Consider the following 70,719-nt stretch of genomic DNA (forward strand, 5'->3'; position numbering starts at 1 on the left):
CTTTGATGGGACAAAGGACCAAAACCCTGCTACCAGTGAGGGGAGACCTGTTGCAACCAGAAGGATGGAGACACTGCTGAGAGAAGATTGCCAACAAACAAAGATAGTAGACACTAGAGTACAATGGAAGAGACTTCACAGAGAGATAGTTTACTAGACTCAGAGACAGGAGACAGGGGTAGATCACTGGGACCAAAAGCACTGCTGTATTCACATCCTATATCTTATTGTAATAATCTTTGTATGAAATATGCCTTGTGAGGGATCATTTGAAAACTAATGATTTACTGGTCAATAATATCATGGTAAAATGTATGTAGCAATGTTATATGTAAAGTTACAAATTCCCCTGTATGATGTTATTAGAACATGTAACCAGACAGGCCTTCTTGTTGAACAGGTCTATCGTAAACAAAGGAATACAAGTTTATATCAATTTACATATAAGTAGTAAACAGGATCCTCAAAATAGCAAGAGAATGAATGGCAGGAAACAGAATAATTTGCATTTTACCAAACAGAAGAGGTAGAAGATAGAATATGGAACCTCCTTCCCCAGATTCCATGCCACCTTCCTCACTGTTTGGATAAACTTTACTTTGAGGGTTAACCTTCAGAAGAATCCACTTCAGAGGCTCACTGGACTATAAAAGAAAGGACCAGAAAACCCTCAGTTCTCTCTTCCACCTAACAAGACAAAAGCACCAGAACCTTTGGGCCTCTGGGAGAAGTCTGACCGAGGAGAGGGTCACTCACCGTCCTGCTGGAAAACTGTGGGTGTGAACGGCCATCTTAAACAAAGCGTTGAATCAGCACTTGCTAGATTAAGTTTTAGATGCATGTTTTCACTTTTATTTTCTGGTAACCATTTCTACCTATCTCATATGCTTCAATTCACTTAAAATCTTGTTTTATTTTTAATCTAAATCAATCCAGTGCTGTGTTTAAACTGCACTGTTTGGTAACTCCACATAAAGTAACAAACTGTTGAATATTGACTCCTTAAAGAGGCAATGAACCTCAATCTCTGAACTGTCCAGGAGAGGGCTGGACATTGCAGAACACGAGTTTTTGGGAAAATCCAAGACTGGGGGTCTGTTGGGGTCACCCTACAAATAGTAACCCAGACTGGTAAAAGTCAGAGTGAGGCTGTAGACAGGCTGCTGAGGTGAGAGCTACTGAACCAGGGCCATCTAGCACACAGACACTCATGGTATGACTGGTAGCCTGGTTGTGAGCAGCGCAGGTTGGGAGCTACATCAGCAAAGCATTGTGGGGAGCCCAAGGTTATGGGGCATGCAGTAACACAACCCCTCACTAATCTGAATTGCACCTCAAAATATGACAGTGGTATAGTCAAAGCAGGATTTATATAAAGCTTGTCATTTTATCTGAGATTATGCTTTAAGCACTGGTGTAACAGTTTTAAGTGATTCTTACATACGAAGGCTGCAAACAGTCAAAAGAAAGGTTTGTTGTTTTCTGTTTGCTTATTTAGGGTGAGAGACAGAAGCCGGGGCAAAAGAAGCAAAGAAACATATGACAAATGCACTGGAAAACAGATTAATTGTGTTCAGATTGCTGCATATTTTATGCTGCCAAAAAGCCAAATGAGTAAAAAAAAAACTGCCTCATGGATTACGGCAAAACACGTGGAGGGCAGGCAGTGTATTAGGACCCATCTGAGGTCCCAGAGTCTACAGCAGGAATCAGCAACCTTTGGCACACGGCCCGTCAGGGAAATCTGCTGGTGGTCCAGGATGGTTTGTTTACCTGCAGTGTCCGCTGCTTTGGCCAATCGCAGCATTCACTGGCTGCGGTTCGCCGTTCCAGGCCAATGGAGTCTGTGGGAAGTGGCGGCCAGCACATCCCTCAGCCTTCACTGCTTCCCGCAGCCCCCATTGGCCTGGGGTGGCGAACCGCGGCCAGTGGGAGCTGTTGTTGCGGTTCAAATACAAGACAGCACAGAGCTTTTAACAAGCAAGCGAGCTGGTCTGCCAACCGACTTCTGCCTGTCAGCATTCCACCTTCCCCTTTATTTTTTCTCTCCCCCCGCGCATTACATTCTCCAACAGATAAAAGGAATACACTGGCTTTGTTTAACATTCTTATTTACCAGTTTCTATCTACTGCATTCCTTGCTCTCGGGCCTTGAGCCCAGTCCTAGGAGGCTTCCCACGGTTCATGTCATCTGGGCCAGATTCCAAGGTTCATGCCCTTGAGAAGAGCTGTGTGTGCACAACTCCTATACAGCACTCCGGGTGTGCCCTGAATGTTGCCAAGTGCATGAACCTTGTATGAATCCTACATCCCCTCCTTTTTTGTTTATTTGTGCTCGGCCATCTCATGGTAGCCATCAATTTGTTTTTGCAAGCCAATTAACTCCCGGACAGACAAGGTCATAACTCGTGGAGCCTGCCAGGGCGGTTCTCGACAAAGCCTTAACAAAAAGGAAATACATTGCACACAGCAACAGCAAAAAATGAGCTTAAGAAGGTAAAGTGTAATTGGCCGGGCCCTAATTAGCCATGCTAGAGTACTGGGAAGAGAGGTTCGCGTAAGCAGCGAGCATCATCTCATTCCCAATTTCCTCAGGGTGATGACATCCTGGAATAAGGCACGTACCTAACAATTCTTCAGCTGCTACAAAATCAGATAAACAAAAGTGGGTAACATTTGCTATTGAAGCCAATCTTTCCCATAGGTTATATGTCATTCGGGCCCGTAACGGAGAAAGCGCTCCCGAGCCAACCCCTACAGGAAATAGCAGGCACAAAAGCATACAGTCAATACAGAATTAGCAGTAATTTGGGCGAGAATTGCCACAAACAAAGTCTCAGAAGTCTCTGGCTGTTGGTTTGCTGCCAGTCTTCGTTGAGCCGCGGCGACCAATGCTTTTACTGCTCCCCATGTCACGGGCTGGCTTGGGACGCTACGCCTCTTCTGTTTCCGTCCCGCCATTGTCGACCCGGGAGGCACCGCGTTCTCCTCCAAGGTCAGCTGAGATGTTTCAGTGCCGGTCGCACACATCGGGCCGGAACCCACAACGGTCCTGCAGGGAGAGACACAGCAGCATAGCCCCGACCCCAAGTGATTAGAGGTACTGGTCCCAGCCATTGCGGATCAGGCAGCTGACGGTAATAGACACGCGGTCTTTCAAGTAACTCGGATTTGTGAAAATGCCGATCCGCGGGGGTCTGCTGATCTGCGTTCAGCATTAAATTATTTAAAATAAACAAAAGGATACGCAATTGTTGCTGAATGTCTCCTAAGGTTCAGAGATGCAGCTCCCCTTGTTTTAATTGTTTGTCAAGCAAGGTTTTTAGCCTGCAATTTGCACGTTCAACAATAGCTTGGCTTGTGGAATTATAAGGGATCCCGTGTTTGAGACAGACGTCCCATTGGGCACAAAAGATGGAGAGGGCTGTGGAGTAATAGGCTGGGGCATTATCTGTTTTTATCTGGCTCGGGTGACCCATAACAGCAAAACAGGCTAGCAAATGGTGAATAACTTTGGGAGTGGCTTCCCCACGCTGTGGGGTCGCCCAGAGGAATCCTGAATAGGTATAAATGGAAACATGTAAAAATGAATAGGGGCAGAACTGTGGCAAGTGAGTGACATCCATTTGCCACAGCTGATTCACTGCGGTACCTCTGGGGTTAATGGCATAAGAAAAGGTAGGGGCAGCAGCGGCACAGTGGGGGCAGGAACGAACAATAGAACGTGCATGATCAGCAGGAATGTGAAACTGTCGGGCCAAAACAGAGGCAGACTGATGAAAAAAGGCATGGCTTTCAATGGGGTCAGAAAAAAGGGAATTTACCTGACCACGTAACGCGCGATCAGCGCGCACATTGCCTTCAGTAAATAGCCCAGGCAGAGGGGTATGACTGCGAATATGAGCAACAAAATAAGGGAAATTATGAGTGGTGATGAGATACTGTAAGGACAAAAACAGGCAAAGAAGGTCCGCATTGACCTGAGGGGTAATAAGGGCAAGGGGTAAATGATCAATTACCTGATAAACATAATGTGTGTCCACGATCAAATTAAAGGGACAATCAGCAAAAAGTTGAAAGGCCAAAATAACAGCAGCTAGTTCCAAGGACTAATAAAGCTCTCCAAGCGCTGTGCATGCAAATATTGTTGTACAAGTGAATGAAGCGCTTTCAGCTTTTCTAGGGGGAGGGGCCACTGGTCAATTCATACGGGCTCTAAGGATTGCCATACCAATGGTAATGCGGATGGCAAGGTGGGTGAGGGAGGATTTTGGGCCATTATATATTAATATCGAGGGTGGTGTCCAGCTTTACAAGTAAGTCACGGCCCCAAATATTGACGTGGACAGGGAGTACAAAAGAGCGGATTGTAGCAAGGGCACGGCCTCCTGGTTTAGAGACCGTGACCCAAGACAAACTTTGGCGCCCGGGTTTACTACCCCCGATCCCCCACAACTCTTTAGAAGGAACTGTTGGCCAACCAACCGGCCACTCCGGATCGTGAATCACCGTAACGTCAGCTCCAGTGTCCACCAGCCCTGTGAAAGGAACATTATTTAAGAGAAGTGTTAACTGAGGTTTCGAGGGGGGGGACCGACATTGTTAGAGGAACAAGTGGAGAGGACGTGTTGTGAGACGGCAACTGAGACAGCGTCGATCCAAAGCCGTTCCCGCCCCTGGCTCGATCCTATGCGGCTGGCACCTGATAGGGGACTAAAATCAATTGCGCAATTGACCGTCCACGCGGGAGCGACTGCGGAAGATGGGTCCATACCTGAACCTTAATAACGCCGGTGTAATCGGCGTCAATGACCCCTGGGATGACAAAAAAAACCTGTTTCCCAACGTGTGAGCGAGGGAGAACCAGACCCACAAATCCGTCAGGGAGAGGTCCCGTCACCTGAGTAGATATGGCGCAAACCTCCCCCGGCAACTGAAAATCACCGTCCTCCTGCATAATCAAATCAAGCCCTGCACTTCCAGCAGTCGCCGCCCTCATGGAGTCTACGGATTTTAAAGCAGAGGAACAGTTGTCTGAGTGGGAAACACCCCCGTTTGGCCCTGGGTTTGGGGGAACCCATCGTGCCGTTTCCCGACCTGCTACGACACTGATTAGCCCAGTGATAGCCCTTCCGACACTTGGGGCACTTCTTTGAGGGGCGGGCGGGTGCCGTCGATGAGCGGCACTCCCGCTGAAAGTGACCCTCCTTACCACAGCGGTAACAACGCTTCCCCTCCTTCCCGCTTTTCCGCAGGGTGGCGGCCAGAACTCCAGACTTATGGGCTTGGGTTCCGATGTTTTGGCACGCCCGCAGCATGTCTGACAGCTCTAGAATTCCAGAGGCTTGTGCTGCCTGGAGAGCACGGCGGCAATCCTCGTTCGCATTTTCAACTGCCATTTTTAACAGGATCTCCTGAGCTGCTGCAGGGCAATCCACCTGTTGGAGGATAGCCTCCTGCAATCTGTTGGTAAAATCCATAAAGGACTCTGATGCACCCTGACAGATACTGGCAAAGCTTTTGGTAGGCTTGCCTGAATCCGGGACCTTCCGGAAAGCATGCTGGGTGCAGGTGGAAATAATGGGGAAGACGGCCTGAGGGAGTTGAGACTGCATCTCAACGGTAGCAAACTGGCCCTCCCCTGCCAAATGCTCATAAATGATACCTTGCTCTCTATATACCTGGGCTTGGCATTCCGCCGTCTGCCGATACTCACTAAGCCAAATAACATACTGACTGGGCATCAGCATCATGCGCAACAGCGCCTTCCAATCTTCAGGGATCAGGGTGTACCCAGTACCTAGCCCTTCAATGAGACCACTTACATACGTGCTAGTGAGGCCGAACTCGCGAATCGCTTTCTTTACGTCTCTGATCACCGAGTAAGGCAAACTGACCCAGTTTGCAACCTGGTTGCCCTGGCCATCATCCTGCCAGGTCACCGGACAAACTGAGACCAGATCAGCCAGCTCCTCTGCTGTAATATCTGAGCGAGTCTTTGCTGCGTGAACCATTTGTTGCACCAGCGAAAGCCCCTGAGCAGATGCGGACGACCCCCCAGGGGGCCCTGGAACATGGGGCCCCACAGGGGGATGGTGATCACACACTGGCTCCGGTGGGGAAGGCCAGGGAGGCGGTGGTAATAGAGGCACTGGGGGCGAAGCAGGGGGAGGGATGGTTGCAGGAGCGGATGGGGGTGGCGGGATCGGCAGCCCCTCTGTTGGCGCGGGAGAGGGCCTTTCCGAGGTGACACGCTATGTCGCATTGCCAGGAGGGGGGATGGCTGCAAGAGCGGACGGGAGTGGCAAGAGCACCAGCCTCGCAAGGGAGGGCCTGTCCGAGGCGACACGCTGTATCACGTCGCGGCAGAGGTGCCAGGCATGTAGAGCCTGCACGGGCGCCTGAGGCTCTTTGTGCAATGTCTGGCCCAACCGCTCCCAGTCTGCTAGCTTAAGGGTTCCAGCTTCAGGGTACCACAGGCATTGGGCACTCACCTCCTGTAGCAGGAGAGTGAGTTCTCGAGCCGGGCAGTCATGCTGAGCCTTACGCAGCAAATACTGTAGCTCATTGCGGTGTTGCACTTGCAAAGCAGAGAGGGAGCTTCCCATACTTACCACAATGAAAAATACTCACCGGGATCCACGAAGCGGATGAGTGACGTGTCTGAAACCCTTGCCGGGCGAGGTGAGTGCTGAGGACCCCACGTTTGGGCGCCAGTTGTTGCGGTTCAAATACAAGACAGCACAGAGCTTTTAGCAAGCAAGCGAGCTGGTCTGCCAATGGACTGGACCTGTCAGGTTTCCACCCTCTCCTTTTTTCTTTCTCTCTCCCCGCGCATTACATTCTCCAACAGATAAAAGGAATACACTGGCTTTGTTTAACATTCTTATTTACCAGTTTCTATCTACTGCATTCCTTGCTCTCGGGCCTTGAGCCCAGTCCTGGGAGGCTTCCCACAGTTCATGTCATCTGGGCCAGATTCCAAGGTTCATGCCCTTGAGAAGAGCTGTGTGTGCACAGCTCCTATACAACACTCTGGGTGTGCCCTGAATATTGCCAAGCGCATGAACCTTGTATGAATCCTACAAGCTGTGATCAGCCGAACCTCTGGATGCTGCAGGTAAACAAATTGTCCCGGCTTGCCAGCGGATTTCCCTGATGGGCCATGTGCCAAAGGTTGCCAATCCTTGGTCTACAGCATCAGGAGGAAACAGATCATCTAGCTTAAAAGTGGGCCCAGAATAGATGTAGAGGCTAATGAGGATCTTAGGGAAAATGGTAACATGACAAATGGGAGTGAGGATATGGAGGTAGATATTACCATATCTGAGGTGGAAGCGAAACTCGAACAGCTTAATGGGACTAAATTGGGGGGCCCAGATAATCTTCATCCACGAATATTAAAGGAATTGGCACATGAAATTGCAAGATCATTAGCAAGAATTTTTAATGAATCTGTAAACTCAGGGGTTGTACCATATGACTGGAGAATTGCTAACATAGTTCCTATTTTTAAGAAAGCGAAAAAAAGTGATCCGGGTAACTACAGGCCTGTTAGTTTGACATCTGCAGTATGCAAGGTCTTGGAAAAAAATTTGAAGGAGAAAGTAGTTAAGGACATTGAGGTCAATGGTAAATGGGACAAAATACAACATGGTTTTACAAAAGGTAGATCGTGCCAAACCAACCTGATCTCCTTCTTTGAGAAAGTAACAGATTTTTAGAGAAAGGAAATGCAGTGGATCTAATTTACCTAGATTTCAGTAAAGCGTTTGATACCGTGCCACATGGGGAATTATTAGTTAAATTGGAAAAGGTGGGGATCAATATGAAAATTGAAAGGCGGATAAGGAATTGGTTAAAGGGGAGACTACAGCGGGTCATACTGAAAGGTGAACTGTCAGGCTGGAGGGAGGTTACCAGTGGAGTTCCTCAGGGATCGGTTTTGGGACCAATCTTATTTAATCTTTTTATTACTGACCTCGGCACAAAAAGTGAGTGTGCGCTAATAAAGTTTGCAGATGATACAAAGCTGGGAGGTACTGCCAATTTAGAGAAGGACCAGGCTATCATATAGGAGGATCTGGATGACCTTGTAAATTGGACTAATAGTAATAGGATGAAATTTAATAGTGAGAAGTGTAAGGTCATGCATTTAGGGATTAATAACAAGAATTTTAGTTATAAACTGGGGATGCATCAATTAGAAGTAACGGAGAAGGAGAAGGGCCTTGGAGTATTGGTTGACCACAGGATGACTATAAGCTGCCAATGTGATATGGCCGTGAAAAAAGCTAATGCGGTCTTTGGATGCATCAGGCGAGGTATTTCCAGTAGGGATAAGGAGGTGTTAGTACTGTTATACAAGGCACTGGTGAGACCTCATCTGGAATACTGTGTGCAGTTCTGGTCTCCCATGTTTAAGAAGGATGAATTCAAACTGGAACAGGTACAGAGAAGGGCTTCTAGGATGATCCGAGGAATGGAAAACGTGTCTTATGAAAGGAGACTCAAGGAGCTTGGCTTGTTTAGCCTAACAAAAATAAAGTCGATAAGTTCATGGAGGAGATGGTATGATGGGATAACATGATTTTGGCATTAATTGATCTTTAACTATTCATGGTAAATAGGCCCAATGGCCTGTGATGGGATGTTAGATGGGGTGGGATCTGAGTTACTACAGAGAATTCTTTCCTGGGTATCTGGCTGGTGAATCTTGCCCACATGCTCAGGGTTCAGCTGGTCGCCATATTTGGGGTTGGGAAGGAATTTTCCTCCAGGGCAGATTGGAAGAGGCTCTGGGGGGTTTTCGCCTTCCTCTGTAGCATGGGGCATGGGTCACTTGCTGGAGGATTCTCTGCACCTTGAAGTCTTTAAACCATGATTTGAGGACTTCTGCAGCTCAGACATAGGTGAGAGGTTTATTGCAGGAGTGGGTGGGTGAGATTCTGTGGCCTGCATTGTGCAGGAGGTCAGACTAGATGATCATAATGGTCCCTTCTGACCTTAATATCTATGAGTCTATGAGTCTATGAATGGGTATCACAGATAGTATATGGGCAGTCTGACCTCATGGTCAGAACAGGAGTCAGGCCAGGTCTGATACCAGAAGGTCAGAGTCTAAGACAGATGAGAGGGAAAACTGAAAGTCAGATGTCAGGAGGCAAGCAGGATCAGGTTACCAGGAGTTATGGTTGCCAACTTTGGTTGGACAAATTCCTGGAGATTTCATCACATGGCATGCTCTTTAATTAAATATTAATCTTTTATTTCTGGAGACTCCAGGACAAGCCTAGAGGGTTGGCAACCCAACCAGGAAATCATCAGTAGGAGCAGGTATAATAGAGGAAGCAGTGCCATGCAGGAAGTTCCCATTACCATGGGCAACTTCCTCTTCCTGTGCTTGGGTTAAATAGAGGCTGGGGACCAATGAGGACCCCCAGGGTTCCAACAAGCAGATCCCAGGACTGGAGTCCTCTGCGAGAGTTCAGCAGCTATTCCAGCAGCAGGTGGCAGTCCCAGCTGCCTACCTCTTAAGAGCTTGTGGACTAGGATTTGAGACCCACGGTCCCTGAAAATGGAAAGAGAACAAAAAGAAACATCAATATGAAATCAAGATGTGGGAACTACAGATGAACAATCCCCAAGCAATAATCAATCCTACCCAAGGGCCCTGCTCCACAGCTGGGATAAATTGTGCCCTGCATATAAAGAAGCAGACTGTATTGAATACCTTACCACTTTTGAAAGGCTATATGAAGTTTCAGAGGACAAGGAAGTCCCCATAATGACTGCAAAACTCTCTGGTAAAGCTTTACATGTATTTAATGAAATGCCAATTGGAGAGGCTTTAAAATATCCTTAATATAAAAGAGCTGTATTACAAAGGTTTCAAATTACCCCTGAAGTGTATAGAATAAAATGTATTGTGTATACCTCTGAAGTTTATAGAATAAAATTCATTCTTAGAATGAATGACAAGACAAGTCATATGGAATATGTATATAGATTGTATGATTTGATGAGAAAATGGGCCAAGGGACAGAGAATTTTGACCAGTTGTTTGATCTCTTTGCCCAGGAACAGATCCTGAGCACACGTTCTGAGGAAATCAGACAAGCAATCTCAGATAAACCCCTGGATGCTATGCAAAAAGCTGCTGATCTAGCCAATGGATATACGCAAGCTAAAGCATCCAGTTGCTGCAAGCCACTGAGGGAGGGGCAGAAGCCCAGTATAAAGGGAGGACTCCATTCTCCCCCAGAAGGACAGGGCCCTTTCAGCTTCTGATTCATATGGTGGTGAGAGGAAGAGGAGCTCAAGCCCTCTCAGAGGGGAAGGGTTCCCCCAGATCCTGGCATACATACAGAAGGAGAGAATATGAGGTTGACAGCCACATCCCCTAATCCCCCCTCATTTCCTCTCCCATCTCCTCTCCTCGTTCCTCTAGTCCTTTTGCTGGTGGAGCTTATGTTGTTAGGGGATGCAGTTTAACTATACTGGCAAAACACCTCCTTTTGCTGGTATATGCTGCGTCTCCACAAGGAGGCTTTGCTGGTTTCTGATTTGTTTAAATTAACAAATACATATAGTGATTAGAATTAGGTTTAGCATCACTTTGGTTTTAAAAACATAGATCCATCCTCTACAGAACCTAAATAAAACAATTAAGAGGAATTGAGTGACTTATGTCCTGAATTAGATTAACAAGTGAGGAAAGATGGGCCAGGTGGGATGTACAGAACTTTTACCAAAACAGTATGAATACCTACTGGGATTCAAATCCTATAATGTCTCAGTTCTTCTCTATTGCTTTACCTTTTATGTTTGTGCCCGCCCTTTTAATACTTATATAAGATTACCAACAAATCCGTTTATCTTTATATTAAAAGCCCCAATATTTTGCTCTCCGACAACAACATGTAATAAAAATATATAATTTATATCACAGATTATTGTAAGGTATCTTATAAATACAGAAATATTTTACAACTTTCTATTCTATTATGCCTGGGGAAAACATGCTGTTGTCTTTTTAGTTAATATTTAGATTTAGAAACATCTAGTTTTCCTTTACAGATTTATTTGCACATATTCTGAAACACCTCTCTCTCTCTTTTTTTTTTACACTTTAGCTTTTCTCAGACTGTTAGATGTAGTTCTTTATCATTTCTAGGGGTGATGTGACTCATCAGTCATTAATTTAGGGTTCTGGGCCACATACAACATTTTACTGGATTTCTTTAAATTTAAAGTTGTGTGAAATTCCTGAGTTTTTAATACTTGCTTTTAGAATAACAACAACATCCATGTAATGTAGTTTACCCTAAATTACTGGTGTGTACTCTCAATCTTAACTCCATTTTAACCTAGTTTTTGTCTGGGAATATTTGTATGTGCAGTTGGGGTCCAACCCAGCTTAGAAGAAGCCTTGCTAAACCAAATACATTCTTAAGTTATTTTTAAAAATGCTAAGCACATCAACCCAGTGAATACCCTCTGGAGGAGTATTACATCCAAGGAGCCACACTGCTCTGCGCTCTGGCCCCTAGCACTTTGAAGGCAATATTTAGACATGCATGGAAAAGGTCATTGCTGCTATAGCACAGAACATGGGAAGAAGAGGAAAGACAAAAGATTTGTGACCACGATAGGCTGTAAAAAAAAAAAAATCATGTCTGAACTTTCATCAGCACTCACTATGAAGGTTTGACAACCGGTAGAATATGTACTCAGTCGCCTGAGGTAACCTGAGATCCGTAACCAGCAGCATCTTGAAAACTGTAAAATAGGACATCAGATGAGTCCAGAGCAGTGATGAAAGCATAAGCTAAATGACTAAAAACATGTCTTAAAGCAGTCTTCTTGTGCTGCACAATGAGTGAAACAAACCTAGTCATAGCTAAGGTTAAGATTCTGTCACGGGTATTTTTAGTAAAAGTAAGGGACAGTTCGTGGACAATAAACAAAAATGCATGGAATCCTGCGACCTGCCACTGACTTTTACTAAAAATACCTTGGTGGGGACAGGACACAAAGACAGCGCTGCCAGCGCTTGCAGCAGCTCCAGCCCTGCCAGTGCTCCTATGGCAGGGGCTGACTACCGCTGCCCCAGCCCAAGAGGGACTGAACCAGCCCCAGGCGCTGCTCCAGAGGCCACAGACAGCCCCAGAGCTGACAACTGCTCTAGCTCTAACCCAGAAGTCAGAGAGGTCCTGGAAAGTCATGGAATCCATGACCTCTATGACTCTGTGGCAGAATCATAGCTCTTTACTCCACAGTTCAGCTAAAATGGACACACATTCATAAAATTGTCATTCCTGAAGTTCTGAGATTTGTGGTATGTAAAGTACCACAGACATATACAGCCCTCCCACACGAATGAAGGGATGCATTGCAACTATCACCCCTTTCCTTTCCTTTCAAGGACTCTTAGGCACGGGTGTCCAAATAGAGAAAAAAATATCTGAATGACAGCAGGGAGGATTGTGTATGCATAGTAATTTGAAAAGATTTATTTCACTGCCTGCTAGGACTTTTGTGTCTATGAGTTACCTTCACTTATACTATGCTCAGCAATAGATTATTTTAATCAAATAATTTAAATTAAAAAGGAAATCCCCCTTTACTGATCAAGGAAGCACAGTGGACAACAAACAAATATGAAGTAATGAACAGCAATAGAGCCTAAATACAAATATTTGAGTAGCAATGTCTTTACTCCACTTGTGGGTAAAGAGAGCTTTTGAATCTCTGCAATGTTAGCACAGAAATTGAGCAGGTATAGGTTATATGAGAAGGACTACTAGGTGTGGGGGGGACAGAGCACTCCATCACTCCCCAATCCACTTCAAATGCTATGTCCCAGCTCTTTCCCCCCTTAAGTAATCTTTAAGGCAGCTGGTCAACAATTTTTGAATACAATCTTTTTTTCTTCAGATAATGCCAATTCGTCCAAGCCAAACCTTTTAGTAGGAAAGGGTTGGATACATTTTTCGGCTTCAAAAGAATTAAAAGAAAAGTTTAGAAATGGTTGAAATACTTTGTACTGACATTTTCAAAACAAAAAATTCTAGTTTTCCTGTTCAAAATGGTTTTTATTTGAACATTTAAGCTAATGATTGCACCAAAAATTTTAAAATATAAAACGGTCAAAATCAAAATGAAAAGTTTCAATTGACTTGAAATTATTTTTTTTCCTGAGATTTTTACTTTCATCTCAATTTGGGACAGGACAATTTTTCAGTATTATGAAATTTTCATGCAACAGGAAAAGTATTTTCCACTCCATTCTAATCTTTACATTATTCAGGGTGCAGGGCAGGTTGCTTCTGGGATGTACAATGTCAGGGTAACTAGAGACTGGACTCCTACATACAAAGATACCAAGGAGAAGTCAGCAGCATGCAAGTTCTGTTGATACCTCCTGCTTCCTGATACCTAATAACACAACACACTCACTACTGCAGTGTATAAATAGATGTATTCTTTCCCTCCCATTTGTCACACCACTGATAACAGAAAACTGGGACTCTTGCTAACCTGTAACCTCCCCTCCCCAGCCACCATGCTGTAAATGTAATGGAAACACTGGCAGTCATTAGTGGCCACAATGACCAAGACTTTGTCAATAGTCTACCAAATGAGCCCACCTGAAAACAATTTGTTTTCCTGCTTTCATTGGAATTAGCACAAAAGTCAGAGCACTTAAATACTTGCTTCTCTTGTTCCTGTAAGTGCCATTTGTTTGTGGAAATACAACTGGCAGTGGCAGCTTCCTTCCACCTATTCCAACTGAACTTTTGTAATAGGACAGTTCAGCCACAAATCCACAGACCCTAGCTATTTAGGCTTTTTAGCAGAGCACCACACAGTTACTAAACAACCATGGGATGCAAAAACAGGGATCACAGTTGGGATACACAAAAGTTGTTTTTCACAATTCGCTTTGTTGTTGCAATCATGGGTGCAGGCAGACATGTGCTACAGAGTACAATTCTTAAGTTCCTGGAGGCATTTCCTATGAAGACTAGCAGATTTTCATTATTTTTCACTCATCCTTTTCAGTAACCCACTACTAGACATCTATAGCTAATTGTACCTGCAGTATTATACAACGACCTTGAAAGACTAAGTTTTCTGTGGGTATAGGTGGCAGAATAATAGATCAAATATCCCATGTACATGTTTCAGTTTCTAGTTCCTCACCTGTGACTGTAATATAAAGCCGTCCGCACTTAACCTTCCACCTTCCTCTGTAAGAAGACACATATGCCAAAGTAAGAAGATCCTGCAAGGCTGCAAATAGATGTATCATTATTAATGAATGTACAATTCTAGCTCCTTCATGCCATGGGAGGAGGAATGTCTCATAGGAATTGTAAAACTACCCTGAAGGCAGAATTGTTGATTTCAAGTATTTCCAAGTTCAGAATGTCAAAGTGATGCATTGCAAATTAATTTGAGGTTCTTGGACATGCAAATAAATACCTTTGCATTCAATGGCCTCATTCCATTTCCAGGCCTGGCTACTTGACAGTCTTAACACTCTAATTTTTCTCTTAATGGTACATTTATTTGAGCCCCGAGTTAGCTATTATGTGTCATTATCTTGGCCAGTTGTTGGTTCACAGATAACCATAAGAGACAAGAAGAGGTGCCAGATTCTTCATTGCCCTGCACCACATACAGCCATTACACCAAGATATAGTGAAAACAAAATGGATGTAAAACTATCACAGAATAACTTACCTCCACTTTGCACATATTTTGCACCAGCATAAAATGACTACACAAGGTGCACGGAGGCAATGGAAAATTTGTCCTGAGGCCTGTAGCCACGGCTAGGGGTATATCTGATCCCCTGCTGTGGTACAGCCCCTATTTGTCCCTCCTCAGGTGCTCCAGAACCCACTTTAGAACCTGTGGGCCCTAGATTCTTTGTGCTCCTGGGTCTGATGGCACGCATCAGCTCTTAGGACTTACTGGTTGCTGGAGCTAAACTGGATTCTCAGTGCATGGTGCCTCCAGTCAGTGGCTGAGTGAATAAATTCATATACAGTCCCTATGACTTCTAGTTCATTTTGAATAAAACAGGCTCAAACACCAACCACGTTTAAAAGGGAACAAACACTTTATCAGGGAAAAGTAAGTAGCAAAATTAGAATTTGAGGGGAAAGGGAATGGCAAGGAGAACACAGTGTTGCCAGCTCTTGTAATTTTTCCAAAAGTGACATGAATTTCAATGGGGCTTGCACAATAACACAAGAAGATCCAAGTCTCTAGTGAATTTGAGCCCTCTGTTTTGATGCCTGCTCCACTTGCCCACCTCCTGAGGCAGAATAACCAATCAGCGCTGCTGCAGACAGAGCTTTCTCCCCCTCCTACTCTCCATCGCAACCCAAAACCATTCTCACAGGAAGGGTGAGGGGAGGAGGTTGCTAAAGAGCCTGGCTGCTCAGGGCAGCTCTGCCTGCTCCTCCTCTCCTGTGAACAATGGAAGACAGGACAGTGACTCTGCTCCCACCCTGCAGCACACATCATGGAAAAGGGAAGAGCAGGTGAGGAGCCACTGGAGATGTCCCCCACAGCCTGAAACAGGGAGAGAGTGCCTCACTTCAGCCTGCAGGATCTGGGAGAGGGGGTGAAGAATCCCAGGAGAAGCAGAAGTGAGGCTTGGGGAGAGCTGATTTGGGGCATAGCTGTGGGGCAGAGCTGATGGTGGCAGAATGGGGGGGGGGACTCTGAACTCAGGGGGTGGGCATTGAGGTGGTTGAGACTCTGGTAACTTCCAAAAGATTGGAAGTCCTCAGTCTATTGGTTAGAATGCTCCTTGTAGTGTAAGCCCATAGTCCAGAAATCAGAGCAGGAAAGAAAGACAAAATGGAGATGCTTCCAGAGTCTTTTATATCTTCACCCATGTGGAGGGGATGCTTTCAATCTTAGTTTGTGGAAAATTATAGGCACAAGTTGGAGTCCAGGGTCACATGAGCCAGTCACATGCTCTTGCATGCTTTGATGACTCAGGAGTAGCCATTACCCAAATTCTAGCTAAGGCATCCACAGAAAGGTTCACCGGGCGAGGACAAACTTCTTCTGTGGCCTATTGTGTTCTTTAATGGGCCATCAACTTGAATAGTTCATTCACAATGTGCTGGCCAGACTGGATGTAAATTACCTTGTGGGTGTTACCCCAGGAGCAAACACATTTGAAATGATGGAACATAGTTAATATTCATAACTTTAGATACAAAGATGAGGCATCTGTGAAGCATTTGATGTCTTTCATTGCATCAAAAATGTGCTGAACTGGAGCTGATGTCCAAATGTGCTTTAAATCATTGAGCTCTCTTTCATGCTCTGACATCCATGCCCATTTTGTGATCTTGTGGAGGAGATGTCTTAAGTGAATTGTGCGAGCTGTGTAATTAGGTATGAATTTGTGGATGTAATTCTACATGCCTCGCAGCCTTTGAATTTCCTAGTTATCTTCAGGTCTCTGCATATTCAGTATTGCTTGGATCTTTGATTCATCAGGCAGGATTTCCTTAGAAATCAGTCTCTCTCCCAAGTACATTATTTCTGTTGTTTGAAATTGACATTTGGCCTTATTCAATTTAAGGTTATTAGCTTTTGCAATTTCTAGTACTCTCCTCAGTAGTTTCTTATGTTCAATGGCAGTGCTGCTCCAAATTACCATGTCATCAAGGAATGCTTTCACACCTACTGGACTCTCTAGCATCTGGCTAACTGTATGGTGGTATAGTTCTGGAGCTGAACGTGTTCTGAAAAGCAGTCTTAAGAAGTTGTATGTGCCAAATGGTGTGTTGAAAGTGCATATCTTGAAGCTTTCAGTGTCCAGGTGGATCTGCCAAAATCCCACCAATGCATCTAATTTGCTGAAGAATCTGGTGTCTGCTTTCTTAGACAGATAGTTCGCTTTTTGTGGGCAGGTGGAAGTGTTCTCTTTTTACGTTTTTGTTCAGCCCCTTAGGGTCCACATACAGTCATAGTCCTCCTTTTTTCTCTACACTTATTAAGGAGTGAATGAAATCTGTTGAAAGAAGAAAAGGAGGACTTGTGGCACCTTACAGACTAATCAATTTATTTGAGCATAAGCTTTCGTGAGCTACAGCTCACTTCATCGGAGCTGTAGCTCACGAAAGCTTATGCTCAAATAAATTGGTTAGTCTCTAAGGTGCCACAAGTCCTCCTTTTCTTTTTGCGAATACAGATTAACACAGCTATTACTCTGAAACCTGAAATCTGTTGGTTCTTCTATTCGCCAAATGATACAGATTCTCATAACTAGTAGGGCAGTTATGTGTAGTAGCACAAGCCCTGCAGTAGGCATTGCACATTACCTTTCTCAGTGGGTCTTCCAGCATCCTGTGTCTTCCACTCTTGGTATGATGTAGTATTTCGCTGATGAGCAGACTGTAAAGATAAAACTGCATCAAGAGTGTACAGGAAGCATGGTGTCGCTACACATCCTGGAGGACTTACTCTGTAGCACACCTGCCACCAGCTCCCTTCCCTCAAACACTGCCTGTCTGGGCTCAGTTCACATAATTGTGCTGTCCCGGCTCTTTACAGGCTACCCTGGGGTCTAAAGTCGGTTGCCTGGCTCATCACTCCTGGCTCAGACCCCCGCCAACTATTTATGTCTCAGGCACCCAGTATTGTCAACCTCAAGGATTCAAAAATCATGAGTCAGGCCTATAAACCTCACGAGACTGCCTTAAAATCATGACACTGTTTTAAAATAATAATTACAAGTTCTTTTTATTTACCTTCTCGTTTCTGAACTTTTCAGGTCCATGTGCATCACATTTTTAAGCTTTTCTCTGCAACCATGAAGGCCAGAAACTTCCTTTAAAAAAAAATGAAAGCTGAGATTCTTATGGGATCTCTTGATTCCAGCAGCTGGGGCTTTAAGAAAATCACCAATATAGTGAGACCCATGATAAAATTGTGAGAGTTGGCAATACATCTTCCACACTTGCTACCACGGGTGGTGAGTTTGGTGACATGGGATAAAAATGCTTGAGCCCTGTCTTCTACTGTGTTAATTTCTCAGGTGGTTAAAAATACTTGACCTTCTCTGATCTTGGTCTATACTACATCTTCCACTGTCGCTCATAGGTGCTAGAACCAGTAGTGCTTGGGGTGTGGCAGCACCCCGTGTTGAAGTGGGTTCTATCCTATACAGGGTTTACAGAGTGGTTCAATGGCTCTCAGCACCCCTACTACACAAATTGTTCCAGCACCCTTGCTGTCTCTTGCACCAGTGATAAATTATGAGCTGACATTTTTACCATTGGAAATACTGCCAGAATACTAAATGAATAAAGAACTGGACATTTATCAAGTGAGACATGCTTTCTTCAAAGCCCAGCACCAGTAAAGACTATCAGGTTTTATCAAGGCACAATCTGGAAGAGCACCATTTTTCATCCTGTCTCAGGGAGACCTCTTCTAAAACCTCTTCTTTTTTAGACTACCAGTTCACGTTCTCACATTTAAGCATGATTTTACCCACTCAGGTGGTGTGCTCAGATGAGTGCAGGCTGTCACAGTGCAGGGTAGCTGCACCCTTATTCTCCCTCTATGGTCCCTTGAGGGCACATGTCATAAATATAAAGGGAAGGGTAAACTCCTTTAAATCTCTCCTGGCCAGAGGAAAAACCCTTTCACCTGTAAAGGGTTAAGAAGCTAGGATAACCTCGCTGGCACCTGACCAAAATGACCAATGAGGAGACAAAATACTTCCAAAAGCTGGAGGGAGGGAGAAACAAAGTCTCTCTCTGTCTGTGTGATGCTTTTGCCGGGAACAGAACAGGAATGGAGTCTTAGAACTTAGTAAGTAATCTAGCTAGATATGCATTAGATTCTGTTTGTTTAAATGCCTGAGAAAATAAGCTGTGCTAAATTGAATGGATATTCCTGTTTTTGTGTCTTTATGTAACTTAAGGTTTTGCCTAGAGGGATTCTCTATGTTTGAATCTGGTTACCCTGTAAGGTATTTACCATCCTGGTTTTACAGAGGTGATTCTTTTACTTTTTCTTCTATTAAAATTCTTCTTTTAAGAACCTGATTGCTTTTTCATTGTTCTTAAGATCCAAAGGTTTGGGTCTGTGTTCACCTATGCAAATTGGTGAGGATTTTTATCAAGCCTTCCCCAGGAAAGGGGGTGTAGAGTTTGAGGAGGATTTTGGGGGGAAAGACGTTTCCAAGCGGGCTCTTTCCCGGTTATGTATCTGTTAGACGCTTGGTGGTGGCAGCGATAAAGTACAAGGGCAAAAGGTAAAATAGTTTGTACCTTGGGGAAGTTTTAACCTAAGCTGGTAAAAATAAGCTTAGGGGGTTTTCATGCAGGTCCCCACATCTGTACCCTAGAGTTCAGAGTGGGAAAGGAACCTTGACAGCACCCATTCTAGGCACCCAGCTCCTCAGCCATCACAGCATGATGTCTCTGTCCCTCCTGACTGTGGGTTTTCTAGGCTGCAGAGTTCCTTTTCTACACTGTGATATCCCCAGCAAGTTGGATGGTCTAAATAGGCCAGTGTTTGAACTTTGCTTTCTCTCCAAAGAATAGCTGTAATTGCCAGCAGTCATAAGTTACCACAAGGAAAAAACACTACAAGTTTTTATATGCCTGAGGAAAGCTCACCCATCAATCTTCTGAGGCCTCAGTAGGCTAAAGTCTTTCCAACACCTCTTGGACTGAAGGTCCTGTCCATTTGCTGGATCAGAATGAAAAGTCTGACTCAGTTTAAATTCAGCTATTTAACCAAAAGTCCTTTCTTAGTCCATTGGTCTCTGGAGAGTCCAGTTTGAACCAATATATATGAGCCTCTCCAAGTGGTGGTATCTCTCTGGAGGTGTTACAACCCGAGTGTGTTTGCCTAATCATGCTCCATTATTAGTTCCTGGAGAGCTGTAGTCCCCCTACCCATGGAATTACATACAATCCCTGGCCCACAATGATACCTCAACTTAATACAGTAAAATCTGCCAAAGATATTGCAGGAAATTGCCATAGCTGTGTCCCAGACATTCCTGTTTGCCTTTTTGGCTAGGTTTTCTGCCAATACTGGCAATGGGTGTAGCCACTTGTAGCACCTCTCTTATTCAGCAATAGGTTTTTAACCTGATTCATCCCAGGATTTTATGCACCCTGTCACATCATCCGTTTAAAACAGATGTGGATAATCTTCCATAGCACACTTTGCTGCCTTTAATCTTCACACCATTATTTTTCATGAAACTATCCTTTACTTTTGACAGTTTTTAGAGGTTAAGTATACTTCCTTATCTGGGATTCTGCTTGCCTTCATTATTTCTGCTAGCTGTGTTAATAATGTCCTAAACGAGAGTGCTCTGACGTTTTGGAGCAGCCAGCTCTTGTATTAACGTACCAGGCAAGGATATATAAATGCCCTGCTTTACCAGACTTCTTTTTGCTGCTGGCTGTGCAGTAGTCAGCTAAAGGGCATGACAGGAGAAAAATTTACATACAGTGCTCAATGTTGCTTTGCCGGAGACTATTCCTGCAAATGATTGCCACCCTCTCAAAGGGAGCTGTCATTGCTTATCACACATCTGGGATGAGATGTCCGTTTAGTTTTTAACAAATCTGTTCCACGTGTTTCTATTTGCTATGTAATCATCCCATGATCTATAGCTTTAATATATTTCTGTTTATTCTGGATATGGTAAACCTAGCCTTGCTTTTGCTTTGTTCAAAATATAAATTGATCTTTAGGGGTTTGCTGCCACCTGCAGTTGAAACCTCATGTTAACCCAGGTTTACATTACCAATTAAAATACTACAACCTAGTATCTGAAAATTCCAAATAAGCTATTGAGCAAGTTGATCCAAAGGCATCTTATTATGTCTCACATATTGTGTTCTCATTCTAATAGAATGAGGAGGCCAAATTGGTCGCATGACAAGAGACAATTTCTTCCATTCCTAAAATACTGCTGCACATCTAACCCAAATATGCATTAGCCAAAATTATCACCATTTGATGGCTTTTCAGTCATCTATATGAAATGAGTTGACGCTTTGAGTCCAGTTTCTAGTGGATAAGTGTCAACACAACAAAACCCACCATCCATTTGGCACCCTTGTTTGCAGTCTCAGCAGGGGTCATTTCAACAGGGTCCATGTATAGAGGGGACCTGCTATCTACAGCCCTTCCCTTCCTTCATGAAAGTGGAATCAGACATCTTACAGCATAGCTCTTCTCCCTCCCTGCATCCATAAAGGAGTCCCTATGACCACAGGAATCTGTATGGGGAAATGCATGTAATAGCACACCCTCCAAGCTCTTCAGGGAATCCACTTAAAAGCTAGTATAGCCCTTTACTGCATTATCATTTATTCATAAGCCCGCTGTGGAACCTTATTCATCTTGAGTGTGTTTGGGAGTCAGAGGCAGCCACATATGTAGTATTTCCTGGCACTGAGGCTGTGATGTCATTTTCTTCACGTCAGGATCCCTCCCATGGGTTTTCCCAGTGAAGTATACAATCTGAATGCATCCTAGTATACAACTGGGAGACATTAATATCTGTCTGTGCAAGGATGACATAGATTTTTGCAATAATCATCCTCGCATAGATAATTGTAATGAGACTACACCTACAATATTGAATAACTTCCGGGCACTTTAGTACCAGAAAGAGGTAGATAGGACACTCAAACCAGATCAACCACAATCACAGCTTAACCTTTTTTATTATTTTCAACCTATCACTATATGCGAAGGACAATACAGCAGGACAGACTTCATAGTGCACAGAATTCAAAAATCTTGGAAATAAATGTAGACTTCAGTCTTGCATTAAAATACCTTAATATGTTATGAGGTTCTATAAGGCAACCCCTTCATGGAAAAAAGATAAAACAGAGAAGAACGTAAGGGATGTGAGTACATTTAATTAAATTACAATGGTATAAAGGTCTTTTAGTGGCCAGACATTGTTGCACCTTTTCAAGTAGTTCCTGTTAATTAATGTTAATTTCTCTACCAGTGTCATGATAATGAGCTCTTTAAGACAGTCTGCACGGGAGAGAAACATCTGTTTTCATAATCTTAAAATGCCCCTTTTGAACTCTAGAAGGGGAGTTAAAACCCATTTCTCAATGTTGGCTGGGAGCATCAACTCATCTAACACAACACATTCACAAGTTAATTTGTGGATTTAAAGACTTATTAATATAACAAACTTTTTTGTGGCCCTATTTTTTCCCTGGAAGCCTTGACTGAATGTATAAAGTACTAAGGGCCTGGTCTTCAGCTGATTTACAAAAGTGGAGTACCTGGCCCCCTTTTTTAAAAATATATTTCTTACACACTTCACTCATTTAGAAATATACCAGCCACATATATGTTCCTTCCAATAACAGTTTGTTTTCTTCTTATTACTGTTTATGCTCTTTTGCCCAATTAGGAGTACCTAAAGTATCAAGTGTAATAAAAGAACAACATCACAATTACCAGCATGAAGTGTACCAATTTACTTTAGTTTAATCACTATGTAAATTGCTAGCTTGTTTTTGCAATGTTACAAAAGCAATGTCATAATTTGTGACAAATGAAAAATGTTACTTATTCAGATGTTGTAGAGATAAAACAAGAGTGATTTTATTTTATCAACTCATCTTTTTCAAAGAAGGCTTAGCAAAGCAATCTAAAAGTTTACATAATGGGAAATAGTCTTCAGTGTTCTTTAAAAGCAAAAAAGCAAAGTGTTATTGTTTATTATGTGATCCCATCACTAATGACAAGTACATTCAATAATACACAAGAATTTCTGCTACCAAGACAGCCCTTTCTGTAAAACTACACGAAAAACTTACTGTGAAATTTGAGTAGACTATTTTTAATAGTCAAGACATTCACTACAAACTATTTCCCTCAATATCCTTCTTTCAATAAATAGTGAATAGTGTATTTGAATCCTTTAATCTAACAGGCAAATGTTTCATCCCTTTGCTTGGGAAACTGGGATGTTTGGAAAACAGAGCATGAGAGCCTCTTTTTTGGTCTCACAGCTCATGTCTCCACTACAATAAAAAACCTGCAACACCGAGTCTCAGAGCCTCAGACTTGTGGGACTTGGGCTGCAGGTCTAAAAATTGCAATATAAATGTTCAAGCTCGGGCTGGAGCCTGGGCTCTGAGACCCTCCCCATTCACTGGGTCTCAAAGCCTGGATCCAGCCTGAGCCCGAACATCTACACTGCAACTTTTAGCCCTGCAGCCTGAGTCAGTTGACCTGGACCAGCCGTGGCTGTGCCACGGGTCTTATTACAGCGTAGGTGTATCCAAAGGGTTTATAGCACTCAAAGAGTACTGTGAATGGCAGGGGCCAACAGATACTGACATCTGGAATTTTGAGGCAAGTGTCAGCAACTTTATTAATTCCTTAACAGGATAACTTCTCAGGGCAACAGTGAAAAGGGGAAGGCTATCAATGCTCTCTGTCACCTGCCTTCCCCATTTTTGATAGTTAAATCCTGAGCATCACAGACTCAGGACTTAGCAGCTGCTCAAAACTTAGACCCTATCTGAACCTCCATTACTCCTAAGGACTATGGTGGCCTGCAACCCAGAACAACTTACTTCCAGGGAACCCCTCTGCACTCATAGGATACAGTGGTATCAACTCTGAAAATTCCTTAGTGAGTCATAGGAGTTTGGCTAGGGCTGGAGCCAGTCTCACGATGATGGAAATAGCTCCAGCCCTTAAGAGAATTTCAGCCCCACCTTGGGGAAATCTCCCTCTGATTGGCTGCTCCTTCCTACTTCCACTTTCCAGGGAAGAGCAGACAACAAGAGCTGCTGCAGGAAGAATGCACAGCTCTCCTCTCTCCCCTCAAGAACCCAAAGGACTTTTTATTGGGAGAGGGAGCAGCTGACACCATTCACAGAGAAGGGCAGATGATGGGAAAAGGAGGGAGCACCCCAGCAGCTCAGGGTGGCTCCACCTTTCCCTCCTATGAGCAATGGGTCATTCTGCTGTCTGCTCCTCCTCCCTCCCTGTCCATCCTTGCAACACCAGGACTGGGAAGGAGGAGAGGTATGAAGAACACCTGGAGCTGCCCCAGAGCCTGAAATGGGGAGAGGGGACCCTGTTGCAGTCCCTCAAGCCTGGGATAGGGAATGAAGAACCCGTTAATAGCAGGAGAAGGAAAGATCAGGTGGGGAGGGTGGGGATAGGCAGATTGTGGGCATTTAGGGTTGGCAGAACTGATATAGAGGCTGGGGAGGTGCATAATTAATTCCTGGAATGAGGGATGGGCGAAACACACAGTGGAATATAAGGTGGATGGAAAGCTGCCTAGATCATCGGGCTCAACGGGTAGTGATCAATGGCTCCATGTCTAGTTGACAGCCAGTATCAAGCGGAGTGCCCCAAGGGTCGGTCCTACGGCTGGTTTTGTTCAATATCTTCATTAATGATCTGGAGGATGGCGTGGATTGCACTCTCAGCAAGTTTGCAGATGACACTAAACTGGGAGGAATGGTAGATACGCTGGAGGGTAGGAATAGGATACAGAGGGACCTAAGAAATCTGATGAGGTTCAACAAGGACAAGTGCAGAGTCCTGCTCTTAGGACGGAAGAATCCCATGCACTGCTACAGGCTGGGGACTGACTGGCTAAGCAGCAGTTCTGCAGAAAAGGACCTAGGGATTACAGTGGACGAGAAGCTGGATATGAGTCAACAATTGTGCCCTTGTTGCCAAGAAGGCTAAAGGCATTTTGGGCTGTATAAGTAGGAGCATTGGCAGCAGATAGAGGGACGTGATCATTCCCCTCTATTTGGCATTGGTGAGGCCTCATCTGGAGTACTGTGTCCAGTTTTGGGCCCCACATTACAAGAAGGATGTGGAAAAATTGGAAAGAGTCCAGCGGAGGGCAACAAAAATGATTAGGGGGCTGGATCACATGACTTGTGAAGAGAGGCTGAGGGAACTGGGATTATCTAGTCTGTGGAAGAGAAGAATTAAGGGGGGATTTGACAGCTGCTTTCAACTACCTGAAAGGGGGTTCCAAAGAGGACGGATGGATCTAGACTGTTCTCAGTGGTGGAAGAGGACTGGACAAGGAGTAATGGTATCAAGTTGCAGGTGGGGATATTAGGAATCACTTTTTCACTAGGAGGGTGGTGAAACACTGGAATGGGTTACCCAGGGAGGTGGTGGAATCTCCTTCCTTAGAAGTTTTTAAGGTCAAGCTTGACAAAGCCCTGGCTGGGATGATTTAGTTGGGGATTGGTCCTGCTTGGAGCAGGGGGTTGGAGTAGATGACCTCCTGACCCCCTTCCAACCCTCATATTCTGTGATTCTATGAATTAGAATTTTGGGGTTTGGATTGAAGCTTAAAGCTTTGCACCATCAGGCAGCCAGCAAGAACCCTGGAAGAGGGCCAAAATCACTTTATTCAATAAATGTGGGAGAGTTATCCATATATACACACACACACGATGACCAGGGAGTTCAAAAATCCAAGAGACAGACCAAAACCATAATATAATCTTTTAAAAAACATCTTTTGGGGTCTGACTCATGATTTTTGAGCTTCTCAGAATGGCAATACTCAGAATGGCGTAGGCTTGCCTACAAATCTAATCCTTTCTCCCTAGAAAGGTGTGTTGAGGCCAAATTCACAGGGAAATGGCTATCCCAAACCATCTGACTTTTACAGTTTTTGGGAGAACCAATCACCAAACCAATGTTTACACCCCTAAAAATTGATGAGAGTAAAGTCAAACTCTGCTGCCAGGATCTACTACCCAAAGTTGTGATCATGTGAAATAAACAATATATCAATAAAACAAACAAAACCTGTGCAAATTGTGCCACACAAACAGACCATGTAAGTCCTTAAGTTACCTGTGCCAACAAACTGCAAAAGTCCTCAGAGTCCTTAGGATACCTATGGAAGTCTCCAACTGTAAACACAATGTCCTGTGAAACCAAAACACAACCTGCAAACCAAACAAATGGCAAATTCATTATTACATTCCACCTATAACCATCCAGACAGGTGGAGGACATCGCAGATCAGGAAGGGGCCCTCTTCTGTACTGAGTGCTAACAACAACTGCCCTGTGCCCTGGCAGCCAACCTAAGAACCTGTTACATGGGTGACGACTTAGAGGTGCTGCCTCACAAACCAGCTGTTGCAAGAGGGCATCCCAAATGGATGTGGCACTTCTCTCCAGGACCTGGAGCACAATCTCATGCTGGATGGTAAGGCCAATGTGCCTTATATCGAAGGGAAAATTAGATTTTACTATCTTTCAAAACAGGACTGTGAATTACAGAGCAGTTAGCTGAGAAGCTGCAGCAAATCACCTCTATTCTCAGATGTGCCCAGACTCTCCAAGGAGATTAAGAAAGGTCATTAATATTAAAGATTGTGAATTCCCTCAAGGATGTTTGATGTTCTGACTCACTGAAAAAAGAAATGTGTTTTATTAACAGAACGATTTGGAGCCATGATCTTTCCACAGCCCCTACAGCTGTCATGGCCTCCTGACATGAGAAGTCACATAGTGAATGGGTGAAAGGTATATCCTCATTCAGCCTCAGGGAAAGGCATCTGTTGCCATTAATCTGGATTAATCTTCAGATAAAGAATTACTCTGGTGGTTGTTTTTGTCAGGAGGCAGATAGGGCTGTCTGCAGAGATCCCTTCATCTGAGGGGCAGATGGAATCTGAAGTAGAAAAATCACTTAACAGTCCAGTCCCCTCTGTGCAGTCCACACCTCTATAAAAAGAAAAGGAGTACTTGTGGCACCTTAGAGACTAACCAATTTATTTGAGCATGAGCTTTCGTGAGCTACAGCTCACTTCATCAGATGTTTACCGTGGAAACTGCAGCAGACTTTATATACACACAGAAATCATGAAACAATACCTCCTCCCACCCCACTGTCCTGCTGGTAATAGCTTATCTAAAGTGATCAACAGGTGGGCCATTTCCAGCACAAATCCAGGTTCTCTCACCCTCCACCCCCCCACACAAATTTACTCTCCTGCTGGTGCTAGCCCATCCAAAGTGACAACTCTTTACATAATCAAGTCGGGCTATTTCCTGCATAGATCAAGGTTTTCTCACATCCCCCCCACCCCCATACACACACAAACTCACTCTCCTGCTGGTAATAGCTCATCTAAACTGACCATTCTCCAGGTTTAAATCCAAGTTAAACCAGAACATCTGGGGGGGGGGGGTAGGAAAAAACAAGAGGAAACAGGCTACCTTGCATAATGACTTAGCCACTCCCAGTCTCTATTTAAGCCTAAATTAATAGTATCCAATTTGCAAATGAATTCCAATTCAGCAGTTTCTCGCTGGAGTCTGGATTTGAAGTTTTTTTGTTTTAAGATAGCGACCTTCATGTCTGTGATTGCGTGACCAGAGAGATTGAAGTGTTCTCCGACTGGTTTATGAATGTTATAATTCTTGACATCTGATTTGTGTCCATTTATTCTTTTACGTAGAGACTGTCCAGTTTGACCAATGTACATGGCAGAGGGGCATTGCTGGCACATGATGGCATAGATCACATTGGTGGATGTGCAGGTGAACGAGCCTCTGATAGTGTGGCTGATGTTATTAGGCCCTGTGATGGTGTCCCCTGAATAGATATGTGGGCACAATTGGCAACGGGCTTTGTTGCAAGGATAAGTTCCTGGGTTAGTGGTTCTGTTGTGTGGTATGTGGTTGTTGGTGAGTATTTGCTTCAGGTTGCGGGGCTGTCTGTAGGCAAGGACTGGCCTGTCTCCCAAGACTTGTGAGAGTGTTGGGTCATCCTTTAGGATAGGTTGTAGATCCTTAATAATGCGTTGGAGGGGTTTTAGTTGGGGGCTGAAGGTGACGGCTAGTGGCGTTCTGTTATTTTCTTTGTTAGGCCTGTCCTGTAGTAGGTAACTTCTGGGAACTCTTCTGGCTCTATCAATCTGTTTCTTTACTTCTGCAGGTGGGTATTGTAGTTGTAAGAAAGCTTGACAGAGATCTTGTAGGTGTTTGTCTCTGTCTGAGGGGTTGGAGCAAATGCGGTTGTATCGCAGAGCTTGGCTGTAGACGATGGATCGTGTGGTGTGGTCAGGGTGAAAGCTGGAGGCATGCAGGTAGGAATAGCGGTCAGTAGGTTTACGGTATAGGGTGGTGTTTATGTGGCCATTGTTTATTAGCACTGTAGTGTCCAGGAAGTGGATCTCTTGTGTGGACTGGACCAGGCTGAGGTTGGTGGTGGGATGGAAATTGTTGAAATCATGGTGGAATTCCTCAAGGGCTTCTTTTCCATGGGTCCAGATGATGAAGATGTCATCAATATAGCGCAAGTAGAGTAGGGGCTTTAGGGGACGAGAGCTGAGGAAGCGTTGTTCTAAATCAGCCATAAAAATGTTGGCATACTGTGGGGCCATGCGGGTACCCATAGCAGTGCTATGGGTACCCGCATGGCACTGCTATGGGTACCCGCATGGCCCCACAGTATGCCAACATTTTTATGGCTGATTTAGAACAACGCTTCCTCAGCTCTCATCCCCTAAAGCCCCTACTCTACTTGCGCTATATTGATGACATCTTCATCATCTGGACCCATGGAAAAGAAGCCCTTGAGGAATTCCACCATGATTTCAACAATTTCCATCCCACCACCAACCTCAGCCTGGTCCAGTCCACACAAGAGATCCACTTCCTGGACACTACAGTGCTAATAAACAATGGCCACATAAACACCACCCTATACCGTAAACCTACTGACGGCTATTCCTACCTGCATGCCTCCAGCTTTCACCCTGACCACACCACACGATCCATCGTCTACAGCCAAGCTCTGCGATACAACCGCATTTGCTCCAACCCCTCAGACAGAGACAAACACCTACAAGATCTCTGTCAAGCTTTCTTACAACTACAATACCCACCTGCAGAAGTAAAGAAACAGATTGATAGAGCCAGAAGAGTTCCCAGAAGTTACCTACTACAGGACAGGCCTAACAAAGAAAATAACAGAACGCCACTAGCCGTCACCTTCAGCCCCCAACTAAAACCCCTCCAACGCATTATTAAGGATCTACAACCTATCCTAAAGGATGACCCAACACTCTCACAAGTCTTGGGAGACAGGCCAGTCCTTGCCTACAGACAGCCCCGCAACCTGAAGCAAATACTCACCAACAACCACATACCACACAACAGAACCACTAACCCAGGAACTTATCCTTGCAACAAAGCCCGTTGCCAATTGTGCCCACATATCTATTCAGGGGACACCATCACAGGGCCTAATAACATCAGCCACACTATCAGAGGCTCGTTCACCTGCACATCCACCAATGTGATCTATGCCATCATGTGCCAGCAATGCCCCTCTGCCATGTACATTGGTCAAACTGGACAGTCTCTACGTAAAAGAATAAATGGACACAAATCAGATGTCAAGAATTATAACATTCATAAACCAGTCGGAGAACACTTCAATCTCTCTGGTCACGCAATCACAGACATGAAGGTCGCTATCTTAAAACAAAAAAACTTCAAATCCAGACTCCAGCGAGAAACTGCTCAATTGGAATTCATTTGCAAATTGGATACTATTAATTTAGGCTTAAATAGAGACTGGGAGTGGCTAAGTCATTATGCAAGGTAGCCTGTTTCCTCTTGTTTTTTCCTACCCCCCCCCCCAGATGTTCTGGTTTAACTTGGATTTAAACCTGGAGAATGGTCAGTTTAGATGAGCTATTACCAGCAGGAGAGTGAGTTTGTGTGTGTATGGGGGTGGGGGGGATGTGAGAAAACCTTGATCTATGCAGGAAATAGCCCGACTTGATTATGTAAAGAGTTGTCACTTTGGATGGGCTAGCACCAGCAGGAGAGTAAATTTGTGTGGGGGGGTGGAGGGTGAGAAAACCTGGATTTGTGCTGGAAATGGCCCACCTGTTGATCACTTTAGATAAGCTATTACCAGCAGGACAGTGGGGTGGGAGGAGGTATTGTTTCATGATTTCTGTGTGTATATAAAGTCTGCTGCAGTTTCCACGGTAAACATCTGATGAAGTGAGCTGTAGCTCACGAAAGCTCATGCTCAAATAAATTGGTTAGTCTCTAAGGTGCCACAAGTACTCCTTTTCTTTTTGCGAATACAGACTAACACGGCTGTTCCTCTGACACCTCTATAAGCGTACCAGCCTGCTAATAAGCTATTAAGGCCTGGGGTGTGTTTTCCTGAATCTAAATGAGAAAGTAAAACCAAAACATGCCTTGACTCTTTCAGCCAAAGCTGAAAATCAAATCTCTTTTGAGCATGTTACTGTAAAACCTGAAATCCTGGTAAGCTGCCTTCTTTAACGGACCCAATCATTTAGTCTGTGTTTAAGCATGGTTTCAGTAAGCAAAGAATCTGCACTTAATTCTGGGTATTTTATATGTTGAGAGTTTCTCTATGTTTGACCATACCTTTCTTTACAATATGCTCTACAACACTCATTGACTTGATTGTCGAGATGACTTTCAGGTTCCATGAAGGAATATCTCAGTTTTCTTATTTTTTAAATGTAATTTTTAGCCCTTTTCCCCTGTGAAGATAGCCTTGAAAACATACACTGGTAGAAACTGAAATAAATAAATAGTAGGGTTAAAAGGGACAGGCAGCTGACCTCCACTTCTGCAGTCACAGAATCATAAAAATGTAGGGCTGGAAGGGACATCGAGAGATTCTGTAGTCCAACTTCCTGCGCTGAGCTAGGACCAAGTATACCCAGACCATCCTTGATATGCATTTGTCCATCCTGTTCTTAAAAATTCCAATGACAGGCACTCCATAACTTCCCTTGGGAGTATATTCCAGTACATAATTATCCTTATAGTTTGAAAGTTTTTCCTAATATCTAATCTAAATGTCCCTTGCTGCAGGCCGATTGAGCCAATTACTTTTTCCTTCAGGGGAAATGGAGAACAATTGATCATTGTCCTCTTTATGACAGCCCTCAACATATTTGAAGACTAGTCTCAGATTCTCCTCCAGTATTCTTTTCTCAAGACTTAACATGCCCTTTTTAAACATTTCCTCATTGGTCAGGTTCTCTCAAACTTTTATCATTTTTGTTGCTCTCCTCTGGACTGTTCCCAATTTGTCCACATCTTTCTTAAGGTGAGGCACTCAAAGCTGGACCGAATACTCCAGCTAAGGCCTCAACAGTGCAAAGTAGAGCAGGACAATTACCTCCCATGTCTTACATATGACACTTCTGTTAATAAACCCCAGAATGATATTAGCCTTTTTTCATATAGGCATCACTCACATTGTTGATTCATAAATAGGTGATCCACTATAACCCCCCAGATCCTTTCCAGCAGTGCTACTGCCCAGCCAGTTATTCCCCATTTTGTATTTGTGCCTTTGATTTTTGCTTCTTAGGTGTCATACCTTGCACTTGTCATTATTGAATTTCATCTTGTTGATTTTAGACCAATTTTCCACTTTATCAAGGTCCTTTTAAATTTGAATCCTGTCCTACAAAGTGTTTGCAACCATGCCCAGTTTGCTGTCATCTGCAGATTTTATAAGCATACTCTCCAGTCTGTTACCCAAGCCATTAATGAAAATGTTAAATAGTACCCGGTCCAGGAAAGACCCCTGTGAACTCCCACTAGATATGTCCTCCCAGTTTGACAGCAAAAGAGTGATACATACTAAAAGTTATGCATTTACCTTTTAGTAATATTGTCTAGACCACATGTCCCTAGTTTGCTTATGAGAATGCTATGTGGTACGGTGTCCAAAAAAATCAAGAGGACCTGGATGTATCATGACTACTGGTTCCCCTCATCCATTAGGCCAATGAATCTGTCAGAGCAGGAAATTAGGTTTGTTTTACATGATTTGTTCTTGACAAATCCATTGTGTCTATTACTTATTACTCTATTAACCTCTAGGTGTTTACAAAGTGAAAGTAATAATTTGTCCCAGCATCTTTCCAGGTGTCAAAGTTAGGTTGACTTGTTTATAATTCCCCAGATCTTCTTTATTCCCCTTTTTAAAGATAAGTACATTGGCCTTTCTCCAGTCTTCAGAGACCTCACCAATCCTCCATGAGTTTTTGGAGATAATTACTAATGGTTCTGAGACTTTCAGCTAGTTCCTTAAGGAAGCTTAGTGTTAATTTTGTCAGGTCCTGCTAACTTAAATACATCTAATTTATCTAAATATTCTTTAACCTGTTCTTTCCCTATTATGGCTTGTGGTCCTTTCCATTTTGTGTTAAGCACTTTTGTCTGCTCTACACTGCCACTTTACAGCGCTGCAACTTTCTCACTCAGGGGTGTGAAAAAACACCCCCCTGAGCATTGCATGTTTCAGTGCTGTAAAGTGGCAGTGTAGACAGAGCACCACCTCTGGTAGCCATGCGCCCAGCACTGGTAGCTACTCCCCTCATGGGGGTGGTTTTTTTTACAGTGCCGGGAGAGCTCTCTCCCGGTGCTGGTGCCACGAGGACAGCCACGTTAAGGCACTGCTGCGACAGCGCTTTAACGTTGCTGGAGAAGACACACCCTTGGTCACAACTACCCTTTCTAATGAAGCCTGACGCAAAATAGACATTAAAAACCTTTGCCTGCTTGATGTCATCTCCTTCCCCACAAATCAATGGGCCTATACTTCCCTTTGTCTTTTACTTGCTCCTAATGTATTTAAAGAAACTCTTCACATTGCGTTTCACGTCCCTGGCTAGGTTTAACTCATTTTGTACCCTAGTCTTTCTGATTTTGTCCCTCCATGCTTGTGCTATTTATCTTTAGCTATTTACCCAGGTTTCCACTATTTGTGGGATTCCTTTTTGATTTTCAGGTCATTAAAGGACTCCTGATAGAGTCATATTGGCCACTTTCTATTCCTCCCATCTGTCCCTTCACATCATGATATTTTGCAGTTGTTTCTTTAATGTTCTTTCCTTGAGAAACAGCTGTCCTGGACATCTTTTTCCTCTAGATTTTCTTCTTATGGGACCTAACCTACCAGTTCTCTGAGTTTGTCAGGTGCCAGCGAGGTCATCCTAGCTTCTTAACCCTTTACAGGGGAGAGGATTTTTCCTCTGGCCAGGAGGGATTTTAAAGGTGTTTACCCTTCCCTTTATATTTATGACACGCCCCCCAAATCTCAGCTAGGGTGAAACGCTGGCTGGGATTTCTTCCTGGAGCTTCAGGGAAAACAGAGTTAATAAGACACATGCATCTCTAAATATACTACCAAGTACATAAAGACTAACAATATTTTCCACATCTCAAGGACAATTTTAACCAGTTGATTTTGGGAAACTTTCACGGGAGAGTGCATCAGCCACTTTGTTAGAAGCTCCTGAGATGTGTTGGATGTCGAAATCAAAATCTTGGAGAGCTAAACTCCACTGAATAAGTTTTTTGTTATTTCCCGTGGCGGTATGAAGCCACTGTAGCACAGCATGGTCGGTTTGCAGGTGGAAACGCCGTCCACAAACATATGGGCATAGCTTTTCCAGAGCGTAGGCAATGGCATAACATTCTTTTTCACTGACTGACCAGTTGCTTTCCCTCTCAGACAGTTTTTTGCTGAGAAACACTACAGGGTGGAATTCTTGATCCGGTCCTTCCTGCATTAAAACTGCTCCCACACCACGCTCGGACGCATCTGTGGTTACTCGGAACGGTTTGTCAAAGTCTGGGGCCTTTAGTACAGGGTCAGACATGAGTGTCGCTTTAAGCTGGTTAAAGGCCTCCTGACACTCTTCGGACCACTGAACAGCATTTGGTTGTTTCTTTTTGGTTAGGTCTGTCAGTGGGGCAGCAATTTGGCTGTATTGTGGTACAAATTGCCTGTAATAACTGGTCACGCCTAAGAAGGATTGAACCTGTTTCTTTGACCTTGGGACAGGCCACTTTTGGATAGCATCCACTTTGGCCTGTAGAGGGTTGATAGTTCCTTGACCCACCTGGTGTCCAAGGTAAGTCACTCTGATTAGGCCTATTTGACACTTCTTAGCCTTAACAGTTAGTCCTGCCTCCCTTATGCGCTCGAAGACTTTGTAGATGATCCAGGTGTTCTGCCCAGGAATCTGAAAATATGGCCACATCGTCAAGGTAGGTGACTGCATAGTCTCCTAATCCCGCTAGGAGACCATCTACAAGTCTTTGGAAGGTGGTGGGTGCATTTTGCAGCCCAAAAGGGAGTACATTAAATTCATACAGCCCGACATGTGTCGTGACCTTTCCTTGGCAGATTCATCTAGCGGTACCTTCCAGTACCCCTTGGTTAAGTCCAAGGTAGAGATTAACTGGGCCCGTCCCAGTTTCTCTAGTGGTTCATCTGTGCGTGGCATGGGATAGTTGTCTGGGCGAGTTACAGCATTTAGCTTACGGTAGTCCACGCAAAAACGTATCTCCCCATCTGGTTTGGGAACTAGAACCACTGGAGATGCCCATGCACTTCCAAAGGGGCGGATTACACCCATCTGTAACATATCCTGGATCTCCCATTCTATAGCAGTTTTAGCTTGAGGAGACACCCGGTAAGGTTGGACTTTAATTGGGTGAGCATTACCTGCGTCAATGGAGTGGTATGCCCGTTCAGTTAGTCCTGGGGTGGCTGAGAACGTCGGCGCGTAGCTAGTGCACAGCTCCTTGATCTGCTGTCGCTGCATATGCCCAAGGGTCATGGAGAGGTTCACCTCTTGTACACCACCAGCACTTTTCCCTTCGTAGTAGACACCTTCAGGCCACTCAGCATCGTCTCCTCCCTGGGCTGTAAACTGACAAACCTTTAATTCTCTGGAATAAAAGGGCTTTAGAGAATTAATGTGGTACACCTTAGGCTTCCGGTTGGAGGTGGGGAATGCTATAAGATCATTAACAGCTCCCAGGCGCTCCTGGACCGGGAATGGCCCTTCCCATGATGCTTCCATTTTATGGGCCTGGAGCGCCTTTAAGACCATGACCTGGTCTCCTACTTTGAAGGAACGCTCTCTGGCATGTTTATCATAGCAGGCTTTTTGCTTTTTTTGAGCATCCTTTAGGTTTTCTTTAGTAAAGGCTAAAGAGGTTCGGAGGGTGTTTTGTAGGTTGGTTACCAAGTCCAGAACGTTAGTTCCTGGAGAAGGTGAAAATCCCTCCCATTGCTGCTTCACCAACTGTAATGGCTGCTTAACCTCGCGGCCATATACAAGTTCAAATGGTGAAAACCCTAAACTGAGATGTGGTACAGCTCTGTAGGCAAAGAGCAACTGCTGCAACACTGGGTCCCAATCATTGGAGTGCTCATTTACTAATTTATGTATCATGGCCCCCAAAGTTCCATTAAACTTCTCCACCATGCCATTTGTTTGATGGTGGTAAGGAGTGGCAACCAAGTGATTTACCCCATGAGCTTCCCAAAGGTTTTCCATAGTTCCTGCCAGGAAATTAGTCCCTGCATCTGTGAGGATGTTGGAGGGCCAACCTACCCTAGCAAAAATGTCTGCTAGTGTCTGGCACACACTTTTAGCCCTGGTGTTGCTTAGAGGTACTGCTTCCAGCCATCGGGTGGCAAAATCCATGAAAGTCAGTATGTACTGCTTCCCTCTGGGTGTCTTTTTCGGAGAAGGACCCAGAATATCCACGGCTACTCACTGAAATGGAACTTCAATGATGGGGAGTGGCTGGAGAGGGGCTTTGACCTGGTCTTGGGGTTTTCCCACTCTTTGGCATACTTCACAAGACCGGACATAGGTAGAAACATCCTTGCCCATTCCCTCCCAGTGGAATGACCCCCCCAAACGGTCTTTGGTCCTGTTCACCCCAGCATGGCCACTAGGGTGATCGTGGGCTAAGCTCAAGAGCTTGGCCTGGTATTTAGTTGGAACTACCAACTGTCTCTGAGGATGCCAGTCTTCCTGGTGTCCACCAGAAAGAGTTTCCTTGTATAAAAGTCCTCTTTCCACAACAAACCTAGATTGATTAGAAGAGCTGAGAGGCGGTGGATTGCTCCATGCTGCCGCCCAAGCTCTCTGGAGGCTTTCATCTGCTTCCTGTTCGGTCTCGAACTGTTCCCTTGATGCTGGAGACATCAGTTCCTCATTGGATTGTGGACCTATGCTTGGTCCCTCTGGAAGTGATGTAGGGGATGGGGCTGTTTCCATTGACTGTGAACTGCTCTCTGCTGGGGCACTATGTTGGGGTTCAGGCTCCAGCTGAGCCTCTTGTGTAGGGTTATGGGCTGCTGTTGGTTCAGGTTCGGTGGGGCCCTCTGGTGTTGTGGTTGCAAGTACTGGATTCAGTGCTGGCAATGGGTCTGGTGCTGGTTGTTCCGCCAGTTCCAATTCTGGGACTGGTTCCATCCAGGTCTCTGGGACTCGATCCACTACTGCTGTTGCAGACATTGGTCTGGGGTCCGGGTCCATCACCTCTGACCGGGTCCTGGTAGAAGTTTCCGGAACAGAGCTAGGCCTCACGGCTTGTTTATCCTGGCTGCAGGTGACCATTCCCACCCTCTTGGCTAGCTTCACATGATTGGCCAAGTCTTCCCCCAACAGCATGGGGATGGGATAATCATCATAGACTGCAAAAGTCCACGTTCCTGACCAGCCCTTCTACTAGACAGGCAACTTGGTTGTCAGCAAATTGAAAGAGTTGGACTTGAAGGGTTGAACTGTCACTTGGATCTCTGGGTTGATTAAATTGGGGTCCACTAAGGAAGCATGGATAGCTGACACTTGTGCTCTGGTGTCCCTCCACACGGTGACCTTCTTTTCACCCACACTCACATTTTCCCTCCGCTCCAAGGGTATCTGGGAGGTATCTGGGCTTGAGGACCTCTGGGGTGATTCCAGTGTGATGAACTGTAATCTGTTGGGGTTCTTGGGGCAGTTGGCCTTTACATGCCCCGGCTCGTTACATTTAAAACATCGTCCAGCTGACGGGTCACTGGGGTGAGGTGGGTTGCTGGAGAACGGTGTGGTGGGACGATAAGGTGGCTGGAGGGTTCCTTGGGGGGTAGGTGGGGCCTTGGGTGGCCCCCGGTAATAGGGTGTGGTCTGGGGTTGTCCCTTCTGATGTCTGCTCCAACTGCGACCAATTTTTTTTTCTCTCTGCCACCTCCACCCATTTGACTCCAATCTCCCCCGCCTCAATTACAGTTTTGGGCTTCCCATCTAGGATGTATCTTTCTATTTCCTCAGGAACACCCTCTAAGAACTGTTCCATTTGCATTAGGAAGGGCAAATCTGTTGGAGATTTAACACTTGCTCCTGATATCCAGGCATCCCAATATTTCACAATGTGGTAGGCATGTCGGGTAAATGACACGTCTGGTTTCCACCTTAGGGCTCTGAACCGCCGATGAGACTGCTCGGGTGTTATCCCCATTCTGACTCTCGCCTTGGATTTAAACAGTTCATACGGCCTCAGCTCTACCATGTATTGGTCTGTAGAGATGCTGTACCCAAGGCAGGCCCTTTTGAAGTTTTCTAAGGCGGCCTCGGTATCATCACCTGCCTTGTAGGTGGGGAACTTTCTGGGATGGGAAGTGGTACCTGGAAAAGGATTGCTAGGATTTGTTGGTATATTCTGCTGAGCCCTTGCCTTCTCCATCTCCAGTTCATGCTTCCTCTTTTTCCTTCTCCTCCAGTTCTTTGGCCCTTGCCTCCAGTTCTTTTTCCTTTGCCTCCATAGCTCTCCTGTGAGCAGCCGCTTGGTGTTGTTCTGCCTCTTTCGCTGCCTCCCTTTCTTTGTCCTTTGCCTCCATTTCTCTCCTGTGAGCAGCTTCTAGGGCTTTTTTGGCTTCTTTCACTGCCTCCAGTTTGGCTAACTCCAATTTGTGTAGTGCCTTGGTGTCTGTCGTCTTTACCTCTCTGTTTTTAACTAACTTTACACTTGAGGGTTAGAAATAAAACAAACAAAGCTTGGCTTGTAAATTTTGCTGTGCTGTAATAGGATACCTATATTTTTCTGATAGTGATTGTCATCCTACAGAAAAATAAAAAAAAAAAAAAACCCCACGAAAACCCCCAACAACAATAAAAAAAATTCAAACCCCTCTCCCCCCCCAAACCCTAACACCTTTGTCTCCAGGCAAATAGGCAGAAAACTCCTCTAGTTACTTTTAGGTAAAAAAAAAACTTCAGGTCTGTGAAGACTTGTGAATTTCTCTGCAGGAGGTTAACTACTCTGCCTTTAGGTAGAGATAACTGCAATTCACAAAAGATAATTCCCTTTTGTCTCTGCTCTGGCCCAAAATCAAAGCAAAAAAAAACTTCCAGCTGTTTCCAGTTGGAGACCTGCTTTCTAGCAGCCCAAAGGATTTAAAAAAAAATCCTTTTAAAATCTGTTTTTCTGGTTCAAAAAAAAATCTCAAATTGATCTCAAAATGATTTCAAGTTAATCCCACTGCTCTGCCACCATGTCAAGGTTCCTTCCCCACTCTGAACTCCAGGGTACAGATGTGGGGACCTGCATGAAAACCTCCTAAGCTTACTTTTACCAGCTTAGGTTAAAACTTCCCCAACGTACAAGTTATTTTACCCTTGCCCTTGGACTTCCACTGCCATCACCAAACGTTTATCGGGGTTTATTTTTATTAGGAAAGCATTGTTTGGAAACAACTTCCCCCCCCCAAAATCCTCCCAACCCTTGCACCCCACTTCCTGGGGAAGGTTTGATAAAAATCCTCACCAATTTGCATAGGGGACCACAGACCCAAACCCTTGGATCTTAAGAACAATGAAAAAAAGCATTCGGTTCTTGAAAAGAAGAATTAATAGAAATAACAGTAAAAAAGAAGTAACAATAAAAAGGATCACCTCTTTAAAATCAGGATGGTAAATACCTTACAGGGTAATTAGATTCAAAACATAGAGAATCCCTCTAGGCAAAACCTTAAGTTACAAAAAGGCACAGAGACAGGAATATCCATTCTATTCAGCACAGCTTAATTTCTCTGCCATTTAAAGAAATCATAGTCTAACGCATATCTAGCTAGATTACTTACTAAATTCTAAGACTCCATTCCTGTTCTGTCTCCGGCAAAAGCATCACACAGACAGACCCTTTTGTTTTTCCCTCCCCCCAGCTCTTGAAAGTATCTTGTCTCCTCATTAGTCACTTTGGTCAGATGCCAGCAAGGTCATCCTAGCTTCTTAACCCTTTACAGGTGAGAAGATTTTTCCTCTGGCCAGGAGGGATTTTAAAGGGGTTTACCCTTCCCTTTATATTTATGACAGAGCCCTACTAATCTCCTCCCACTGCTGATCTGCTCAAGGTCATACCTGGCAGTATCATTAGTGACCATGAAGATGATCAGAATAGGGTAAGGTCAGCATAGAGTAGGGGGAATGACCCTCAGCAGTGTTTCCATAATGTCTTGGATGTGGGGTCAAATCAGGCAGCACATCTCTCAGGACACTGTGTCAGGTTGGTGGATGGATGTCTCCATCCCCCTTAGAAGGGAACTCCTGATCCCCACCACCCTATGCCTCCACCTACTGGGTATGGTGCCCAATGGCTTCCCATCCTTGGGTGAAAGTGGCTTCTCTTCCTCAGCCATTGCGGTCTGCTCCTCTTCTCATGTTGCCAGTACTGCATACCGGTTCTTGACTGTGATGGATGGGGGACCTGGGTGGGGGCGGAGTACTGTCTACTGCCTGAGGTAGCCAGCCCCTAGTCTTCTCCCCATAGCGCAGCCAGTTTTCCTTCCTCCTCTGATGCTTCTGTACTCTTCTCTAGTTGGCTAGCATCCCCCATCCCAGATGTCTCCATGTGCATCCTGTCTATGGTGTCCTCATGCTCCAAGTTGCTACAGTGACAAGCAGGGCAGGTGCAACCCCTAGGCGAACTAGGTGCCCACCTAGGGTGCCAAGATTTAGGGGCTCCAAAAAACGGTGCCCCCCAATTTTTTTACACCATTGCTTAGGGGCAGGTACCTGTCAGTCTCCAGCATTCGGGCCACTCCAGGGCCAGCAACCTCTTCACCTCGGAGCCTCCCCCGCTTACCCGGGGGTCACTTCTCCTCTCAGGCTCCCCGGCCGCTGCCGCCACGGCCACCTGGGAAGACGCGGGTGGGGGGCGCCACTGCGGAGGAGAGGCAAGGGATCGGGCTCAGCTGGGGCCCCACACCTGCCAGCTGAGAGCAGCAGGAACTGGGCGCTGCCTGGGGGAAGCGGGGTGGCCCAAGCCCAGAGTGGCGGCATCCTCCGCAGCAGCAGGAGCAGATGGGGAGCATAGGCACCCTGGGCTCGTGCTACCCGGCTCTCCCCCATGCGGTGCCTGGCTCCTGCTGCTCTTGGCCGGCAGGTGTGGGGTCCCAGCCGAGCCTGGCCCCTTGTGTCTCCTCCACAGTGGCCCCCCCCTCCCATGTCCTCCCAGGCGGCAGTGGCCGGGGAACCTGAGAGGAGGTATGGCCCCTGGACAAGCAGGGGAGACGAAGAGGCTGCTGACCCTGGTGCGGCCCGAGCCTTGGAGACTGACAGGTATCTGCTCCTGCCCCATCCTGGCACCGCCTGCCCCCCAACCCAGTGAGTGTTACCTGCCCCACCAGCCTCAGTGCCCTGCCCCATACTGTCAGCCACCCCAAGCTCACTGTGACAGCAGCACACCTTGGCAAAGGGCCCCCTGATCTTCAGAAACAGCTGTCATCACAGGCCTGACAAACTCACTGCACCCCACCTGTGTCTTACAGGGCACTTACCCATGAAGAGGAACGTGGAAGGGATCTACACAAGGCTGGTAACTTGTCAAAAGTGAGAATCTTTGTGAGATATGTGCATGGGTAATATTGAAGGAATAATGTATTTACCTTAAAAGTCTGCTTTACAGACTTGGAGTAGAAATTAGTCACCAGGGGATAATGGCCCTCTGGGGCAAGGGGGATTTAGCACCCTGCCTAACCTGGCTGGTGATGCAATGCAAGTCTCAGTTGTTTAGCTTTGCACAATAGTAAGACTTTGAATGGGACACCATCAGAGGCAATGGCAAACAACTGAAACGCCTTAAAGTTAAAAAAGAAACATTAGAACAGCCGTTACCCATTCTGACAGACTGTTTATAATGCTAAGTTTACTAGTTTTCAGAGATTGTTGGGGGGGATAGAAGAGGAGGGGGCGCAAGGTGGAAGTTTCATCTAGACCGCAAAATATCCTTGCGCTGGCCCTGGTGACAAGCCACCTCCTGCTGCAGCGCTCTTACCTGCTCCTTGAAGGACTCCAACAACAGACATCTCTCACATCAGGTGGATCCCTCTGCCTGGCTTTCTTGGATCCAGTCTTTAAGTCTTGACATGCAGGCTACATTCCCAGCTTAAAAAAGCTTTAAAATTCCTAACTTGCAAGAAATGCTATAGTAATTGTCCAAAACATACTAGCTTACAATAGTGTTGCTGGAATGTTTGTGGCCATTGTTGTAATGCTTTTTAAAATAAAATAAAAGTGTATATAGGCTCTTTTCTCACTAGCACTGGGACCATCTTTCAGCGAAGCAAACACAGAATAAGCATATGTATCAAATGCTAACATGACATTGAAATTTGAAGTGTCATCTGACTAGAGCAGTGTAATACATGATTTTGGTAGGGGAAGTGGTAATGTGTTTAAAAGGATGAAATTATTATTCTTTTCAGAATACATTTTAAATGTCACAGTTCAGCACAGCTGAAAAGACTGAATTAATTAGTCTGTCACATGAGAGAGCTATCCCCCTTTCTGTGTGGGAATGAAGTGTTTTGAAAGAGCACTAGAGACATCCCTCATCATACTTGACCTTTCCAGAAATCTGGCAGAGAGATTGATGGGTAAGTGACTGCAACCAGCTGACACTATGCAGATAGGGCCTGCTGCAAGAATGAGGGAATGACCAAGTGGCTACAGAAGACCATGTTTTCATAACCTTTGTTTTATGACAAGACTAATGCATCATTAGTTAAGGCAGAAGCTTGTCTTCCGCCATTTTGCCTGTCTCTTCATTTTGACTGCCCTAAACTTCATCAAAATTCAACCAGTCCTTCTGGAATTTCACAGATATAATCTTATGACAGTTTTGTTTTTTTTTTGCAGGGGGTGGGAGGGCAAGTTGAGACAATCAGGCATGGTATTTGGAAATAGGACGATTAAAAATGAATGAGATGAGCTCATTTCTTGAATATTTGCCTAAATATTTTGGCTCATTAACTTTTAAACAACCTCATCTAGAAACTCCAAATGTATTCTCATCCATTAATCTTGGTAAGAATGAATGCCTTTAGCTAGATTTAGAGTACCTGTTGGTAGAATTATTGCATTATTAAAATATTTTCCATGTTGCTGCTGCAGAGTTCATAAGCTCCTGGCATTGATGGGGAAGCAGCATACAGGAAACTAAATGGGGGTGGCTCTAAATTCTAATCTGGGGGAAATAGGAGGGGGCATAGTTGTATGGGAACTAGTCTGCAGATAAAAGAGTGGGAGAAAGTTAGAGGAAGAAACAGCCCACATAGCAGTCTAAAGTATGTTTCACAAATAAATCCATTCTACATGCCCACCCATGTAACACTGTCCTCATGATATGGAGAATAAGATACAGGGAACCAAATGAGGTGATGAGGTTTATCTGGATTGGGAGGTTGCCTCATGAGTAAGTCTGTGCAGCTGACAAGCTCTGTTGATCCTTTCACCGAACGTATTTTTCAGTACTTGTGGGTATCCCAGTTTTCGGAGCCTGTCCTGCCATCCCAGTTGGTTTTATGAAAAGCAGTGTTTTGCCTCACTTTTTGCCTCAGTAAAATCATGTAGATGGTTTCCTCTTGTTGGCGACTCCTTCAGCTGGACAAAGGATCAACAGCTGTGGAGAAGGAGAGTGACTATGCGGACTTAGTCCAGTCATCCAGACCAGGTGGGTCTCATTATTTCCCATTCAGCACAGACAAAAAGACAGATTTCCTGAAGGGGGCAGCAGAAGAGATCCTGCCTCACTTTCTTTCCTTCTTAACAGTGAGGTGGGAATTGAAGAGCAGAAAGTGGTACTGCAAAGGATTTTGAAGGAATGACAAATGTGCAAAGCACAGAAAACCAGAGACAGGTGATGCTGACATTTCTTATATTTCCTGATCTTTTAAAAATATTTTTATCAGTGAGGTGGATTACATTAAAACAGGATTGGGGGGGACTGGGGGGCTTATGGAGTTAGAAAAGCTGGAACAAGTCTGTCTTCAAGTGAAGACAATCACTTTGTGACATCACAGTTGGTTGCTGTGGAGACATTTCCATGAGGCATCACAGACTTTTAAAGCCTATTTTATTTCCCTAAAGAGATCTCAGCAGACAAGGACACTAGGACTATAGAACTTCAAGACGAAGGCCCTTAACTTGCAGTGTGAATGTCTCTTTAGTATCTGTGCACATTAGTATACCATTAGAGGTTCTGATTTTGGTCTAGCAAAGTAGTAAACAAACTGAATTACTGTTTTAAAGTGCAAATAAACCTTGCAGAGCTATTTAAAATACACGTGTACGTACTGACCTATTAGTATAGATGAATACATTTTAACTTCCCCCGTTGGGGAACAATTAAAGATACCCAGGCCTTAAACTGAATAAAGCACCTCAAAATGCAACAGTCAAAATTACTAACAAGGCATTTTAATGATATACAAGCATGATGATGGTCTTTGAACAAGAAGTCGCCTGAAAACCTGTGTTTGGAAGAGATGAGAAAAAGCTGACATTAAGGTCACATTGTTCCCCATAACTTTCCTATGCAAATACAAAATTAAAAGTTATCTTAATAAGTAATTTAGGATGATACATATGTATTGAATTATGATATTCAAAGATGAAGAATTGCTGATAGTAAAAATAAGTGTTATGTGTTAGTTTGATGTTGATGTAATGTTAATGATTTATAACATAGAATGGAGAATGAAACACTTTATGAAAGCTTGGATAAATGTATAACTGGGTATGTGTAGTATTAAACAGCACTGACTGGAGGAAAGCTAAGGAATAAATAATATGAAAAGATAAGAAACCAAGTAAAGAGGGGCCAAAGTCAGAGAACACTAGACTAGAGATTGAGTTGACCATGATGCTCTGGGACCCCAGCTAGATTAAAGTTCGCTTGTGTATGTTGACTGACAATGCAATCGCACCCACTGATTGCAGTTCAGACAGATATATCCTAAATGAGAAGCAGTGGGTACTGCCTGGTACAGCCAATGTCTTAATCTAGTTAACTGGTACTGTTACCTGAAAATGTTGAACTGTTACCATGGGAATTGCCTTTGATTGATATGTATATTGAAAGGCCTTAAGGAAAGTTGCCTGAGAAAAATGTATTTTTACAAACAGGTAAGAAAACCTAACGTAAGTTTGAGTTGGAACAGGAAAAAAAGATAATTGAAAAGCATTGTTTAGTCCTATCTGCCCATGTGAAATATTTTAATCGGGGTACAATAAAGTATTTTATATCTACTGTCAAGACAGATCTCGTAGACCAATGAAAATACAATAGGTGGCCAACTTTGGCTGTGGTCTCAGATCCACTGTGTTAATCCAGTTGCCAGGATCAAAAATGGTCAATTTGTAGAGCAACATTTTAGACATCATAAATCCAGAATAAAATTTCTCTACACGAATCATTTCCTGCTGGTGATGTCATCTTTTCATGTACTATGCATTGTAATGCAGTGCACAGTTTCCTCTACTGTAGTGTAGAGCAAACTAGATTTCACATACGTTTGGACAGGTGTACCATTTTTTAGCGGCAATAATCTAAATTCCCTGTCAGAATAAACATACTTGCACCTGTAATGTATCTGCCTGGGAAGAAAGTTGCCTGTCGCGTATAAGATCATTACCTACGCTGTCATCAACAGCTTGCAGGGTAAATTTTATTAATTGCCTGTACATGTGAATTGCCTCTAAAAAAATGGTACAGCTGTCCAAAAGATGTGTGAAATCTAGTTTCCTTTTGCAAAATAGTTCACTGGGACCATAAGCCATGAATAACTGCAGTATTTCACAAATCTGTTGATGTTCATTGATTGTGAAATTACACAATAATATATAGATTTTTTTTGCCCCCTTTCCCACTTACTCTCCTGAAACATTCGCTATTTCACTAGCTTAAGGAGATCAGAGGAAGGAAGGATCATCTTGTGGTTAAGGCACAAGCCTAAGGACTCAGGAATTTTGGGTTCAGTTCCAAACTCTGCCATAGCTTTCATATGTGACCTTAGAACAGGGATTCTCAAACTTCATTCTACTGCAGCCCACTACTGACAACAAAATTACACAACCCCAGGAGGGGGGACCGAGGCCTGAGCCCGCCTGAGCCTTGTTGCTTTAGATGGGGCAGGGGCAAAGCCTGAGCCCAAACATCCTGGACAGGGGGCCAAAGCCAAAGCCCAAGGGCTTCAGCCCCAGGTAGAGGGCCTGTAACCTGAGCCCTTCTGCCAGGGCTGAAGCCCTCAGGCTTTGGATTCAGCTCTGGTGACCCCATTAAATGGGGTCCCTGACCCACAGTTTGAGAACCGCTGCCTTAGACCAGGTTGGGTACCTCATTTCTGTTGATTTCAAGGAAGTGCAAGGATTTCAGTAGAAGTTAGGCACCTAAGTACTTTGAGGATCTGGGTCATAGCCCATAATTCAGCAAGGTGCTTAAAAATGTGTGTAGCTTTCTGAACTTGGGCCTTTATCCCTCAGTTCCCAGGCTACTAATATTTCCTGTCTGTCTTGATTATTTAGATTATAAATTCCTTGGGACAGGGACTGGCCCTTCCAATATTTATACAAAGCACAACAGGGCATTGAGACACTACTATGAACCAGTCAGTGACTGTTGCTTCTCTTTCTTCTGCATATTTGCAACCTGCCAGGGAGCTGAGGCTCCATTAAACCTTGTTGGGAGTATATGGCCAAGGCACAGCCTATTGAATTTTATTTTTTGCTATGTCATTTCCACTTCAGTGGAAAGTTAGTTTGGTTGAGTCCTGAGTAAAAAGGGAAAGCTATTTCCTTAACAGGTCTGGGCTTCCTCTGGAAGAGTTTGAATTCTTCTCTCTAAGGAGACCATCGTTAGAGAAATGCACATTTTAGGAATAATGGGGTAATCAATATTAAGTTCAAAAGGGCAGTTCTTACCCAGTTTGTCCCTTTCATGCCTCTGTCACGTTTTCCCATTTAAAAGTATGTGTGTTTCTCCATCTAGAGGATATAATTAAGAGTAAGGTAAACAAAAAGACCAAACATGCAGCCTCCATTACAAAGAGGATACTGACTTATTGTGTAACATTCTTCATCTGAATGCAAACTTAAAATGGAAGCTGCCTCAACAGCCTCTGTAGCCGGAGCTTCTCTTATCTCATCTCTGAAGTGCAGTAACAAGAACTCAGTACGACTTCTCCTTTCAGTTCCATAGCTACAGACCCCACAGTTCTATATTGACTTTCGGTGCTTATATAAGTGAATAATCTCAGTCATGCCTTTCAATGTCACAATAGTATTGCTGCAATCTTGCCCCAAGCTAGTTCCCTGCCAGTTTCATCAGAGGCTAAGCATTTCAAGAGCATCAGCAGGTGTAAATTAAACTAAAACTGGCTTCCACCTCTTCTGTGTTTCCATAGCTTTAAGGAAAAAAAATTGTTACTTTTCTCGGATTCAGATTCACAGCACAAAACCACCACCCCATTTATGCACTCTGCACTGCATTCTACTGCTGTTGTCTGATTACTAAGTTGCAATTGATTCAGTAGACAGCAAATTGAAAATTATGTCAGGCTTCTCCATAAAATTGCCTCCAATATTGGGTGCATTAGGCAATGCTTAGTATTGACAGAGAGCTGTCAGGCTGCTGCCTCCTCTGCCAGGCTGTCAGGTACTAATGACTGCTAGGAGAAATTAAAGTGTACCTAGAATAACTATAGGTGCTAGCAGATCCCGCTAAACAATGGCAAAAGAAATGAGAGTGGCTTTGAGACATAGGGAGACTTCTAGCCTAACAGCAATGTCACTTCATGTTAAATAAGCCTGGATGCTTAATTGGCATTATTGCTAAATAGTGATTGCAGGATTTACTGTCCATAAACTTGTCATGGCAATCAGCCTGCTTGTACTTAAGGGGATTCCATTATATAATAGGAGTGCTGGAAACAATGTAAAAAGAAAAGGAGTACTTGTGGCACCTTAGACTAACAAATTTATTAGAGCATAAGCTTTCGTGAGATACAGCTCATAAATATAAAGGGAAGGGTAAACCCCTTTAAAATCCCTCCTGGCCAGAGGAAAAATCCTCTCACCTGTAAAGGGTTAAGAAGCTAAAGGTAACCTCGCTGGCACCTGACCAAAATGACCAATGAGGAGACAAGATACTTTCAAAAGCTGGGAGGAGGGAGAAAAACAAAGGGTCTGTGTCTGTCTGTGTGATGCTTTTGCCGGGGACAGAACAGGAATGAAATCTTAGAACTTAGTAAGTAATCTAGCTAGGTATGTATTAGATTATGATTTCTTTAAATGGCTGAGAAACTAGCTGTGCTGAATAGAATGACTATTCCTGTCTGTGTGTCTTTTTTGTAACTTAAGGTTTTGCCTAGAGGGATTCTCTATGTTTGAATCTAATTACCCTGTAAGGTATATACCATCTTGATTTTACAGAGGTGATTCCTTTACTTCTATTAAAAGTCTTCTTGTAAGGAAACTGAATGCTTTTTCATTGTTCTAAGATCCAAGAGTTTGGGTCTGTGGTCACCTATGCAAATTGGAGAGGATTTTTACCAAACCTTCCCCAGGAAGTGGGGTGTAAGGGTTGGGAGGATTTTGGGGGGAAAGACGTGTCCAAACTCCATTTTTTCAGGAACCCAGATAAAGTTTGGTGGTGGCAGTGGAAATCCAAGGGCAAAGGGTAAAATAATTTGTACCTTGGGGAAGTTTTAACCTAAGCTGGTAAAAGTAAGCTTAGGAGGTTTTCATGCATGTCCCCACATCTGTACCCTAGAGTTCAGAGTGGGGAAGGAACCTTGACAGATGCATACAGTAGAAAATATAGTGGGGAGATTTATATACATAGAGAACATGAAACAATGGGTGTTACCATACAGACTGTAAGGAGAGTGATCAGGAAAGGTGAGCTATTACCAGCAGGAGAGCAGGGGTAAGTAGGGGGGGACCTTTTGTAGTGATAATCAAGGTGGGCCATTTCCAGCAGTTTACAAGGACAGTAGGAGGGAAAATAAACAAGGAGAAATAGTTTTACTTTGTGTAATGACACATCCACTCCCAGTCTCTATTCAAGCCTAAGTTAATTGTATCCAGTTTGCAAATTAATTCCAATTCAGCAGTCTCTCGTTGGAGTCTGTTTTTGAAGTCTTTTTGTTGAAGAATTGCCACTTTTAGGTCTGTAATCGAGTGACCAAAGAGATTGAAGTGTTCTCCGACTGGTTTTTGAATGTTATAATTCTTGACATCTGATTTGTGTCCATTTATTCTTTTACGTAGATACTGTCCAGTTTGGCCAATGTACATGGCAGAGGGGCATTGCTGGCACATATCACATTGGTAGATGTGCAGGTGAACGAGCCTCTGATAGTGTGGCTGATGTGATTAGGTCCTAAGATGGTGTCCCCCGAATAGATATGTGGGCACAGTTGGCAACGGGCTTTGTTGCAAGGGTAGGTTCCTGGGTTAGTGTTCTTGTTGTGTGGTTGCTGGTGAGTATTTGCTTCAGGCTGGGGGCTGTCTGTAAGCAAGGACTGGCCTGTCTCCCAAGATCTGTGAGAGTGATGAGTTGTCCTTCAGGATAGGTTGTAGATCCTTGATGATGCATCGGAGAGGTTTTAGTTGGGGGCTGAAGGTGATGGCTAGTGGTGTTCTGTTATTTTCTTTGTTGGGCCTGTCCTGTAGTAGGTGACTTCTGGGTACTCTTCTGGCTCTGTCAATCTGTTTTTTCACTTCAGCAGGTGGGTGTTGAAGTTGTAAGAACGCTTGCGCTATATTGATGACACCTTCATCATTTGGACCCATGGAAAAGAAGCCCTTGAGGAATTCCACCATGATTTCAACAATTTCCATCCCACCATCAACCTCAGCCTGGACCAGTCCACACAAGAGATAGTCACAAACACCACCCTATACTGGAAACCTACTGACCACTATACTTACCTACATGTCTCCAGCTTTCATCCAGACCACACCACACGATCCATTGTCTACAGCCAAGCTCTATGATACAACCACATTTGCTCCAACCCCTCAGACAGAGACAAACACCTACAAGATCTCTATCAAGCATTCTTACAACTTCTATGATAACTGGCTCTGTGAATATGGGGAAAGTGGTGGACATGCTATATCTTGACTTTAGCAAAGCTTTTGATACAGTCTCATCTATCATTGGTTGTATATACAACTTTAAATGTAATGTTAACCATGGGGGAGAGGGTGAAGAAAAGAAGAGAATCCAATGGATAATTCTGCCTTCCACATTGAGGAAAGTGATCCATAATCTAGACTGAGCCCTTAAGAATCTGGGGAACAGTCCTGTATTGTTACAGGGGCATGGAGAAGACAACCCAATAGAGGTCTTTTCAGTCTCCAATGCCCACAATCCTGCATTTATATACACAAAGAATCCTAACAAGGGCAGTCAGGACCAAGGTCAGAGCAGGGTCAAACCGGAGACTGGGAGTTGTAGAGGAGCTCATAGTTAGGTTACTAGCTAGTTTAACACCAAGGGTGAGATTCCAGGTCAGGTGTCAGGCTCCAGGTCAGGAGGCAAAATCCAAATCAAGAGCAGGAGTGGTCATAGCAGCTATAGGAAATCCACACTATTGCTTCGACACTTCCTGGAATGCCCCTTAGGTTTATATAGCCCTGGTCTACACTAGGACTTTAGATCAAATTTAGCAGCGTTAAATCGATGTAAACTTGCACCTGTCCACACGAAGCCCTTTATTTCGACTTAAAGGGCTCTTAAAATTGATTTCCTTACTCCACCCCTGACAAGTGGATTAGCGCTTAAATCGGCCTTGCCTGGTCGAATGTGGGGTACTGTGGACATAATTCGCTGGTATTGGCCTCCGGGAGCTATCCCAGAGTGCTCCATTGTGACTGCTCTGGACAGCACTCTCAACTCAGATGCACGATTGTTTGCCGTTGCTCTGACACAGGGAGGGGCGACTGACAACACGGCGTACAGGGAGCTAAAATCAACAAAGGAGGTGGCTTTACATCAATGAGTATTTCAGGCAGGACTTCACGGAGGGTTCCAATAAGAAATGGTGCACCTAAGTTATTGTTCTTATTGGAACAAGGAGGTTAGCCTGGCCTCTGATTGATACATGGCTACATTTACCTCGCTGCACCTTCTCTGTGAGTGACTGCAGTCTGACCTAGAGGAATGAGTCCCCTAGATGGGGGGAGTGGGGGGTTTGCAAATGAGTACAAAACAAATCTGGTCTATTTCTTGTTTTGATCCACTCCATCTACCTTTTACATCTTTGGTTGGCAGCAGACGGTGCAGAAGGACTGCATTCCATCCACATCTCATGGCTGCTCGGCAGAAGATGGTACAATAGGACTGCTAGCCATCCTCATCTCTTGCCTGCCCGGCAGAAGATGATGCAGTAGGACTGCTAGCAATCCGTATCACCTGCCTGCTCACCATAAGATGGTTCAATAGGACTGACTGCAGGACTAAAGAGAATGACTTGATCAAGTCACTCCAAATTTAGTCCCTGCGCCCATGTCTGCCCAGGCGCTCCTGATCGACCTCACACAGGCGACCAGGAGCACCTCGGACATGACAAGGATGGCTACCAGTCCTATTGCACCGTCTGCTGCCACAAGGCAATGGGTTGCTGCTGCTGTATAGCAATGCAGTACTGCGTCTGCCAGCACCCAAGAGACATACGGTGACAGTGAGCTGAGTGGGCTCCATGCTTGCAGTGGTATGGCGTCTGCACAGGTAACTCAGGAAAAAAGGCGCGAAATGATTGTCTGCCCTTGCTTTCACGGAGGGAGGGCGGGAACGGGGGCCTGACGATATGTACCCAGAACCACCTACGACAATGTTTTAGCCCCATCAGGCATTGGGATCTCAACCCAGAATTCCAATGGGCAGCGGAGAGTGCGGGATAGCTACCCACAGTGCAACGCTCTGGAAGTCGACTCTAGCCTCAGTACTGTGGAAGCACTCTGCCGAGTTAATGCACTTAGAGCATTTTCTGTGGGGATGCACACACTCAAATATATAAAACAGATTTCTAAAAACCGAATTCTATAAATTCGACCTAATTTCGTAGTGTAGACATACCCATAGAGTGAGGAGCCAATCAGGAGCCATGAGGCTGCTGCCTGTCAGACCCCTTGAGGCAGGACTTCTCATGGTCTGTGCCCAAAGAAGGTTGTGGGTGGTGGAACAGAAGGTAATGACAGCTGCTGCTACCTACCACAGTGCTGCAAGCGTGCGTTTAAACTGTTCATAATTACTGTATCCTTCAGGAAAGACTTATCCCCTACAAGAAAACTTTTTGGAAATCAGAGGCACTTTCCTCCTTTCCAGTCATTCAAAACTGAAATTTGTGGTGTAGTGAGAACATTAATCTAATTGGCATCTAGGGCCTGAGTCCATGAATAATGAGTGCAGTACTACTTGTGCACTGGCATGTGAAATGAGAGAGCAGTTTATGCACCTGAGTAGGAAAAATAAATTCACTTAACAGCAAAAAGTCATTTATATCATGTATGAGAAGTTGATAATCTATAATAAGCTTCCTAAGCAATGAATCTGAAAGGCATTCTTTATTACTCTTATTAGTATTGCAGTAATGCCATCGATGGCCCATGAGGCTCACATGCGAGTGCTGGAAGCTCCCTAGGGGTGTGGAGGGGGGGCCCACTGGCCTCTCCTGCCCACTCCCCTCGAGGGCCCCTTTCCCAGAAGGCCCCTCCCACCCACTCCCCTCTGCCCCCTGCTGAGGTCCTGCCCTCCCACCTCATGCTCCCCTCTGCCTCTTCTTCTGAGGACCCCCCCACCACTCACTCTGCTCCACCCCCTCCCCTGAGGGCCCCCCCCGCCTGCTGCTTGCTCCTCTCCACCCTCTTCCTGGAACAGGGGTTGCCATCACAGGGCCACGGCCCCATCACTTTTTCCTGCCCCAGGCAAGCGGTGGGGCCTCAGGGGAAGAGGTGGAATGAGGGCGGGGCCTCAGGGGAAAAGGTTGAGTAGGGCAGGGTGGAGCACAGGCAGGTGTGGTGAGGCCTCATGGGAAGAGGGGGAGCGAGGGCAAGGCCTCAAGGGCCAGGCCTAAATGGAAGAGGCAGAGCATGGTCATGGCACAGCATGGAAGGGGCCACAGTCATGGTGCTGGTGGCCTCCCCCACTTCTATGGAGCTTCCCTTCCAGCACTCCAACAGCAGTCGCAGGCCAGCACACCTCTGGAGGGGTGACCCACACTACATCTGCAGCATTTCCCCTCTGCTTGGATGACCTTTTGCGGGAGCGGGGCAGCTTAGTCTCCCCATCCTCTTATACGCACCACTCATAAGTAACACCAAAGGATTGCAATCAGGATCAGGGGCTCGGTTCATAGATTTGATTCCTAGATTATTGTACTAGGAGGGACCACTGTGATCATCTAGTTTGACCTCCTGTAGAACGCTGGGCATTGGATTTACCTGAATTAATTCCAATTTGAACTGAGCAGATCTTTTAGAAAAACATCCATTCTTGATTTTAAAATTGCCAGTGATGGAGAATACATCATAACCTTTGATAAATTGTTCAAATTACCCTCACAGTTAAAAATTTGCACATTATTTCCAGTCTGAATTTGTCTAGCATCAACTTCCAGCCATTGGATCTTGTGACACCTTTCTCTGATGGCCAGAAGAGCACATTATCAAATATTTGATCCCCATGTTCGTACTTAAGCTATGATGGAGTCACCCCTTAACCTTCTCTTTGTTAAGCTAAATAGACTGAGCTCCTTTAATACTATAATAATAACAAAAATAATAATACCCTGTGATGGGGTGTGACTCACCACTGCAGCACCTCCTGCTGGCTGTCCTGAGGATTAGGTCTGCTCACCAGTGCACCTACTTCTGGTGATGTCTCGACACGGTCACTTCTGCTCCAGGACCCATGTCACTCCAAGGACTGCGGCAGACACAGCCCTCTGGCTGTGCTGCATTCTGTACTCCCTCTTTTCAGGGGACAATATTACAGTCCCTCGATCCACCTACTTCCTCAGTGGTGTGTGGGGATGGAGGGAACCCAGACTTGCCCACTACTCTGGGTCCCAGACCAGGGACCCTGTAGAAGACCGCTGCTTGCGGTGCCCCCTCCAACTCCTTAGTAGATTTCCCTGTGCCACTTCCCCACGGACCCACTACCCTCTTTGACCTTGCCTCAGGGCCTCAGCCTGCAAATCCCCACAGCCCACCAGGAGCTTCCTTTAGCTCCCTGGGTTACTTCCTGCAGCACTGCTCTGGCCAGGGTGCTTGCTGCCTTCAACCTGCAAGGCAACCAGTAGTCGTCCTCGTCCTCGTCCTCGTCCTCGTCGTCCTCCTCCTCCTCCTCCTCCTCCCCCCTCCTTGAGCTCCAGGGAGTGACAGAGGCTGCTCTGCAACTCTTCTTATATGCGCCAGCCCAGCCCTGATTGGCTGCTCCTTGCAGCCTCTCTCTAATTGGCTGCCTCCTGCACAGCTCCCTAAGGCTCTATTAACCCCTCATTGGCCAGTGTTGGGCAGATGCCCCATTAAATAGCCCCTAGCTTTTATCTAGTTTTTCTCATCAGATGATCTTAAAGCTTGTTTTTTTTAATCCTTTTATTATCCTTGTGGCTCTTCTCTGAACCCCCTCCAATTTACAAACATCTTTCATGAATTGTAGACAACAGGATTCCAATAACGATTGGACGAGTACCAAATATGGATATAAAATAACCTCCCTACTCATACTGGAGAGTCCCCTGTTTATACATCCAAATCTTAGATTAGCCCTTTTGGCCACAGTCTTGCACTGAGAGCTCATATTCAGCTTATTATCCACCATAATCTCTGTCTTTTTCAGTGTCACTGCTTCCCAGGGTAGTCCCCCATCCTATAAGTGTAGACTGCAGTCTTTGTTCCTAGATGTATGGCTTTACCTTTGGCTGTATTTAAACACATACTGTTTGCTTGTGCTCAGTTTACCGATCAATTCAGGTTGCTCTGTGTCAGTGTCTTGTCCTCTTCATTATTTGTCACTCCTCCAATTTTAATGTCATCTGCAAGCTTTATTAATGATGATTTTATGTTTTCTTCAAAGTCCTTAATAAAAATGTTAAATAGCATGGGACCAAGAACTGCAGGGACCACACTAAAAACACACCTGCTCAATTATGGTTTTACAATTACATTTTGAGACCTATCAAGTAGCTGGTTTTTAATCCATGTAATGTGTGCCAAGTTCATTTTGTATCATTCTATTTTTTTTTAAATCAAAATGTCATGCAGTACCAAGTCAAATATTTTACAGAAGTCCAAATATATTAAGTCAACACTATTAGCTTTATCAACCAAACTTATAAACTTATCCAAAAAAGATATCAACTTAATTTGACAGGATCCAGTTTTATAAACCCATGTTTATTGGCATTAATTAGATTACTTTTCTTTAAGCCAGGTTGTTTTTTTAGCTGATGCAATCTTCTTTCTCAAGGCTGTGGCTTTTTGCTCAAAAATAGGATGTTCTTAAACAATTTCCAATTATCGTTTAAATTTTTCTGATTAATTGCTTTCTTCTAACAGATTTGGCGCATAATTGTTTTCAGCTTTATCAAATTGGCCCTTTTAAAACACCAAGTATATACAGTATTGGTTTGGACTTTATTCTGTGCCCATAACAAATGTGATCAAGTCAACATGATCACTTGTGTGACACTGTATGGATTATGTTGGACACTTTATGTTATCATTGATACCATTATTGTAAAATTGCAAGGAATCTGACCAGATGCACCTTGTAAGGTGTCAGTGAAAATGTTATGATTTGCAAAGTATCATAATCTTGTTTTTATGTTTGTATCACCTTTGTATTATGAGTTATGGATATAATAGGGTATATCTGTATTTCCAAACCTGTGCTGTGTTTCTGGGTGACACCCCCAGAGAAAATGGCATCAGCACTAGGCCTGCTTGATGGCCCATCAAGGGACATCAGCTGCACAGTGAACCCATTGGAAGGAGCCAAGGACTATGAGTCAGCATGCCTATGGAGAGAACTCTAAGGCTTTTCAGTGTCATGTGCTGGGAAGTTTATGTTTGAAACAAAGGAAGTACCAGACACATGGCAAAGGGGCTATAAAGGGCAGCTGCATCATCTCCATCTTGTCTTCCATCTTGCTTCTTACCTCTGGAGGAACTTTGCTACAAACTGAAGCTCTGAACAAAGGATTGAATGACCCATCCAAACTGTGGATGTATTTCAGAGGGACTTTCAAGCCAGCAAACTCACCAATACTGTTAAGAACCTGGGATACGGACTTTGAAGTCTTTGTATGTATATAACTGCTTTACCATTTAACAATTCTCTTCTTGTTCTTTCTTTTTTCCTTATAATAAACCTTTAGTTTTAGATACTAAAGGATTGGCTGGCAGCTTGGTATTTTGGGTAAGATCCAAACTCATATTGACCTGGTAAGGTGGCTGACCTTTTGGGGTCAGAAGAACATTTTGTATATGTGAGCAGAGTTTTAAAATAACTTCTCTCTGTACTGGACTTAGGTGCTGAGTGGGAGCCAGAGAACTGGAATACAATAAGGGGGCTGTGTGATTTTCTGTTTTTGCTTCTTGATAAGCAGTGTAGGGATTAGAAGCACAGTTTGTGACTAGTTGGGGAGTTTAACTTCAATGTTACACCTAAGACTGGTGGGTGTCTGCTCTCCCTTTTGCAGCCTGCCGTGACCTTTGCATTTCCAGTGAGGGCTACCCTAGGCGCCCTCGGTCACAACTTGTACCTAAGCTACCACTTATTTTTAGTTCTGTAATGAATTTCTCTCTTTCTGTCAAGGTGTGGTCTAATATAGTTTCCTCATGTTGGGTGCAACACTTTTTGAATTAGGAAATTTTCATCTGTTATGGTTAGAAATTCCAAAGGTGTTTTAGTACTGGCAGCATGAGATCTCCAGCATACATCACTCAGACTAAAGTGCCCTATGATCATGCTGTTTTTTCCCCTACACATTATAGATAGGTGCTTAAGGAGCCAGTCATCCTGTTCCCTAATGTGATTTGGTGGTGTGCAGCAGACACCAAATATTATCCCATCTTGTGCTTTCTCTATTAAGACATTGATTCATGAGCATTCAAGATCATTTGCTTCCAAATTGTCAGTGAGTCAGAAACAGATAATGTCATTTTTTATATAAAATGCCACTCTCCCATGCCTTTTGCCCACTCAATTCTTCCTAAAGAAGTTAAAACCATTGATTTTAACATTCAAGTCAGATGATTCATGCCACCTGGTTTCAGTAATACCAACCAGATTGAATTTATGGTAATAAGTGAGGAATTTAATTTCCTTTTGTTTGTTACTCCGACTCCTAACACTGGTGTATAGGCAATTAATGAATTACTTCTCTTACCATCTTTTAGTTTCTTGATTAATTTTGTTCTCAACATCATGATTTTGTGCTAAATGAGTGATCATTTGTTCCCTCTTTTTACATTTCACGTTATTTGTTTAATACCCTCATGAGTAGTCCAGCCTGCCTGCCCCTGAAAAGGTTAGTTCTTCTCCCCCTGAGGTGGAAGCCATTCAAACTATGCAGCCCCCTCTCCCCACAGAAGATGGAGCAATGTGCCACGAAACCAAAATCCCTCTACCTTACATCACTTACCTAGCCAGCAGTTCACTTCCAGAATCTTCCATATTCCTTCACTTGTGGGACAGGAAAGATCTCTGAGAAGCTCACTTAGACATTCTTTTCCTTCTGCACCTTTGCAAACTCCCTGAAGTAATTAATAATCTATGAGTAAGGCCCTACTTAATTTGTGATATTGTGGAAATTGCAGAGCTCGCAATATTAGGCTTCCACCGCAATTTTGTCAGCCACTTAGGGCTGATAGTGAGAGCCCTGGCTACCATCTGCCTGGGGTTGAAACAGGGGCCCTGGCTGTCAGCTGGGGCTCCTGCTGTCAGCTCCCGGCAGCTGGTGGCCGGGGCTCCCACTGTGAGCCCCACGCATTAATGACTGTAATACAGTTGTGGCACCTTAGAGACTAACCAATTTATTTGAGCATAAGCTTTCATGAGCTACAGCTCACTTCATGCATCCGATGATGCTGTAGCTCACGAAAGCTTATGCTCAAATAAATTGGTTAGTCTCTAAGGTGCCACAAGTACTCCTTTTCTTTTTGCGAATACAGACTAACACGGCTGTTACTCTGAAACCTGTAATATAGTTGCAAAAAATGTCTGGTTGTCAAAAAAGTTAGCAGGCATAATATAATATATGTTGTATTGTTCCAGCAAATTTTTCTTAAACAAATAGATCTTCTCTGCCTTTTCCAAATTACCTCAATTAATAAAAGCTCATTATTACTTTTCCATGATTTTCCATGTCTTGTCTGCAACTCAGCCACAATTATTTGACAGTCATCCAGCGATTCAATTAGGGCCTTATTTATGAGATATCTTATGACGCAGTATCATTAGTGCCGACATGCATCATCACCAGTGGATCCTTATCCACCAACTTCAGAATGTATCCAGTCTTTAACCATCCTGGTGTCCACGTGTCCCTTGCAAAGCATTCTTTCCATTCTTCTTGGTATAGAATCACCCAGAAGGATCATCTGTCTTACTTGGTCTTCCTGTCATGTGAGGCACTACACAAACACAAAGAAAGACACTACACCTGCCCTGAAGTGCATGTAATTTAATTTCAACAAGACACAAAAAGTGGCTGCAACAAGAAATAGATGGGGAAGGAGGACAAGGCTAACAGCAATAAAATGAAATGGATTAGAAATAGTACAACTTGATTATACCGAATTGTGAGGAGTTTTTTAATTTGTAACTGAATATCAGCTATCGCTGACTTTCAGCAACCTAGACAACATTAATTAGTGGGAGAAATGGACAAATTGGCATTCAGGGGTGTTGTCACTGGAGTAAAGGAGGGAATGATGCAATCAGAGACAAGAGCAGATAAGTAGTGAAGGGTGAAGTTTGATGGGTCTTGAGGTTGAGTTTAATGTGGTAGAAAAGAAGGAGCCAGTGAAGAACTTCAAAGGGGTGAGACAGGGTCTCAATCTTAGGCCAGGAAAATGGTCTTCACAACTGCATTGTGTATGGCTGAAAAGAGCTTGGCTGATGGCATGTGGATCTCTTGGAGGCTAGAGATGGGAGTAGGGAAAGAAAAAATTAGCAGCATTATGGAGGAAGAAGCAACTGAATTTGGACACAGTCTAGATTTGTAGGAGAGAGCGGAGTCAAAGATGATATTTGGGCTTAAGTGTCAGGGAGAACAATGGTGGGGTCAATAGCCAAATAGAAAGGAGGATGTGGACAAGGCCTCGGAGATAAATTCAGGAGCTCAGTTTTATCCATGCTGAGTTGAAACTGTTGGTGGGACATCCAAGAGGAAGTGTGAGATGTAGGACTGGATGGATGATTACATGTCAGGAATGGATAAATAGATTTACTAGTCAGGTGGTAGCGGAGTTTGGTGAACAGATAAGATCACCGAAGGAAAGGGTATAGTGACAGAGGAAAAAAGAAGGGGGCCAAGGATGGAGCTTTGCAGGAACCCTAAGGAAAGTGGGCGGGGTAAAGAACCCACCAATGATACACTGAAGGAACAACCAGACATGTCAAAGGGCTAAAAGAGGATAGGAGTCATGAAAGCCAAAGGAGGACCGGATTTGGAGGACAAAGATGTGATAACTGTCAAAAGCTAAAGCACAAGATGAAAGAAAATGAGGCTAGAGCAGAGTCTCAGAGTCAAGCAGGAAGATGCCATTCAAGACTTTAGCAAGAGGAGTTTCAGCAAAGTGGAGAGGCTGAAAGCTGGACTGGAGGGGACTGAATGTTGAGTTGGAGAGAAAGCTGAGGCGGTGATTGTACACAACACATTCACCGAGTTCAGAGGCGAAGGGCAGAAGAGACATGAGGTTGTATTGGAGGACTTAGTGGGCTACAGGGAGAGCTTTCAGAGGACAGTGAAGAGCAGAATATGCTTGTATTGTAAGAGAAAGCAACCAGGGAAGAAACTGAGGTTAAGGCAGAGGGAGAGGCGTTACTAACATATTCAATATTACTGGTCTATTTTCCATTTTCATTTATAAAATGAACACATTTGTAAAGAGGAAAACAAAGGAGAGGGAGAGTTTGGGGGGGCCAAAGGGGAGCCTGGATGTGTCTGCTGGGGCAGTTGCATTGTGTAGAATTATTGTGAAGCTGCTGGTGAGTAGTAGCAGGAGAAAAGCAACATTAATGTTCCTAATTGAGGGTCAGTGTGTGCAGCCCATCCGTCAGCATGTCCAGCCTTTCACGAGGGCAGAAGGGGGTTATGCCAATAGAGAAAAAATCTGACTTTGGGGCATGGGAAACTGAAGATATTTATCCTCAAGAGATCCTCCAGGCCAAAAGGAGTCCATGCTAATGCTCACTTTATGCAGAGCCTGTGTTCTGTGCAAAGCTTCTCGGAGGGCCATAGCATCAAGTTTTCCAAATGGTGTCATTTTTCTTGTTATATTCTGTGCTGTTTTTCCCCTGCCTTTCAAAAATGTCTGCATAGCTGCTGTGCCTTTCCCCTTCTTCACCCTTCCCTGTTTTGTGCATGTGTGTGCAGCAGTCCATTGCTCCACTGTGGCCCTGGATTGTGAAAAATAAAGGCACGAGCACCAGCATAAGTGACCCTTATAAATTAAGACAACAGCGTTTCACCCCCCACAAACAGTGTTTCTCCCCCTCGTACCCCCCCACAAGTGCCTACCAGTTGGCAAGGCCGTTTTGCATTAGCATTGTGTAGTGACCCCTGGCCCATTTATTAATTCTCCCTCTGAAGAAAGGGCTGAAACATGTCCTCCTGTTTTCCTTGCACTCATACTATACTTTCTTTCCTTGCCAAACCCTTTGGCACTCTAACTCATTTTATACTTACAGTGATTTTCTGCTGAGAGCTTAATGAGTGCAAAAGGGCACTTAAGACTTACAAACATCATAAGGCAAAATAAGTGCTGTGTGGGAGCCAAGTTAAAAATGAACAGAAATAGCAGCACCCAAAGGGAGGGGCAGATGGTGCAAGGCTAGCTTCTAAAAGCATCCAAATGCCTTAAAATAGATTATCTTACCCTAAACATTTAATTTTTCTTTGTAGTTTATAGATTTGGATCTAGGTATTTCCAGTGTTCCCAGCACTAGGTTTAACAAGACACTCTGTTACATTGGCTAACCCAGTGTAAAATCCTTTCAAAATAAGTTCACTGCTATACAGAGGAATATTTTTAATGCTTGGAAATCTCTTGAGAAATACTCAGCTCTTATTCTGGACTCTCACTCATTTTAGCAGATTAAAGTCCAGATTATCCCTTTCCCATGGAAAATCACATGGAAGGGAAGATGTTACTGACAAAGATTGATTCTTATTTCCAACTCAGCATTCTGCCTTATGCTCTCCTGCCAGAGAAAAAGCCAGAGCAGAGGAAGCAGTCAAAGGACAATGCAGGCAGTTCTCATGGAGGTCTGAGATTAGGAGACCCAAGAACATTTTCCTACAAATCTCAGGCTGTTTGTGCTCCATCCAGGTCCCCTATCCTACCAGCAGCATGGCTGTTGTCTCTGCCACTCTGTGGCCTAACCAGGGTGTATATAAGTTACCATGCTTGGAGCAGTAATAATTTATGCTGACTATTGTGTCCTAACTTTTGCCTTTTTGAGAGGGCAACATGCTGAACAAAGTGACTGTTCAACTCCCTGGCCTTTGGCTGAAGGGACGAGAGCCACATGCAGAGTGGGTGAAGGGGCTCAAGATACCAGGTAACTGCCTTTTCCCCAAGACACACTTTCCACTGGATTGCTGTGATATTTCTTCTCTGCCTTTTCAGATGCCAGGAGCATATGGCCCTAAACTCTGATATTTTTTGGCTCTCCTGCTAGATTAAGTGCTCATTTGAGTCCCATATGGTGGCAAAAGAGCCCAAGCCCAATGCCATTGGCCATTGCTTTGAAAACCTATGATTTCAAAGCAATGACCAATGCTAAAATTGTCCAGATCTGTGTAAGTTTCTTTAGTGTATGTAAACTGGGGCTAAATGAGCTCTCCCCCTGACATCTAGTGAGGAGCTGGAGGAAAAGACTTCAGGACAGACCATGTTTGTAGAGACACTCCCACAGTGCCTAGGTGCACAGCCTGATGGAGCTCCTTTGCCAAAATGATCACTTTGGGCTGATGTTGGGTTACAAATCACTTTAGTACTGAGTACAGGGGTAATGAAATGCTGTCCTTATTGTATAAGTAAAGGGCAGAAAAACTGTAATTAGCCTGTCATGATTGAGGGTGTCACCCTAAAGATTAAGATTAAACTCGATAAGTTTATGGAGGAGATGGTATGATGGGATAACATGATTTTGGTAATTAATTGATCTTTAAATATTCATGGTAAATAGGCCTAATGGCCTATGATGGGATGTTAGATGGGGTGGGATCTGAGTTACCTGGGAAAGAATTTTATGTAGTATGTAGCTGGTGAATCTTGCCCATATGCTCAGGGTTTAGCTGATTGCCATATTTGGGGTCGGGAAGGAATATTCCTCCAGGGCAGATTGGAAGAGGCCCTGGAGGTTTTTCGCCTTCCTCTGTAGCATGGGGCACGGGTCACTTGCTGGAGGATTCTGTGCTCCTTGAAGTCTTTAAACCACGATTTGAGGACTTCAATAGCTCAGACATAGGTGAGAGGTTTTTCACAGGAGTGGATGGGTGAGATTCTGTGGCCTGCATTGTGCAGGAGGTCGGACTAGATGATCATAATGGTCCCTTCTGATCTTAGTATCTATGAATCTACAGGGGTAATGAAATGCTATCCTTATTGTATAAGTAAAGGGCAGCAGAACTGTAATTAGCCTGTCATAATTGAGGGTGTCACCCTAAACTTAACCTCACTCACTAAGCAGGATGTAGAGATGCCAAATCCCAGTGGAGATGAAGGTGGGGACAGGTGTTCCTACTTAGGGGTCAGAACTCCACCTGAAGAGTCCTGAAGAGTCTACACAGGAAGACTCAGCAAGGGTTAGTGAACTCTTGAAGAGAAGAAGCCACTTGCTATTAAGTATGAAAACATGGATCTCATTAGTTGTTTATATCGCGCAGATATCAATCCTAAAAGACATTCAAGAGCAAGGAAAAGGTTAATGTCACTCTTCAGAAATATTAATTGTTGAGGCTTTGCAGACCTTAGAGTGACCAGAGGGTGGAAGTATAGAGTTATTAGTCTTTTCACTAGCTTAGCAAACACTGCAGACTTCAGTAAAGTTGTGCTGGTGTACATTTAACATTCCCCTCTACAGGGTTTAAAGACAGAGCTGCTTAGACTCAAGTGAGAGTCATTGTTTCTGTTCAATGATTACTCCGATGAAGTGAGCTGTAGCTCACGAAAGCTTATGCTCAAATAAATTGGTTAGTCTCTAAGGTGCCACAAGTACTCCTTTTCTTTTTACTAGAGCTCAGTCAATGTTAAGCAGTTCTAGAGGCTATCCATTAGACCTGGTGTAGGGACAGCAGTGAAATGAAAGACAATGCATAGACTGTACCGGCAGTGAGGTTTCCTGCTACTCGGTGAAGTCCTAAGAGCTGAAATCACTAAAGACCTGCGTTAAGTGGTGGAACCTTAGAACAGGGGACTACAGAAGTGACAGTGAGCATCCAATAATGTCATCATAGTGACCAGTGGCAGCAGAGAAAATCAGTCACAGCAAATGACCAGTGGCCGGGGAGAAAAGCACCAGAGGCAGCAGCAAACCCACCAGTTGCAGAGGTGCCCAGTGACCACAGAGACCTTGCTGGACACCCCCTCTCCCTTTCGGGGGGGGGGGGGGCAAACCCCTGTGAACAGACATCTGAACTCTGGGTCCTCGCTAATGAAGGACAGCCAACAGTGAATGGGGTGCAGTGGAGGGAGAGGGGAGTGATGTGTTAAAGGGACATTCATTCATTGGACTTTCTACCTGAAAGGTGGGAAACTGAGGTAAAGGACACTGCCCAATGCACTGTGGTGTCAGGTTTCTTTATGGTGGCAAGCTTTTGAATGTGGTTGTGGTGTTTTCCCAGACTAATGCTTGGTTCTTTTTCCCTTTTAATAAAAGTTCTCTTTTGTTATACTGACTCAATTCTTGAGAGTGGGGAAGTATTGCCTCTTAGAGGCATCCAAGGGTGGTGGTTAATTTTTTTTTTTAGATTACTGGGTAAGGGCTCGAGCTGGTTATGTTTTGTATTATTAAGAGGAACTCCTAGATATTGAGCATGGCCTTGTTGCTGCCGATTCCACCTGGCAGAAGGGTTATATTTAAAAACTGAAATCTGGCTATTTTTGATGAGACAGCTTGAAGTTTTCTTGTGCAGAAGCTTGCTGGACTTTATATGCACCAAGAATTACACAAGCTTATTTCAATGGGAATGGTTCCCTGGATGAGCGTTGCCTCTTACATAACAGCTTCCCAAATATCCATGTTAAAAGTAACAAAGTAACTTCTACACAGGAAGACTCAGCAAGGGTTAGTGAACTCTTGAAGAGAAGAAGCCACTTGCTATTAAGTATGAAAACGTGGATCTCATTAGTTGTTTGTACCGCACAGATTTCAATCCTAAAAGACATTCAAGAGTGAGGAAAAGGCAAATGTCACTCTTCAGAAATATTAATTGCTGAGGCTTTGCAGACCTTAGAGTGACCAGAGGGTGGAAGTATAGAGTTAGTCTTTTCACTAGCTTAGCAAACACTACAGACTTCAGTAACGTTGTGTTGGTGTACATTTTACCTACAATTGATTCTAGTTAAATGTACATATTTTTGGTTCTGTTTCACAAAAGGGTGAAAAATAACTACCCTTTGCTAGTATAATTTTGGTGATTCCCCCCCCCCCCCCGTAATTGCTTTTTAATCTCTTTACTTTGTGACATATTTAGTGACACCAAAGCCATATTAATCAATTAGCTGCATAGGTACTCCACTTATACACAGGTGAACGTTGTATCCTAGAAGACAGTCCTGGGTCTTTAATACATTACATCTTATGTAATTATTACATATTTTTATAATAATGATGAGCATGTATGTAGCTACCATAAGTGATATATGAGATACCAAAGCTATCACCTGTTTTAAGTATAGGAAAAAAATCTCTGGTATTTCAGGTCTCACTGTGTGGAAAAAGTGTGGCAGAGGTCTTACTCTATGACCTTGGCCAAGTGCCTTACAGAAAATTCCAAAATAAAACGTTCCACCTTATGCATTTCTCCCCATGGAAAAAGGATGAGAAAACAAACATGTAACAGATGCTTAATGTACTGGCAGGTGCTCAAATAGTATGTTGATAAACACAGAATGAGAACCTACAGAGAATAGAATTTCTGTGCCTTCAGTTTCCCTCCCTGTACAACTGGCATAATCTTTGTAATGTGCAGGTCCAATGAGATAGAGACATAGAACTGGATGTTATCTGCAAGGTAACACAGCCCACACCACTTTTTATAGCCGCTGACATACTCACATACAGAACCTATAATGAAACAGAACTCTGTATTACCTTGCAGGAAAAACCCACTAAGGGCAGAAGAGCAATCTCCCAGTACTACCTGCTGGAAATGGCCCAACTTGATGATCACTTTAGATAAGCTATTACCAGCAGGACTGTGGGGTGGAAGGAGGTATTGTTTCATATTCTCTGTGTGTATATAAAGTCTGCTGCAGTTTCCACGGTATGCATCCGATGAAGTGAGCTGTAGCTCACGAAAGCTCATGCTCAAATAAATTGGTTAGTCTCTAAGGTGCCACAAGTACTCCTTTTCTTTTTGCGAATACAGACTAACATGGCTGTTACTCTGAAACCTTTAAGAGACAAAGGAGCTCTATCTATGCTAGGACCTTCAGGCATGTCAACAAAACCTTGTGGTCAGCGGATTCAAAGGCAGCTGATGGTCTATGCTAATTCTTTAAACAACAGGAGAGGTGTTGCATTCTCTCTGCCATAAAGAGTGTTATTAGTATCATCCACTTTTGGTTGACAGCTTTGACAGCTTTCTGGGCCTAGTCTAACTGGTAAAAAAGCCCTTTGAGGGGCAGTGGATCAGTCTTAAACAGATGGATTTAAACTTTTCCTAGTTGTAAAAATGTAATGGACAAGTCAAAACCTGACCCATGAAAATTACAGGCACACTTTTTCAGGAGGGTTACACTCTATACTTGGGACAAGATCCTGAAATATCACAAGAGAAGTCTGCCTGCATCCCCACTGACAGCAATGCTATAAACTCAAACAGTTGTGCTCACTGCCTTTTCAGAATTTTACATAGCAGTGACCATCTATCTTATCACAACTCTTTATTAACAGCATATTCAGAGCTCCACAAAAAAAAAAATGCGTCAAGGAGAAATATGTCCAGTTTTCCAATATCTGCAGATGGAATATTATGCCACATATAAATCAAGCTCTGAATAAATTTGCAGGTCACCAAAGGAGATTGAAAATACTGTTTTTGGTGAAAAGTCCTGCGAAAGGGTTTATATCAAGAATATACAAAGCTCTGAAAAACCTCCTATGAATGGAAGGAACACTGGGCAAGACGGGCTTCTGACACAGCCCCTTTCACCAACCTGGTGGCTTAAAGGGGCAATAATGCTATCCTAACTTGAAAGCTGAGATTTCTCCACAGGTGGAAATCACTAGGTGATGTAGAAGAATGGCAGAGGTTTGGTCAGATTGGTGCTGTGCTCTGGCAATCCTCAGGAGGCATACTGCCCTGTTGGGGACCATTACCATCTCATGAAAGTCACAGCAGTCCTGAGGGTGGCTCTAATTTGTTCCAGGGGCCAACACAGCATCTATTGCAGAAGTGGGATCTGTACTGAACACTGCTCAGCCAGATATAAGGATTCTCAGAAAGGTAGAGAAGAGACCTACAAATAATTTTTTCCTAATAAAGACTGTAACAAGGTTAGGTTATACATGCTGAATTGTTCTAATTCCTTTTTGTGTCTAGTGACACAACTTAAAATAGCATTTGAGATTTACCCCTCCCAGGTAATTAAAATAATATTTCCTCCAACTGCTGCAAAAACTGCTTTGACAGAGGTTCTTCATCCCTGGAATATCATGCTCTTTTATAACCAATTACATTCAGATTTCCTGTGTTCCAATCCAGTGCCTTAGCCACAAGACCAGTCTTCCTCTGTAATTATACTGCTGTCTGTACGGCATCATTCTGTGTGTACTTGTGCAGCTTTTAAATCAGGTTTCAATAAAAAATTGATTTAAAAAGAAGGAAGGAAAACGGAATACTTGTGAGAATGAGTCAAGGGGAGCAGGCTTTTAGGAACCATTGTATCAAAGACAAAATAATAGCAGTGTCCTACCATATCATCAGTAATGGTCTGTTGGATGAACAGCATTTTTCCTAGCAACTCTCTGAAACCTTATTGGTTCTATTAGTCTTTGGGACAGACCAATAAAATAGTTCTCTCCCACAAGAGAAAAAATAGAGACAGTAATTGTTCTTTATATTAATTATGTTGCAATAGCTTTTACAAGCCTTGGCCATGTTTGGGGCTAGGTACACTATATGCACACAATAAAAGTTAGTCCTTCACCTAAAGAGCTTACACTCTAAATAGATAAGACAGGCAAGGGGAGATAGAAATATTACACCACCTCCAGTCCCAACTGAAAGGCAAGTTTTATTAGAACAATGAATACTGCAAATGGGGCAAAGTATTTAAAATGTGTGGCTGAGTTTATAAATGCAGATTTTTCTCTTTAGTACCCCATCTAAAATACATGTAGAATCCGACACTGTCTGTGGAGCTACTGATTAAAATGCAGGCTGATCTGTGTTAAGCAAATAATATTTAGGAAAAGGTTGAGCATCTTGATTTCCTGTCATGTTAACATTTATTAGTGAGTGGAGAGTTCACTTCATGAAAAGCATTACAGTAAGAGCCCAACTTTCCTCTCTGTGCAGTATTCATCATTCCTGTGTGTATTCTTGTAGGAGCAGGGGTTAGGCCAGCGTTGTCACCCCTGCTTGACAGGAAATGTCTGGCTGACAGCAGCGTGTAGGCAAAGCTCCAGCGGTAGAAGGGTCTTCCTGTTAGCAGGAAAATGGTTAAGGAATAGGTTTGCCACATTAATAGAGCTGTCTCATTAGTAAATGCACATGGATGATGAAGATGTCCTGACTAACACACCTCTTAGCAATTTTTAAACATTTCTCTTGTGATGAGTGACCTTCCTCAACACTGAAGTCAATTCTAAAGTGAGAGCAGGGGCCACAACAGGCCTTGCCAGAAATTCCGGCTATTGTCCCCCGGCCTAGATGACAATGTATGTACGAGGAGAGCCTGGAGGCAAGGGGATTGTACGAAGAAGGTGGGAGTGACTTGTCCGGCCCAAACACTCAGATAAGCATCCAAATGCTGAACCTTTTTAAAAATTGGTATTATGGTAACACTAGATGTCTCAGGCAAGATTAGTGGCCCATTCTACCAGGCACTGTGCAGCACAAACACCAAGGGCTTGTCTACACTTAAAATGTCGCAGCTGTGCCGCTATAGCACTTCAGTGAAGGCACTACTTAAGCCGATGGGAGAGCTTCTCCTGTTGGTGTAGGTACTCCACCTCCCTGAGAGGTTGTAACTAGGCTGACAGGAGAATTCTCCCATGGCTCTAGCACTTTCTACGTCGGGGGACTAGATAGGTTTAACTGCGTCGCTCATGGGTGTGGATTTTTCACACCTTTGAGCAACATAGTTATACTGACCTAATTTCCTAGTGTAAACCAGGCCATAGTCAGAGAGAGTTCATGCCCCCAAAAGCTTGCAATCTAATTAGACAAGACAGGCAAATATAGTATTTGTCCTTCATTTCACAGATGGGCAAACAGAGGCTCTGAGAGTCACTTGCCCAGGCTGTCAGTAGCAAAACAGGGAATAAAACCCTGAGGCAGATCGTCAGCTGATATAAGTCAATGGAATTGTGACAGTTTATACCACCTGAGAATCTGCCCCCAGATCTTCTGAGTCCCAGCCTAGTGCCTGAGGCACTTGACTATACAACCTCTCCAGGCACAACCTCCTTTTGAGCTTCAACCCGCCTTGCATTCGTATTCCACAGCAACAATCATCATCTTGTTTTTAAAGGACAGAACTGGAAGTTAGCAGAGCTCAGTGCTCTTCCTAGCTCTGACATCACTTGCTGCATGACCATGGGCAAGTCACTTGATCTCTCTCTGTTTTTCAGTTTCCCTATCTGCGAGGTGGGGATAACAACATTTACCTCTCTTCATATTGAAGTTTGCTCATATGGATACATTTCTTGGTGTTTGGAGCATTCTTTGAGATCCTGCAATGGAAAGTGCTATAGAAGTGCAGCAGTTATTCAAGATACTATAGAAATCCAAACTGTAGTTTCCTCAGCTTTTAGTCACCTCTTTGGTGGTTGAAGTCACAAGTTCCTCCCCTTTCCCCTCCCCCCAATAACACACACGTTATGCAAATAATTGCCAGCAATAAAATGCCTGGAGTATTTTGTTTCTTAATTACTGTGGTTTTGATAATATGAATAAGTAAGGTGACATTCAAACTGAATGGGAGTACAGGAAAATTTAGGGGATACAATCCAAGGAGGAGCTTCAACTCCCTTCACATCTGTTCTTCTATTTTGTTTAATTTAGAAGTAATTCAATTATTTTTTATGAAACCCCTTCCCTCCACCCCTTTGTCCATTCTAGTCCTTCAGCATCTGTCCTCCCAATGCCTTTGCTGCTCCATCACACAGGGAAATAAAAGCCACTTCATGGCCCAGCTGGTTGAGTAGGGCTGTACAGTACTTGTCTCATCCCCTGGGGGACCTCTGAGTGATATGCTTTTGAAAAGCATCTGGGCTGCGGCAGGTTCTCTATTAAACCCAGGCTTTCTAGTCAGCAGCTGAAAGGGACAATGTCCTTCATCATTATTTCGGGTCACAGAAGGTTATAAACATGGAGAATCAAAGTCCATTGAGCATTAGTAAATAAATAAATACAATAAAGCCTGTGATGTTTCTGTTTAGTGCGGGCAAAGTAGTTATTACTGATTCACCTGCTTTATACACTCCTCAAACAGTGCTTGTTGATTTGGGCTATTACAAGATAATATTATTATGAAAACATGGTCATAGTTTCTGAATGGCCAGGAAAAAGTTGAACTCTGAGAGGGTTCATATGCCAGGGAAACAATCTACTGAACATAAATCAAAGAGTTTTATTTGATTTTTTTTAAAATTCCCAGTTTTGTTGTTGTTGTCTTTTTAAACTGTGAGCTCTTCAAGGCAGTACCTGTGTCTTCCTTTGTGTCTGGAAAGCACTTAACACATCTTGGGCACTACTGCAATATAAATACTAATAAGGCTTTGTGGACACAGATTCAAGAGACTCCCTCCAAGTTTACAGTCAGTCACATTATTGCCATAGTTCCAACTTGTCTTTGGTCAGGGATGACCATCAAACAGAGAAAGCATCAGCAGAGTACACAAGTTACAGATCTCCAGAAAGCAGCTGTGTCCAAACCAACAGATGTTAGTTTCTCTGACAGACACTGTCCAAACTGCTGTGTGATTTGTATGTATGTTCTACAAACATAGTAAAAGATTTAAACAACATATATCTGGGCTATGAACTCAGTTCACTACCTCAATATATCAGTCTGAATCATCCCTTCCCCATCTCCTGGCTGATCCATCTTGATGCACTGGACTAGATTTAAAAAGACTCCATATCTTCCACTGTTTGCAGTGTTTCCGTAGCCATGTGGGTCCCAGGACATGAGAGAGACAAGGTAGGTGAGCTAATATCTTGTATTGGCCCAATTTCAGGACCTGAAGAAGAGTTCTGCATAGCTCAAAAGCTCGTACCTTCCACCAACAGAAATTGGTTCAATAAAATATACAACACTGCAAACGACGACGGAAGATGTAGAATTTTGTCATTTAGAATGGAAACTTTACAATCTGAAGAAAGAAGCAAGACTAAATGTGACATCTACTTCCTGAATGTATGCAACAAACAAAACATCCTCCGAAGACTTCTCTATAACCCTCTGGCCACTACATACAATTCCAAATATGCTGAACAGCTCTGCAGAAAGACCTCAGAAAAACTGAAGAACCATCCCCTGCACCTTACATACTCCAGAAGATACCATCTCAAACGAAAAATCATCACATGCCACCACAAAATGGAAGAAAAAAAAAGTAGGAACCCTACCTAGAGGTCATGCAGGAAACCTAAAACAACTATCAAAAGGACCCTTATGATAACCATCCCAGCACTTACCTGAAGAAGAGCTCTGTGTAGCTCAAAAAACTTGTGAGTTTTGGCAGCTCAGGAGAGTGCTGAGTCTCCTAGCAAGTTGCTGTGCATGTAGGAGAAAGGGAACAGAGAGTAGATAGAGCGTGACTCTTGTCCTGCATGTACTGTGCTGGGGGAAGT

The 70,719-nt window shown here is 44.0% G+C and overlaps 1 long non-coding RNA gene across 1 annotated transcript; it reads left to right on the forward strand.

The window, feature by feature from the left end:
- Positions 1-15,429: 15,429 nt before the first annotated feature.
- On the forward strand, positions 15,430-41,381 carry LOC140908225 (uncharacterized). The gene is made up of 3 exons (XR_012157807.2): positions 15,430-15,560; positions 40,714-40,774; positions 41,098-41,381. It is a non-coding gene; the product is annotated as an uncharacterized LOC140908225 (long non-coding RNA).
- The last annotated feature ends 29,338 nt before the right edge of the window (positions 41,382-70,719 follow it).

Source organism: Lepidochelys kempii, chromosome 3 (assembly GCF_965140285.1).
Source record: "Lepidochelys kempii isolate rLepKem1 chromosome 3, rLepKem1.hap1, whole genome shotgun sequence".
Lineage (NCBI taxonomy): Eukaryota > Metazoa > Chordata > Testudines > Cheloniidae > Lepidochelys > Lepidochelys kempii.